Source organism: Brassica napus, unplaced genomic scaffold (assembly GCF_020379485.1).
Source record: "Brassica napus cultivar Da-Ae unplaced genomic scaffold, Da-Ae ScsIHWf_18;HRSCAF=40, whole genome shotgun sequence".
In the NCBI taxonomy this organism is placed as follows: domain Eukaryota; kingdom Viridiplantae; phylum Streptophyta; class Magnoliopsida; order Brassicales; family Brassicaceae; genus Brassica; species Brassica napus.
This window is the reverse complement of record NW_026015316.1, coordinates 18,301-87,907: the sequence shown is the minus strand read 5'-3', so window position 1 is coordinate 87,907 and position 69,607 is coordinate 18,301. Positions and strand designations below refer to the sequence as shown.

Genomic DNA, 69,607 nt, shown 5'->3' with positions numbered 1-69,607 from the left:
GGAAAAGAAGATGACCTTGTGTTTTTTTGCACATTTATAACCTTGAGTTTTTGAAGAAAACCATGCACGTGAGTGGGTGAGGTTTGATAAATCAAGGCGATGATAGAAGTAGAAAGCAAAGTGAGATCCAAAGATATTAAGCAAACACAAATAAAAAATATGATGAATAAGTGAATAACAATGTCTCTCGGGGAAGAAGTCTTGCATTGCAAAATCAGGTTTGTGATTAGAGAAAGAGAGAAGATGTGTTTATGTATCAAGATGCAATTACAAAGATAAATCTCGTACAAATATAAGTAACAGAATCCTTTTTTTATTATTTGAGGAACATTATTAACAATTAACCTTATCCCCATGTGTGATTAACCAAAATGCCATTACTTAGGTGTCATCATGAGAATCATTCTCACAACCTTTATTAAATAACCCTTCCTTGCTTAGACTAATTACATATAATGCCATTATTTATTATTTGGATCATTTCTTGCAATATACAATATGATTCTTTATTGCATTACTAAAAATTGATTGATAGTTGTAAATACTATATGAATCGTAATTACATTACTAAAATTATGGTGTACGCTGACGGTTATTAATAATACCCTTGATAACTATGAAAGGTTGTCTTTCCCAAATGTGGTGTGTATACTGCATTATTTTACAATTTTGTATTATAATATTAGTGGATTCTTTGATGTATATGTTGTATTATTTTATAAAAGTTATCATACATTAAGTGTATTTGTCTTAGCTATTATATCATGGCTATATAACAAATTTCGATGGCTAAGACAAAAATCCATATTTTTATAATATATTGTTAATAATCATGTTCTTTAGTGATTGTTAATATATTCAAAAACGAAATCCATATTAAATTGCTTGCAATCCCTTAAATTTTGCAGCAAGACTTTTTGATTACAAAATTAACTTAAATGCTGACAGACATTAATTTGGAAATTTATATAATTGTTTCCGGTTAAGTTTAAAGTTAAATATCATTTTCTTTACGATTCAGAAATGATACATGGACACGATTCATAATTATGTTCTTCTATAAAAATTGGTAGGTGACATTAATTTTGATTAATTTGTTTTGTATTTTATGGGATACGTGACATTTATTTTGGGATTGAGCAATAGAAACTCGATTATATTGTAAAATCAAAATATCGTATATAAAAAATTTAAACGCAATCTCGAGTGATTGTAAAATACATTCAAAAAAGAATGACATATTAAATTTCTTTCAATCCTTTAACTTTTGCAAAAAGATTTTTTTTATTACGAAATTAACATAAATGGTGATAGACATTAAATATGGAAATTTATATAATTCTTTCCGGTTAAGGTTAAAGTCAAATATCATTTTTAATATGGACTTCTTTTATTTTGGCTCCTTGCATATAATACTTTTTATAATTGTATGGAAATGTACGAACAATTAGGGATTTGCAACATTCCTTTGTTGCAATGGGATATTCATTTTTTTCAAATCTCATGGGTCAAAACTTTATTAGTTGTGTATAGATATCATACTATCCTAATATCTATGGTATTACAACCTAAACGTTTCAAAACTAGCAAAGAAAATGAGTGGCATGAATTTCATCTCTGACTTGAAGCCAAAGAAGTCTTTGTGGAAGATTAGGGTGAAAGTCACAAAACTTTGGAAGCAGTATTCGACTGCTGGTGGAGAGACCAGTGAAGTGGTTTTCTTATGTCGTATAATCTTTAAATCTTAAAAACAAATATCAAATGTTACTTCTGCTAATCTATATAGGGGTATTCAATTTGGATGTCGGTTTGGTTTCTTCGGTTTTTTGGTATTTCAGTTTATAAAAAATAGCTACCATATTAAGACCATATCTATACAGCCAGTTTCTGATTTATTTGGTTTTATACCAAAATACCATGTATATAATATTTTATAACATTTTGTTTTTAATAACATTTTGTTTCAAAAAAAAATATTTATCTTCTATAATTTTGTAATTTTTTTTATATAATTAGATATTGGCTTTAATAAAACACGAAGATACTTTCGTTTTTAAATAGACAATTTTTCTTTTACAATTTAAAATAATTAGTAAACATATTAAGTTGATAACAATAATATTTTCTATTGAATAGAAAATTTAGCAATCCATATTATTAACTAAATATTAATGTACATATATGTCAGCGTAAAAAATAAAATTATGTTTTCTTTTAATTTGATAAAGATGAAATATACCTTTTGACTTAAAACAAACTATTAAATTAGTAAAATAAATGAAGATCATATCAATAAATAAATTATGTATATGTTACTAATTATATTATATAATTTACATATAATTATACAACATATTTTCATTTTATTCGCTTTGCTCAGTATAATCATTTTATATGCCAAACCATATCCATATAGCACATTTTTTTAAAAATAACATCCATTCGGTATATTTGGTATTACCAAATTCAAAATATTTTTTTCTATTTCGGTTCGGTTTTACCGGATTGAACCCCTAAATCTAAACCATGTATAATATCTCACTATTGCTTTTACATATTTAATATCTATTTATTAAATTTAAAATTTTTTAGTCTATTCACTCCGTGCAGGGCGCGGGTCATCACCTAGTTGGGTAGTTATTTTTAGATTGTTGATAATTGGTGATCGTGGTATTGAAAGAAAACGGTCGGCAAAGTGGCAAGAAGAAATATTTTTGATCGGTAACATTGCTTAATCACATACGCATACCATACAAAAATCCCCTATATATTAAAGGAGAAACATTTTTAAAACTTACCTTAAAAGTTATTGGTAAGGATTGCGACGTGGTGACGTGGCTTTACGAGAAGCTTTTATTTAGTAAAACGCTTAGGTGTCACGCAGAGAACGTTTCTCACCAAAATAATGAATTTAATGCGTTCACACTAACATTCTTTTAAAAGAACTTCATACCATCTACACGTTTCTCGACGAACACTTTTATGTTATTTGTTAAATCCCTAAGTCCGCAACTACTACAACGTGATAGGCGAAATATAAAAAAAATTTATTTTTCAAAGCTTCTTCTCAAACTTGCAAACACCATATATCAAATTTTAATATTAGTACAACCATTATAAAAAGTCTCTCGCTTCATCCCTGATAACAATCATACCTTTAGTTCTATCGATTAAAATATACCTGATGTTATACATAATCATAATATATAATTTTAACATTAATATAGACATATTATCCCGCGCAAAGCGCGGGTTACTATCTAGTTCAATAGTATTAATTAATTTTCTAACTGATATGGAAATAGTGTAATTAAAAATCCAATAGTATCAAGGGGATACGATTGGTGTCAGATATGCGAAAATGAAACATATCCACATGTTGGGTTCATATAGAATGTTAGATCTACTTATGAACTATGGTCTGCGTCTTATTAAAAATGTCGAGAGTATTATTATACAATTCTCAGCGATGGTCTAACAACATTGCCAAATACAGAATAGTCTTTTAGATAACCCTTGGTTGATGCTATTTTTTTTTTTTTTTTTTTTTTGATAATCCAGGGGTTCCCCACTTACGTGGGTCATTCCCCTGGGTCCGGTTAGGCAGCGGTCCACTTCACGCGGGAGGGCTTTACCTGGGCTGGGGACAAGGCCCAACACCCAGTACCGCATTTGGTGACAGAATGGGCAGTTCGCCTCCGCCTGACGTCGAACCCGTGAGCATGAAATATATATATAAAAGATAAACATCAGCTTGATAGTGACATTGAGATACTATCAAGCTAAAAGAGGAGTACTGATGGCGTAACGGAATGACTGCATCAGAATTGGAATCACAGAGAAGTTGCAAAATGATCACAATGCAGAATTTTGTTTCGGAAGTTTTACACTTAGGAAATCACTTGAAGCAGAAAGCGGTTGAATACTAATCCCAATCGAAAACCTTAAAGACATGTTGAACAAAATCATTTTTGTTACTGAAATATAAGAAATTGTCGGAAATACAATCTTCATAATACATTCTTCATGTTTATACTAACCAATATTACCCAACTTCTAAAGAGAGAAAAATACATATATAACACTAGAGTTTTTTGCATGTGAAATTTAAGATTCTAATAAATATATAAATAAATACTTAAAATATAAAAAAAATAGTTTTAAAAATAATTTTCGTTTTTCAAAAAGAAATTATGAAAAAAATTCAAAAAAAATTATAAGAAAGTTAGAATTTGATAAAGTAGAATTCAAAAATATATTTATTTATTTTTTTAAAAAATTATTTATTTAAATAATAATTTATTTTATATATATATATTGAACGGAAGTATAAGAATCTTTTGTCTCTTAATGAAGAATGTATTTTTGAAAATGTCTCTTTATTGATAGTAAACATAAATAATGGTATTAAGAAAGCGGTAAACATGAAAATTCTCTCTGAAATATTTAAACCAGCTATAACCATTGGGAGACAAGTTAAAAGATGGATCACTCATTTTAGTTTTCAGTTTTTTCTTTAAAAAAAACTAAACTAAATTTAAACACAATTTAACAGATAATTTAATTTTGATTTTCATATAATCATTCTTATATTAACTTGTGTTATTAAATATATAAATAAAAAGTACATATTAATTATAATTATCATTTTAATAAAACTAAAATATTATAATATATATTTCAAATCATGATTTCGTGTTGTGGGTTATATCAACATATAATTTTGAATACATCTTTTAAAGGTTGTATTGATTTTTGTTTTGTGAATCCTAAAAGATATGAATATATATACATTCCAAAATAAGCTTGAGTTTATAGTCAAGTATTTATTATTGAAAAACAGAACACCTGTAGCTTAACAAAATTGTATAATAACACTTCTAATAAATTATTTAATGACCTAAGTTTTAATATTTAAATTTTAAAAATCTATGTACAATGCAGATAGAACTTTTTCAAAGCTCAAAAAGTTAGTTCACATAAAAACTCTATTGAAATAAATTGTATGCATAAATTTAAAGGGAAATTGCCAAATATGACCCATAAATTGATTTAAACACAAAGATATACCCCAATTTGAATCAAATGGAAAACTAACCCAAAAAGCTAGTAAAATTACAACTAGTTCCTTATGACAAAAAAAAACAGAATGTACTTATACATTTTAAACGGAACATTAGATTAAAAATGAAAAAGTGAAAGATGGATACTTAAAACTGGTGTCGAAAGACTTTCACTTTCACGAATGAGCACTGACACATTTTTATGTCAACTGGCTTCCACTATCACGAACAGACACATATATTTTGGCGTACAAAAAAGTGAAACATGGACACTAAAACCGGTGTACAAACAAAGATGAACAATATTTGGTTGTTGCAATGAATAATAATATTTTTATTAACATTTATGTATACATGATGTACACGATGAATAACTAGTTGGATATGTGGGAGAATTTCAGAATATTTCCATATTTGAGTTTTGTAGATGGCACCGAAGTACGTATCTTTCCATGTTTGAATTTTGTAGCAATATCCAACTAGTTGGACATGTGGGAAAATAACAGAATCAGCCACAAGCTATGCATGACCACAAGGTTCCCCGTAGGTTCCCCGTCGGTATCATCTAGGTTGAGATCTGGTACATCATCTGCCTCATAAGAGAGGTAACCAAAGAGCGGGGGTATATCAAATTCTTATCACTAATCTTAGATAGTGGCCTAGTCTCCCGTGTGTGTGGGATAGCAAGAGAAAGTTGGTGAGTAAAACCGTGCATTGGTGTCGGGGTTTACGGGGGTGGTGCGGTTCTTAGTGTACGCGTGGACGCTGATCTTGGGTGTACATGTGAATAGGGTATGGAGGGATCTTCTCTTGATGTACGTGTGTACGCCGATCCGGTTTGTACATGTGGACTTTCCTTTGGGTGTACACCAAGGAAATATAGGTCTTTCTTCCAATATGTATCATCTTCGCCGGATAAGCGAACAGTATGGTCAAAGGCATTGCCAGTGGTGCACTGGTAGGTTTCGGGGGCTGTTTTAGGTACATGAATCCACACCATAACCTCAGCTCCATCAAACCCACCGAATGTTTCCTCGTCTTCTTATCTATTACAAAATTCCAGATAGAATCGACGGATGTCCACTCTCCGGGAATAACAAGGCAGTGATCTGCCATGGGGGATCTGCATAAAAAAACAGGTAGCAAATTATATTATAGGATAAGCATGTCTCGTTATTGGATAAATAGGTTTGTTAGGAGGGGGTTAGACAACAAACTTTTTTTAGCAGCTTAATTTGGACGTGAGCAGAACCGTGAAAAAAAAGCAGTGAAACCGTGAAAAAAGAAAGAAAAAAAAGATGAAGACTGTAACTTTATGCAAACCAGTTAATCTGGTCGTCCGTGTAAAAGGACAAAAGAAGATCCAATGGTTGAGATATGAGACATATATAAGTCTTGTCACAGATCTTAGAATTAATTTGGACCGTTGAGATGGTATATAGATGAGTGGTGGAGGTTAGTTCCCGCTAAAACAATAGTTTAGTTAGTCAGCAAGTTAGTTGCAAGATAACTAGTTTGTTAAAAAAAAAAAGATAACTAGTTTGTTTAGGTGAAAATGAAGCTGTTAGGATCAATGGCGGACCCAAGATTATTTTAAACATGGGTTATAAAATAAATGGGCTTGAAATCCATATTGAAAGAGAAGCAAAAATGAGTATCAAGCAGGAATTGAACCTATGTTTTAGGGGTGTCAGACGATGGAAATTCACCACCAGAACTAAAGAATTTCAATTGTACTAGCTTAACAAATTACATTTATATATTTTAAGGTGTGGCAGCTGCACCCCTTTCTCTCCACATGGGTCCGCCTCTGGTTAGGATAAATTAACTTGATAGAAAAAAACTGTTTTATTCGGTTATAAAAAAACTTAAAACTGAATAAAACTGTCTTTCAGTGTAATTCTTTATTAAATCATTATAAAGAGTATGACTGGTGACCATTCTGGAATCAAGAGGAACGAATAGGAAATGAACGTAAAGGAATAGAATTGCAGGAATGAAAAGGAATGATGGTTCCATCTCATATTTAACAAGGATTTAATTTGTTCTTTATTTCTCTACAAAAAAGGGAATGGTAGGAAATGAGAAGGAAAAATTATTCCTTATAAATGGTGATTTTTTAAGGAATGTTAGGGAATGCATTTGTTCCTCGTCGTTCATTGGTCACCATTCATAAAAGAGTATTGGACATACAAGCATAATTTTGTGACTGAATACAACATAAATGCATTTAATTTTGATGTTAATATATAATAATGATAAAGGGATTTTGTATATTTAAATATTTTAGATGCATGCATATATTATATATATGGCATATATCTTAGTTTTTTGACTTTTTCATAAGGTATGTACATAACGAGAAACATATATCAACTTAACCAATATGCATCTGAAGTTTATGCACGCATATATTATATCATCATATATGCTATATATATTTCCTAAAAATATCAGCTTGATAATATATATAACTATGTGATACACATCCTAAACACACACACACACACAAAGATATATATATATTGAAAACTCCAATCATCATATAAAATGACTAAGTCCGTTTTTTGTGCTGTCCTTATCATATTTATTCTAGGTTTGTTTGATGTTTAACCATCTTTAAAATAATCTATTGTTTCTGCTGCAAAAAAAAAGAAAATCGATACTTATATGTTTTTAAATGACGTTTTTTTTACAGGATTTATGGCGAATGAGACTCAAGGACAGCTAGGAAAGCTGTGTAAAGAGCCTTTACCACAAACAGATTGTGGTGCCGGCTCATGTGGTGCTCTGTGCCGTCAATTAAAGCATGGAACTGGCCACTGCCTTCGGGGATCCGAAGGAAAATATGTGTGCTTCTGTTATTTTAAATGTTCTTCTTGAATTTTTGTTTCACTCTATAAAATGGTATATCACTTTAATGATAAAATGAAAAAGAATGCATGCTTCTGTTTTTTAAATCCTCTTCTTGAATTTTTGTTTAACTCTCTAAAATGGCATCTCACTTTCTTCTTTTTTTTTGTCATCATGGTATCTCATTTTAAAGATAAAAAAAATATGAGAAAGAGAAAAAAGTATAATAAAAAGTATCTCATTCGAGAAATTACGAATGTTTTTGTTAAATTTTTTAATGCTGTAGGTTTTATTATAAATTAATTAAATTTAGTTTATATTATAAAATATTAATATTTTAGGGATAAAAATTATAATTGAAAAAACAAGAGATGTGCTCTAAAATGTATTTTACCATGATTTAATATTTAATCAGTTACAAGGTGTTCCGCCCGCGCATGCAAACATAAAATTTTTATAATTATATATTAATGCATTCATTCTCCTATATATTAATTGAGAAGTCACTTAAGTGGATTTTGTTTATGTGTCATTCATAGGTGAACTTTTAAATTAATTCTCTTAATTTGATTGGTTGTTGGTATTTAATTTAAATTTTTAAAAGAAAACTAGTCATAGAACTACCTATTCTAATCTATATTACCAAAAAAAATAATTAAACATTTTAAATATAGATGAATTAACATAATTTGTTTATAATAACAATTAAATGTCATATATTACATTATAGAAATACGGAATATACATATAAATATATATGATATTATATTAACAATTTTAAGCATATTTCTATTAATAGTGGTTACAATAAATCATAGATTACAAAGAAATAATTAACCTAAAACTGTGCGGGACAGAACCAATCTCTTGGAGTAGAACTGTGGGCAAACCGATTTCTACAAAGTGTGGTCTCATGTATCATCAAAGGTTCTTTCTCATGTGGCAATGCTTCTTTAGTCGAGGTTTTGCTTCCATATTCTAGTCAGACATGTTCTATTAGCATTTGAAGTTATTGGTTTCTTTCTTCTCGTTGTTGTTTTAGATTTCATTTCATTCTGCGACTAGTTATCTCTGTATTTCTGTCAAAAATTTAAAACTTTAACATCTACACCGAAAAAAAAAATCTTTTACTTCTCAGCTAAGAATCAGAGACTTGTATACAGAGAGAGAACAGAGTTCTTAGAGTTTCACTTAACAAATAACTCAGTGAAGCCACTTGTGAGTTTACCGGAAAGGTTAAGATCCGTGAAGGTAGATTCAGTATTTTCTTATAAAGGAAAGATTCTCACCACTGGTTATTCTAATTCTCCACTTCTCATCACCATTAAGAAACTCAATCGAAAGGATGAAGGATTACAGGTAATTATCTCTCTCTGTTTTTGCTAGACACTCAAGCTGAGAGATTGGTTGTTGTGTTTAAATGAAAGTCTGAAGATTTTCTACAATTTTTGATATTTTCTCTTCTGTGTATTCTAATAGTGTGTCAAAATCTGATACAATTCATCATAGAAGATTGTCACTAAGGTTAACTAACCACTTTTATTTTCACTTTACGTAATTGTCATTTACACTAATCATTTTTACCTCACTTTAATAAAGACTAGGTTAAGACCGCGCCTTGCGCGGGATGAACATTATATATATAAATTATTTTATATATTATATGTTTATAACATATTATGAAATAATAAATATATATTGAATAATTAAAAAGTCATTATCTACTACTTATATAATTAAATTGGTGCGAACATATAAATAAATTTAATAAATCAAAAAATATTTTTTCTATTTGATATGATATATAGTTAAATTTAAATGATAGTAACATATATATGGTATATGTTAATATTAATATTTATTAGATGATGCTTTTTGCTCATATTTTTTTATCATTTGTATCCGTTATTGCAAAAAGTTTAAATTAGTGATAACAAAATTTTCACTGTGAGAATAATGGTTTAAGTAATTTATAATATTTTAAAAATTAAGTTGTGAATATTTTTTTAAATTTTTTATCAAAAAAGTGTTCAAAGTAAATTTCAAAATTACGATATTTATGTATTTTTATATAACATATAGTTTAATTTAAAATGATACATATATTTATATATTTTTTTATTTTTGATACTTGTTAAATGAGACTTTCAACTTATATTATTTTTCAATTATTTGTATCATGTCATAACAAAAGTTTTAAATCATAGATCACAAAATTTGAATGTGAAACTTTTAACAGTTTTAGTAATTTATACTCGTTTTTAAAAATTCAAAATATAATATATAAATAATTTTTTAATTTTTATTATCTGGTTACTATGATTGTTTAATTTATTTTAATAGCTTAAAATTAAACAAGTATAATTATAATACACACATATTTTTATCAAATCTTTATTATTCAAAATCATTAATTATCATATATACTTTAGCCACATTAGGCAATTCCGTAATCTTATTTAAGGAAATAATGAATCATATTAATAATGTATTTATTGTGGTTTAATAAAAAGCTTATTATATATTTAAATGCACCAACCTATTTCTCTAAGGATTCTAAAAATCATTCTAGTGATAACACGTGGCTACAAAAAAAATGTTGCAATGCTTCTCAAATAATATATAGGGGATTTTCTAAAGATATACTTTATTGGGATATCATACCATCATATATGGTATGTATTGATTTCATAATACATATCGTACTATACATAATTGTTATTTACATTAACAATTTTTACCCTCACTTTTAATGAGAAGTAAAAGACATTTATAACCATAAAGTTAACTAATCTATACTTTGAGTTTAGAGTTTAGAGAGTGAGATAGAGTTTTTGGAATGTGAAATTTAGGATTCTTATAAATATATAAATAAATATTTAAAACAATAAAAAAATAGTTTAAAACATAATTTTTGATTTTCAAAAAGAAATAAAATAAAAATAAAAAATAATAATAAAAAAGTTTGAATTTGAAAAAATATAATTTGAAAGCATAAATAAAACTAAAATATTATAATATATATTTCAAATCATGATTTTGTGATGTGGGTTATATCAACATATAATTTTGAATACATCTTTTCAGGGTTGTATTGATTTTTTTTTTTGTGAATCCCAAACGATATGAATATATATACATTCCAAAATAAGATTGAGTTTCTAGTCAATTATTTATTATTGAAAAACTGAACACCTGTAATTTAACAAAACTCTATAATAACACTTCTAATATATTATTTATGACCTAAGTTTTAATATTTAAATTTTAAAAATCTATGTATAATGCAGATATAACTTTTTTTCAAAGCTCAAAAAGTTAGTTCACATAAAAACTCTATTGAAATAAATAGTATAAATAAATTTAAAGGGAATTTGCCAAATATGATCCATAAATTGATTTTAAACACAAATATATACCCCAAGTTGAATCAAATGCAAAACTAACCCAAAAATCTAGTGAAATTACAAGTAGCCTTTTATGACAAAAAAAAGAATATACTTCTACGAATATACCTCCCTGAAAGTCTTAGGGAAAATTACATGTTTACCACTTTCATGCTACCACTTTTCATTTTTACCATCACTACAAAGACATTTTCAAAAATATATTATTCATTAAGTGGCAAAAGACTATTATATCCATTTTATTTATATATATAGTAAATCATTATTTAATTAAAAAAATAAAAAATAAAAAATAAAAAATAAAATAAAAAATAAAATAAAAAAATATAAAAAAATATAAAATAAAATAAAAATAATTTTTTTTATGTTTTCGAATTATACTTTTTCAAATTCAAACTTTTTTATAAATTCTTTTTTTTGAATTTTTTTTTTTTATTTTTTTTTCAAATTTCTTTTTGAAAATCGAAAATTATGTTTGAAACTATTTTAAAAAAAAATTATATATTTTTTAAGTATTTATTTATATATTTATTATAATCCTAAATTCCAAAAACCCAACCCTACCCCACCCCTCAACTCTAAACCCTAAGTCTAGATTAGTTAACCCTAAGGGTATAAGTGTCTTTTATCCTTCATTAAAAGTGAGGGTAAAAGTGATTAGTGTAAACATGAAAAGTAGTACTATGAATGTGTTATTTTTGGCAATTTTCCTATCAATTATGTGAAAGAAATAGAAGCTTAATATGTAAAATACAAAAAACTCTAAAAATTTACAAAAAAAAACTAATAAAAATTAAACTATGATATCACTTGAAAGCTTCTTAGACAATATTAATAAAATATTTAAGCGATAATTAGACAAATTTGATTTTTTTTTTGCCAACCAAAAGTTTATTATTAATTAACATCAGTTATTTCAAGATGTTTAAGAAAGGATGGACAAAAAAAATAGGATGAACATAAATGATATATGAACTATGAATAATACTTTGTAATGCTGACTTAGTTAACACATCTGCACATCCATTTCTAGTTCTTTTAGATGCTTAAATTCAATTTCTTCAGAGGTTTTATTCCACAAAGAGATCGTATGAGATATTATTGTTTTGATATTCAGATTTGTTTCTTGACTGTTAAGAAAATTGATAACTGTAAAAACATCTCATTCGAATACGATATGTCTATAACCGAGTCCCCAACATGAAACAAGTTTGTTTAAAAAGTAAATAATTTCATTTTTCTTATATTATATAATAAATATATATTATTTACTGATAATAAAAATATAATTATTCATCTATCACAAATATCTATGCAAATATATGAATCAAATACAACAATCAAACAATATAATGATTCCACAAAGAAAATTTAAAAAATATATTTATGTTATATAGTCTTATTTTATGTTCTTCAAATAATGTAATACAATATTATATATATTTTTTTTAAAATTGATAAATACATATAATATCTTATCCGCGCATAGCGCGATAAAAAATCTAGTCTATATTATAATAGGATAGTTTAGTCTCTCTTAAAGGTGTCCACGTGGCAGTTACTAAAATTTGTGTCAGTCCCACGTTGATACCAGAGCTTCGTTTGGTCATTAGGGTATGCGCAGCGGGGGTTCACAGGGGAGAGTCGCACGTTTTACGAAAAAGAAAAAATATTAAAATAAGCATAACCAAAGACCTCGGCTCGTCCCGCCTCTCCCGCGTGAACCCGGATCGTGACTGTTCAGTGGGCTCCACGCCACGTGGCGGCCCGCTATTAGTCACTTTATTTATTTATCTTTTTTTTATAAATCAAAAGAAAAGAAAATAATAAAAAATTAATTTTTTAACCCCAATGAGCGGTTCGCCGCTGCGCATGGTCTTAAGTCGTCGTGTTTGGTTTGATAATTTAGTATTGGTTTGATATTTTAGTCTATGATTTTGGTTCTTCGTGTTTTGTATGTAAATCACATATATAATGAACTGCTGTGTTTGGTGTTCGACTAAATTCTGCAAACACAAAGATTTATTTTCTGACGGTTCCTCTCTCAACCGTTGCAATGATTGTCCACTTCATATTAAAAATTTAAAACCTTAAGCACTCCCAGTCTCTTTGTCTCCCTCACTTTGCAATCAAAGCCTTTGATAACAGATAAATACACAAAAATCTCTATAAATAGTTGACGGTTACGGCTGGTATCTAGCATCTGACAGACACTATCTAAGTTTTTCTTCGGTCGAACCCTTGATCCCTCCTTTGAAAACGTAACGTCTGCCTCCGAGTCAATTTCCTCTCAACCTTTTGGTCACCACGCCACCTTTCACATCTCCACCTTGGCTGGTCCTCTCAGGTGATTGTTGGCCGTCTCTTCTGTTTCTGGGATTCAGGAATCATCAAGAAGAATGGAGATTTCATGGTATTGTTGTGGTATTTTATGGGGAAAATTTTGTTGGTGGAGCATGTGTTATTTGAGTTATTGATGAACTTTATTAACGATGATCTACAAGAAGCTAAGGTATTCAATTTGTCTGCTAATTTTGAGAAATTAATTTATTTTCCTAATCTATAGATTCAACTTTTGTTAATTAACTGATGTCTGGACTTATTCAATAGTAAACATATATGATCGAAAAATCAGGCTGTAATTTTCCTATCATTCACTATGTTGTTTCTCCTTTTGCAGGAGTCTCACCAATTATTTGATAAAGCTTTACAAATCTCAAACTTTTCTCTGTGCCAGCACCCACCGCTTTAGCTTACTTACTTCCAACAAAAGAAAAACAGTGCAACAAGCTCTCTCTCACCAAAAGAATAAAAAGCTCTCGTATGAAGTATTGAAAATTCACTTTTCTATCGTCGAAAATAATGTCTGTGTAACACCCGTCTCCTCCTCTCTCGAGAACGGTGTGCTACTAAACGTAAAATACCAAATTAAACCGATTTATAAAACCGAATAAAATACGATGATCCCAAGACACCAAACCGTCCAGATATCCAACAACTCGGCAAACTCACCTGCAAGGGGGAAGAAGAGGGGTGAGCAACAGGGGAGTCACTCCGTGAGGTATGGGATACTAAACACGCAAACCACTGACTTGAGTAAATAGAACTCCCACTATGGAAGTTTAGCTCTAACATGAACACACACGACGCCTAGCGCGTCACACAAACCAAACAATGCGATGATAGCATAAAGCTAGTCCATACACCCCGCATCTCCTCATATGGATATATAATACGTAGCGTCGCTAGTACAGTATGTCTCTGTACCCCCGCCCTCTCAAGTAGCATCCATGGTACAAACGTCTATGCACCACACGCCCGCACAAGTAGCATCGCAAGTCCAGACGTCTCTGAACCCCTGCCCGCACAATCAAAGTAGCGTCGCTAGCCCAGACATCTCTGAGCCCCGCCCGCGCACATAGTCCCTACTCATAACTATGTGTACATACATATATATATCGCATTTCTTAACATCACACAATCCAATCAAAGGTTGAATCCTCTAGACCCCTAGTTCCAATTTACAATGAATGAAATAACTAACAATCAAGACTCAATTCAAACAGACGGATCATGATTTGAAATCTAAACTACGATAGAGAGAATTCTACACTGGTACGGGATTTACGGAATAGACCCTCACCTTAGCCAATAAGGCAGAATCAGAAGCGAGTCCGACTATAAACAAAATGACTTTATCAGCAAGAAAGCTACGGTTTCGCCATGGATCTCCACTCCTCACCAAGACACATCAAATCGAATATAAATAATACAAGACAGAGGCATAATTAATATATATATATAATTATAGGGTTTATGATGAGAACGGTTACTTGTAATACAAGAAAAATAGGAATAAGGAACTTATCATAATTTATCACGTGCTCCACATCACCAACCGATACGAGAAGTTAACGACGTAGCATTGCTGGCTCTCCGACAATATGGATCAACTACGGTGGCCAAGGGATCACGGCGGTACAGATCTAAGACCGGTGGTGGTGGGGAACGTGCGGCTCCGCCTCGAACGCCTTTCTCTCCCTCTGCTCATGCTCTCCATTTCGCAGATCCGGTACGTAACGGATGTGACGGCAGGTAACGGGTCTGTGATGACATGGGCTGCTCCTTCGGTGATGAAGCATGGCTCCGGTGGAATAAGGTGAGATGGTTCACGGTGGTGGTGGTGCTTGCGTCTCGCATCTCCAAACAACAACGCACAGCTTCATAAAGAGGGAGAAGAAGAACACGGGAATAAAGGAGGAAAGAGATGGAGACGAGAGTGATGATTAGAGGTGGACAAACACAATGGCATCAGCTCTGGCTCGATCTAAAATAATGGTGGCTGCACTACAAGAAAACGTAAGTTTAACGAGGATAATTAACGAGGAAAAATAATCCTCGTAAAAGTACGTTGATTTTGCGAGGAAAGTACGTGAAAAAAGAGAAGCATCGTTATTTCGTCGTAAGGTAACGACAAAACAATTTCGTCGTAAAGACGATGTAAATTGACGTGGCTTTTACGAGGAAACACTATTTCCTCGTAAATACCACGTAAACTTCGCGAGTTCTTTACGACGAAATACTTTACGTGTACTTAACGAGGAAATTTTGAATCCACCAACTTGGTAGGTAGCTCACGTTTTTTTTTGCCATCCAATTAATTTTCGTCGTAATTTCACACGAGGCTATACTTTTCACACATATGAGTATGGTAGACAGCGGGCGACCAGTAACTATGGAATATGTGTGAAAGGGGAAATAGATTTCTACGGGATCTTGACGGAGATTATTGAAGTCGAATTTCCAGGGATATTGAAGCTGAAATGCATCCTCTTCAAATGTGAATGGTTCGATCCCGTCGTCAACAGAGGTGTTCGGTCTAACAAATTCAGTGTAGTTGATGTCAACGGTGGACGAAGGTACAACAAATTCGAGCCTTTCATCTTAGCTTCACAAGCAGACCAAGTTAGCTTCCTTCCATACCCTCGAATGAGAGATTCGGGTATAAATTGGTTAGCTGTGATCAAAGTTACACCTCGAGGACGAATTATCAGTGGAGAAGAACCACCATTGCAAGAAGAACAGATAAATGAAGTCGAGGAACCTGAACAAGAAATTGATGACATCCTTCTCATTGATCCGCATAATCACGAGTACGAAGATCTTACCAACGATGCCACAGACGAAGCTGTTGAAGACGAGTTTAATGAAAATGATGATGTTTCTAGTGATGACGAGAATGTTGATGTATCCGATTGATGTATTTGATTTTATGTAGTTTGTTTTATGAATAAGATAATGTGGGAGTTTGATTTATGAATAAGGTAATGTGAAAGTTTATTTTAATTATGAATAAGGACTTGTGGTTTGGGGTTTGGAATATATTATAAATAAGGTTTGAGGTGAAAGAATAGATTGAGGTTCAAGGGTAGATGGGTTTGGGGTTTGGAATATATGAAGTAGAAGATAAGAAAGATGGAGTTTGGGGTTTCGGATTTTAGGGATTTAAACGTAATACTCGTTAATTCCTCGTAAGCCAAAATCGTCGTAAGGTTGTCGTAAGGCCACGAGGAGTTTACGACGAAATTAAAAAAATAAAGAAAGCGGGCCACGCTAATTCCACGCAAGCCAAAATCGTCGTAAGGTTGTCGTAAGGCCACGAGGAGTTTACGACGAAATTAAAAAAATAAAGAAAGCGGGGCACGCTAATTCCACGTAAGACTCTCTGAGTGAATGAAAATAAGGAATTGTGGTTTGGAATGAAAATAAAGATAGGGTTTGGAATATATGAAGTAGAAGATAAGGAATATGGGGTTTGGGGTTTGGGGTTTCGGATTTTAGGGATTTAAACGGAATACTCGTTAATTCCTCGTATGTTAACGTCGAACTTACGACGAATTCCTCGTAAATACCACGTAGGACAGATTCGTCGTAAATACCACGTAGGAGAGATTCGTCGTAAATACCACGTAAAGTAAATGATGAACGCGGCCCACTTTAATTCCACGTAGGACGGAATCGTCGTAAACACCTCGTAACCAAAATCGTCGTAAACACCTCGTACCGTAAAAACTAGAAAAAAAAAGAAAAAGAAGAAATATACTGGATTTACATGTGGCAAGACTTCCAGCAATTATATTACTTAAGTCTCACCAACATAAATTCCAATATCTTCTTCTCTTCCTTTTTTCTCTAATTTTTATAATTTGAATAGGATTGGATTTGAGAGTATGAAGTGAGATAGGGTGTGATTTGGGAGTTTGGGTGTGGGTTGAGAAGGAGAGTTACGGGTATATTTATAGGGAAGCTTTCCTCGGTAATTCCACGTAAGCAAAATCGTCGTAACGTCGTCGTACCTAAAAAATACGGGCCTTTGTAATTCCTCGTAACTTCCTCGTATAATAAAACGCGGGCTTTTGTAATCTCTCGCTGTTTCGTCGTAAAAAAAAACACGGGCCTCTGTAATTCGTCGTAAAATTACGAGGAATTTGCGACGGAATGTAATCTTATATATACACCCCGAATGCTCACTCTTTCTTTCCTCTCTACTTCCTCTCCACTTCCTCCCTGTTTCGTTGCAATGGTAAGCCTCTCTAATTCCTCTCTAATTTGGTTAGTTTAGGTAGATTAGGTGGTTAGTATAGGGAATTTAGATAAGTTTACGGATCTTATGTTATTTAGTGTTGATTAGGTGGATAATGTTGGAAAATATACTGTTGACGGAAATTTAAAAAATTAAATTTTTTTCTCAGGTTCGAAAAGGTAGACTTACTGCCCATTACAGAGAGATGTTCGGTGAGCCGGGTAGTCACCAACCAACGACTCACATGCCGAGGCGGATGTAACGGCGAGGAGTGATGAATTCTACCGGGCGATTAACGACCCTTAGTTCTTTTTAATTTCAGTTCTTGTATTATGAATTCAAAACTTATTTACATATAAAATATTTTGGTTTTGATTTTTTTAAAATTTTAATTTTATTAATAATTTAAATTATTTAAATTATTTTTTTAATTATAATTTTTTTATTTCTGTAAAATAACGAAACGAAGTAAATTCGTAGTTATTTTGCGACTTCTTTAAGTGGAAGCTTAACGAGGTTTTTACGAGGAAATATTTACAAGGAAATAACGTGGAAAATTCACGTGGTCTTTACGAGGAAAGCTATCAAGGTATTTACGTTTACTTTACGAGTATTTACTTTCGAGTTATTTACGTGGCTTTAACGAAGAATGGCTTTCGAGGTATTTACGAGGAAATTTAGCGACGTCCTTACGTGGAAGCTTTACGTGGTCTTTACGACGAAATATTCTTCTTCGCTTTTACGACGAAATTATTTCCTCGCTACGTTACGACGAATTAGCGAGGATATATGCGTTACGACAAACGTATAACGACGAAACAGGTTTCCTCGCTAATTCCTCGTAACACTGCTTTTACGACGAAGTCACGAGGAAAACTGCCCTCGTAAAACTTGTGTTTTCTTGTAGTGCTGGCTTTTTAACGAAGAGTACAACATATATAAATACGTGTACAAGAATATACGGTTAGGGTTAGGAATTAAAATGGTTAGCTTTTGGTTTTATAGATAATTAATTATTATTTGAATTAAACCACTATCGGTTTAAAGAGAAACCGGGTTACGGTCGTTACAGTTTGGTTGTGTAGTTATGGATGTGTATTTGGATTTGTGTACTATGGATGTATTATTGATGTATCAACAGCTCTTGTATATGATTTGAAATCAATGAATGAATTACATGGAAAAAAAGCTCTCGAATGAAAGTTAAGTTTATGACAAGAACTACACAGCCCATCTAATATCCAACCCCACGCCTCTCTTAACCACCCACTTTGCTTAAGAACTAACACTACTTTGACTTATGCAGTTAATGATAAACAAGGCGTCAAAACTGGCTCCACCACCCCCATTACGAACCCAAAAAAAGGTAATCTATTATGTAGTATAATACTGAACTCTTACCCAATATATGATTATCCCCTTCACATAAATTTCTAGCAAGCACTGTTTGATTCAGAGGGCTGAACAGAACAACTCAAGTCAGCAACTTATGTCAAACCAACCATTTCAAATTTTTGGAATGAATTACCAGTTTGAAGTGAAACACTCAATAACAGTGGACCCTAAGAAACATGATTATATATTTTATTATTTACTAGAGCTTTTTTCCGCGCTACGCGCGGATAATGTCTGCAAATATATATTATTTTGATGTTTAATTACAATGGGAACTATTTTTTTCATTTTTGTTTAAAAAAAACTCTATTTGTTATATCATTACCATTTTGATATTAAGTTTGATATATTTTTTTTGTTTGGTGTTTTGCAGTATATTAGTAATTAGTTTAACTTTCGATACTGTAAATTTTGTGTGCAGTTTATGTAACCAAAAAATTTGATTTGCATGCATAACTTTAGAAAGTTGAATGTGTTTATTGTCATTGTATATGAGAATTGAAAAGGTTTAATTATCAAACAAAATTTAACTAATGTATGAGATTAATTGTCTCTGATAATACGGTAGAGAATATTTTAAAGAGAGGACCAAGAGGCAAGCTCTGAAGATGTTGTAATCATTAATTAATTATAATATATAAATACATATTTTCTCATATGAGGTTATAGTTGACATACGTAGTTGACAATAACTAAACTGTGATCAGGCCGGCCAGTACTGTTATGGGCTTTAAGGCAAATAATTTTCCTTTTTTTGCCTTTTAAATTTTATATTTATTTAACTTAATAAGTAATATTTTTAAATATTTTTATGGAAGTAAAACTATATACGTATAAATTATTTTGGGTCTTTTTTAGTTTAAATTTTTTGTAGACTATGTTCTTCAATTTGAGAAGATGTAAACTTTTTTTTGAATGATTTTTATTCCGGATTTGGTTGTAATATGTAAGAGAGTAATATACAATTGACCATGATTGAAGACCAGTTTTGACAGATATATGAGAATCTCTTTTAAAAACTGCATTGAATATTATATGTGTTAAAAAATCCAACATTTTTTTTAATTATTTTTGCATTTGAGACTATTTGATAATATTTTATTACTCGTTTCATTTTTGACTCCAATCTCTCACCATTTAATTTATATTATATGTTTCCCTACATCATCAAATGGGTTTTATGACCACCATGTACAAATTTCAGTTAATTATGTCTCCAATTCACTATAAAGACATGATGGTTTCAAAATTCTTGTTGAATCTCTCTTATATTCTTTATAATGTTTTTTGCCATTTTTTAATTTGTGATGTTGGCATGTATGTTATGCCGCTTTGAATTTTGTTTAAAAATAAAACTTTTGTATATGTTTTCATGTAAGATGATTTTTGAAAAACCTTTAACATGATTTGTAATTTTCACATCATTTTCACTGTGTGTTTGACTCAAATAGCATGTATAGGTTTAACAATTTGAGTATGATTCATAAATCCTCTATAATTTGAGTATGTTTATATCTATTATGCCTTTTTCAATATATATTTTTTTTTTGGTTAAACCCCTGTTCGGTAAAATATTCATCATCTTCTTTCTTCCTACTTTGACCACTCATCATTTCCTTTTAATTTTCATGCTAGTTCCCCCTGACAGCAAATGAGTTTCTGGTCACCGATGTACAAACTCCAATTAGATCATTTTATTATGTTGTTGCAAAGAATACATTTTTGATTAACAGAAGAGTTTTATTGCTAAAATCCTCATGATTGTTTTTTCTTTGTGATTTTGTAGTTGTTTACATATAATATTATATTGATTTAGTCTTGAAGGTATTTGTAATAAAAAAAATTCAAGCACAAAAAATGATAACAATTTTGAAGACAGAATTATAAAACAGTAGGTCTTCTCTACCTCCAAGATGTATTAGCACATACATTTCATTCTTCGCTACTCCTCACAGGGAAATAGTGTGGAAAATTAATAATACAATCCATACTAAATTGAAAATTTCTGGCATCCAATATTTTTCAAAGTTAAAAAAACATAATTCAAGTTTACCTACAACTGAACGAACAGTAAGAGATATAAGAAAAAGTATATATTTTATATTTGTATTACTGTAAAAAGAATTGGACGTAGTAACCAATTTGGGATAATAGCTAAGATTTTATTAGATCAGAGTGTATACAATATTTTTACTAACTTCCAAATTTTATTTTGGTACTTGAAAAAGTTAGTCATTCTATGGAGATGTCCAACAAAGAAAAAGAAGACTGCGTACATGCTCTGAAATGGCAGAAACTTAAGGTGAGCGAAACTCTGGACTGGACATGCTCCAGTGTTGTCTTTACATCTCCCTGCATGCTTCTGAAAACCTCCTTGAGCACTGCTTTGTACTTTTCGGCAGGCCATAACTGGACGGATGGGTTAACAAACTTGAAGGAGTTTCCCAGCCATGTTTCGTCTACGGTAGAGGGAGGGAGTGATCATAATCAATCTGCGGTGGCCTGGAATGGGACTGTGAGGGTTTCGCAGCAACTTGTGGTGTATGTGGTACTGAGGTGGTTGCAACATCTGATGCCTTATCATATCCTGGATGTCGGTTATTCAGATGCCTTCCAAGATTACCTTTAAAAGAGGGAATACATAAAAGGTTACATCAGGACCTTGGAGGAAGATTTAAACACTGATGCAATTACCTGTGGCGGTTGCAATGGAGTAGCTTTGACCACAGAGTTTGCATTTGCGAGTCTTGCTGTCAGGTGCGGTCTCGAAGTATTTAAGGAAGACTGAAGTCATAGTCTTCTTGCGTTTAGGGGGGAGCGGTCGTTGTTGTCAAAAGAGGAGCCTAAGGCAATGTCAGTGGGATCAGAGTGTGGAAGGAGTGACATATCCATCATTGCTTTGCGTTCCATTTCTACAATCATCAAAACAAAAAGAATTGATCAATAAGTAGTCTCTCTCTCCACAAAACATCATCAAGTTCAATACTTTTTCTTACAAAGGCGTTAACCTTTGTAGGTTTTGAAAGCCTTGTTAACATTCCAATCCATCTGATTCCAAGCTTCTTTGCCCCTTTCAAGCTCCAGTTTGAGATTCTAGGCACTGGAAAAGGTAAACAATCGAATAAAAAGCAGAGATCTTGAACAACATGTGAGCAGCGGTTGCTGAGAACAGAAAGAGAGAGAGAGACGTACCGAAGAAAGAGCAGTCTGCTTATAAAGTCATTGTTAAGTGTTGGCCATGAAAACTTGCTTAATGGCAACAATGGAGACTTTGCATCATCTCTTCTTCTTCTTGCTTCTTTTGCATTAAATGAGTCATGAGGCTATTTTTTGTTATAATGAACTAATACAATCATTTTAAGCCGAACTGGACTTTCAATATAACACACAGAGATTGTTATATACTCAAATTAAAGAAAAATAAGGGATAAGTAGGCATACATGTTCGTCGAAAAGGAGCATCTCTAGTCCATAAAGGTTCCACCTTTTGCAATGTTTCTGACTTCCTAGAAGTGGATCAAGAGCTCTGATTTCGCTTGATCCGGCTGGACCTGGTGAGGCGACGCTGAAGTAAAAAGCTGAGATTTTCCAATCGATTTCATAGCCATGGCTGTAGCTATTTCAGAGTAGGTTCTGATTTTCTGCGGAGTTAAGGGGTAGACACAACGATTTATATAGGAAGAGGATGAATGGAAAGTGGAACGAAACAATTAATAGGAGCTTAAAGATCTTCACTGATTGATCAGTAATGTCTGAAGGTTTACGTTTAGTTCAGAGAGGAACGGATGAGAGAGAAGAAGTGGAGCAGTTGCGGGGAGGGAGAGATCGATTCATAGACTCCGACGGAAATAGGGCTTGGCAAGGTGGGCTTGTTATAGGCCAAATTAAAATGTTAAGACAGCCTACGACAAAGAAACGAAACCCAGTTTTGATCAGTCAAAACAGTACTGACGTGGCATAATAAAAGCTCTTGATTAGTTGATTTTTCTAGCTGAGGTGGACACCCTCTCTATTAAAGATATGCAACTTTTAGTATAGTATAGATACTGCTCTGTGGGCAGACAGCTTAAGGTTTAGCAACTAAGGGGGCGACTGGTTTTTCCGCTACAACCCACAAACGCAGCTTTTGCGGTTGGTAACGGTTGTCGGCGGTTTGCAACAATCACTCGAATCGTCTAAACCGTTTCAAACCGCTCCGAATCTCATAAACTCAAAAGCTGGCTACAGCTAGCGTTTGCGGTTGCAGGCAGTTGCAGGAGGGTAAATTTTTTTTCTTTTTTTTTAAAACAATATATATACAAAAGTAAAAATATTTAAAATTAAAATTATGAAAATATTATATCTATTATATTTTAATTAATATTATAAAATTTTATAATAAAAAAAATTTCAATAAATTTTCAAAAATTAAAATTATAATTTTCTAAATATAAATTTTTTATTTATTATAATTTTATGATTTTTGATATTTTTATAATTATATTAAATGTAAATATTGTTAATTTATTATTTGACTGTTACCGCATTTGGTAGTTAACCCGTCATAAGTCACCCGCAAACGTACCAATTTTTAACCGCAGTACCAATCGTACAAATCTCTTAAAACCGCTAGAAACCGCAACCGCCCTCATCCACAAACTCCCGCAACCGTTGTGTTTGAACCAGTCAGGCCCTAAATCAAACCTCACAAAACAAACACACGTACAGTGGATGTCTTTTACATTTCCTCGCGGTATTCAACGACACAACTTACACCTCCCTGCTAACGCCCCCACCTCCAACCCACTGCACCAAGTCAAGTTTATGCACAACATTACTAACATAGTTATGGTTTTCACCTTCACAGATTGTGCAACAACTACATGGACCTCTTCCCCTGCGCTTGCGCGGGGTCCAGCCAGCCCCTAGTAAAAAAAGAAAAGAGAAAGTCAAAGAAACAAAATCATGGAGGGAGGGATTGACCTTGCCCAATCGAAATTTGGGCCGAGTATATGGGCCGATACATTTCTTTTTCTGACCACAGAAGTCCTCCTTCTCTCTGACCACAAAGCAAAGGAAGCGTCTTGGTGGTGGACTGGAAAGGAAGCGTCTTCGTGTTGGTTATCTGCAAAAAAAAAAAAAAAAAAAGAAGATATGCCTGGGATTCGCGGACCTTCAGATTACTCGCAAGAACCATCTCGTGACCCTTGTCTCAAAATCAACGCAAAGGCAAGCCCCTCCTTTCTTCTTTTCTTTGCTTCGTTTCTGATCCATCGATCTGCTATTGATTCCATTTTTGGGGTTCTGTGGTGATGACAGGAGCCCTTCAATGCCGAACCTCCTCGCTCCGCCTTAGTTCAATCTTACGTCACTCCCGTCCCTCTTTTCTACAAGCGAAATCACGGCCCCATTCCCATTATCGATCACATCGACAAGTAACACATCTCTTTCTCTCCATCTTTCAGTTTGGTTTGCAATTTGCCTTTTGTCTGAATATGGATCTTTGTTTCCACTTACCAGCTACTCCGTGTCTGTCACCGGACTGATCGATAACCCAACAAAGCTATTCATCAAAGACATCAAGTCCCTGCCCAAGTACAATGTCACTGCCACTCTACAGTGTGCGGGTAACAGAAGAACTGCTATGAGCAAAGTCAGGAATGTTAGAGGGGTTGGTTGGGATGTTTCTGCCATTGGCAACGGTTCTTTCTTCCTTTCTCCAAAGATTTATCTTTTTTTTTTATAATACAAAGACTGTTTAATAATAGTGTTTCCTTTCAGCTGTGTGGGGCGGGGCCAAATTGGCCGATGTTCTTGAGCTTTTGGGCGTTCCAAAGCTCACTAGCTCCACCAGTTTAGGTGGCAGACATGTTGAGTTTGTCAGTGTTGATCGCTGCAAGGTATTTATATATATATACACCTTTCCCTTTCATCTTTAGTTTATGCGTTTGGTTTTGATTTGATTTGATTCGTCTCTATGTAGGAGGAGAATGGTGGGCCTTACAAGGCGTCAATCCCTCTTAACCAAGCCACAAATCCTGAAGCCGATGTTTTACTCGCTTATGAGATGAATGGAGAGGTTTTTATATCTCTCCTTCTCTTTTTCATTGCTCAGTTGTATGTTGATTAAATGTTTTTTTTCTCCTTGTTTGAAGATCCTGAACAGGGATCACGGGTATCCGTTAAGGCTGGTTGTCCCGGGTGTGATTGGTGCTCGTTCGGTTAAATGGCTTGATTCCATCAATGTAATCGCTGAAGAATGCCAGGTCTGTGCTCTCAGCATGCATGCTTTACTGTTTTTTAGCAAATCAGAAACTGCTCTAAAGGATCACAGTGTTGTTGTGTTTGTAGGGATTTTTCATGCAAAAAGATTACAAAATGTTCCCACCTTCTGTCAATTGGGACAATATTGACTGGTCCACAAGGAGGCCCCAAATGGATTTCCCTGTTCAGGTATACTATATTGTTGAATTTGGTCTGATTATAGAATTTTAAACCGAGCATTATTTCTTTGGACCACCACCAAATATGTTTCCTGTTTATGGTGTGAACAGAGTGCAATCTGCTCTTTGGAGGACGTGCAAATGGTGAAGCCTGGAAAGGTGAGAACTCTGATGTCATTTCCCAACCAATGCAGTAGCAAATTGAGTTGTAATATTTGGGTTTTTTGCAGGTAAGCATCAAAGGATATGCGGTTTCTGGAGGTGGGCGAGGGATCGAGCGAGTGGATATATCAATGGATGGAGGCAAAAGCTGGGTGGAAGCTTCTAGAACACAGGAACCAGAAAAGGATTACATCTCTGAGCACAGCTCTAGTGACAAATGGGCGTGGGTGTTGTTTGAAGCCACTATTGATGTCTCCCAGAGTACCACCGAGGTCATCGCCAAAGCGGTAAAAAAACTTCTCTCTCTCTCAGATAATAATAAAGTGAATTATTCTCTCGTATAATAATTATGGGAATTGTGGGGTAGGTGGATTCGGCGGCCAATGTTCAGCCGGAAAATGTGGAGTCAGTGTGGAACTTAAGAGGGGTGCTCAATACATCGTGGCACCGTGTACTGCTCCGTCTTGGCCACTCTAACTTGTAGATCATCAAGTTACCCACCGCTTTGTCTGTCCTCTCCTTTTATCTCTTTTTCGGTTTCAAAAACTATGTGTGTGCCTGTGGATATGTGAGCAAAAGTTTGGGTTTTAGTTTAATAAGTGAGAAAACTCACCTGTGAATGTGATTACTCTGAGCTTTTGGTTGGTAAATTATAAATTGTACCTTTTACATCCAACCACGGTTTACAAATGGTGATGCGTTATCCTTTATATATTAAAGCGCAAGTCGCCTAGCGAATAAGATAATGACATGTGGAAACGTTTTTAAAATTTAAATAATAAAAAACGTAAATGCAGAAAAAAAATCAAAACAGTTCGGTTGAATTTTATTTATTTACCTTATATTTTTTAAAAAATCCCTAAAAATTCTCACATTATATCCATGATCTCTCTATCTTTAAAACAGTTAACTTTTTTTTTGAAATGAGATTTAACGTAAATTCCTAAATTGTTTGCTATAACTCCATTTATTCTTTCTGAAATTTCTTCTTCTAATAACCAGACATATCAAAACTTAAAAAAAAACAGGTTCATCAAATACTTTTTATGATCGTAACTACACTTACACTGCAAAATCTACAGTTCTACATGAACACCAAAATAGTTTATTGCCAAGTGGTGTGCCACACCAATATTCTTCGTAAGGCATCTCTTTCAATGAACAGAGAAAAAGAACACAAACATGGATACATCAAAGTTTGATAGGCGGAGCATACATCAAAAGTTGGCGGATGAAGATTAAACTCCAGGTTAGTAAAACTATAAATGCCCAACTCAAGTAAATTTTTAACCTTTTTTCTTATAACTTAACTATGACCTTTTTTCCTTTTCTGGTTTTCTACATTTTGGCAAAAACTAAATACTACATTGTGACAAAAGTAAACGTAAACAAAATATATCAAAATTGACAAAATCTAAAATTACTAACTAAACACCTAAAACATTTTTTTAGCCAAAAAAAACACCTTAAAATTTTGAGAGTCACCACAAGAAGAAGAAAAAAAAGTTGTGGGAATAACTAAAAGGAAGAGAAAAGAGAAAGATTCATGTCTAGATCAATCCTGATCACGTAGGATTCAAATATATACACTGTGTTTCTATATTTTATTTGTAGATATTTTAAGAATACACTGTATGGTATTAAAATGAAGAAACGTAAAAGAAAATTATAAAAAAGAATCGTAAGAGAAGAAGGTCCAAATTAAGGTTGGTATTATGTATATATATACTTAAAAATAATGAACATGATAACAATTAAAAAGGTTGTTCGTCACAACCTTATTTTGTGTCCCTGAATTTGATTTTTCATATGTAATGGTTTATTGTTTGATAAACAGATTAATATATGATGTTTATCTTGTGTCCACATTGGAGTATTGTAAGATATATAAACAACAACAATAAATATAATCCTCAAAATACATATTTTTACTCCAAATTATATAACCTTCAAAATAATATTTACTTCCACTCTAAATTGTATATAACTCAAAAACATTTTTCATTGTTTATTACTACCTCCGTTTCCGAAAGTAAGATTTTCTAGATTTTATTTTTGTTCCACAAATATAGATTTTCTATATTTTAAGGTACTTTTGTATATTTTTGAGAAACATTAATTATGAATAATTGAATTGATTAAATTTTATTGGTCAATAGTTATTGGAAAGTGTATAGAAAAATAAATAGTAAATTAAACTTTAAATATTTATTACATTCTTAATAAACCTGAAAACTCTAGAAAATCTTATTTTCGGGAATAGAGGAAGTATAAGACGGTGCCCGTGCATAGCACGGGAGAAAACACTAGTTGTTATAATAAATGTGCATGGAATCATATGGTTGAGCATATAATGTATTCTCCTTGATTCACTGTCCACTCTCCTCCTAGTATAAAATATGTTGAGATTCTCATCATTCATGTAAACCATAGTCATTCATGTAAACCATATGGTTGAGCACATAATGTATGCTCCTTGATTCACTGTCCACTCTCCTCCTAGTATAATATATGTTGAGATTCATGTGGATCATATACCTTTTGGGATAAGTGAAGAATTATACAGCTAAATAATTGGTAAATTTTTTGTAGAACTGTATTCTTTTCTGTTACTCAAGAGTCACAGGAAGAGATCTGGTTTACAAAGTCAAGGATCTTCCTTAGTTTCTCTACTCTTTCTTTGTGACTTTTTCATAGAGATTTTATAAAGCCACAAAGATTACAATCTCAAGATCAGTAATACAATAAATAAATGATCTTGAGACTTACACTGATCACAAACATCACATAACAAGAAGAAACAAAAGCAAGAAACTTTGTTCACTTCTTTGAAGAAACCGTTGATGAAGATGATTCCGGCTCTTTCCACGCCGCTTGCCATTGCTTGTCATACAAGGTTGTCTCTTCAAACAAACCCTGGAGTTTGTCTAAATCTTCATTCTTGCGGATGAAAAGAACTCCAGCTACAGCCACAAACAAGAGTGTCTTGCAGAAGAAGCTTCCCATTTGATCAACAAGTCCCACTCCGGTAAGGCTATCAACAAAGTAAGACATGAAGAACCCTATCATCGCAGCACGACCTATAAGACAATACCCACCAATCAAGAAAAAAAACAAACTTGAGATCATGTTTAGTTGCAAAGTTACACAAGATCATTATTGAGTTATTATACCATTGAGGAGTTCAGCTTCTGGTAGGTGATACCGCTTCATCCAAGCCCACCATGGAATAATGGAGGTATCGAACAGAACAGGCTCGTCGTTAGTAGTTGTTTCCGGGTTGTCTTCAAGCCACTTTCTCCTCTTTGCCTCTACACATTATACAACAACCCTATAACGTATTACAAAACCAAAGCAAGGAGCTTTTGTAGTAAGTAACAGAGCACACTTAACCAGAAACGATTACAGAATCCCAATCGGTTTTGCCTTCTTTCTCGAACTGTTTCAGATCCCATGTTCCATTAACCCACTTCGCATCCTGAAACTTGATCTCCGTCGTGGTGGTTGTCAAATTAGTCTCGTCGGAGGAGCTTTCCGTCGGAGATTTAACCGGAACTTCCTCTTTAGCGGGCGACGCAGGCTTTGGAATCTCAACGGTGGTTGCAGAGACTGTAGCAGACGTGCCGTTTTCGGAGGAGGAGGCTCGAGTGAGGGAGAAGAGAGAGAGGCGCTTGGTGGAGAGGAGAGAGAGTGAGATCTTGGGGGTGTGATTAGGGTTTTGAAGCGGAGAAGAGATCGGCGGGGAGAATAACGCCATTGATAGGGACATTTGCTGCTTGCTCACACACTCTGTATCTCTCTCTCTCTCTCTCTCTCCTCTGTTTTCAGTTAGTTTTTTCAGTTAGTTTGAATGTGTGGTTTGGAATGAGCTTCGAAGGAAGTGAAAGAGATGTTATCGTTAATCGCTTCGAATGTATGTCGTTTTCGTTTTTTTTTGTTTGCTTACTGAAACTACGTGACGTTTTGTGTTCTGATGAAACGAGATTATCAAAGGACTTCATTCATTTATATATAAACTAGAAGCCCATTTCAATTTTTCTTTCAATTTAGCCTTCCGCCCAAAGAAACCAGATACCATACTTTAATTACTTACCAAAACTCAAATTTATATGGATCTTTTTTTGTTAATAACTTAAAGGTTTTAAAAATTTTAAAGAATGACGTCAAAAATTCATTACATTTTTTACACTGTTATTTTAAATATTAATTTGATATTATATCATAAAATATTAAAAATATTATATTTATAATTTGTATAACAGACAATTCCATCATTTTTGCATCTAATTTCACATGCATTATTATACTGAATCTTTTTTATGAAAAATTATATCTGGATATCTTTTCTGCACCACTAAGCTGTATAAATAATATTTTTCTGAAGCTTTGTTTATATGCCTATTTAGCTGAATATATAAATTTCTCGTGGTAATTGCAGATCTATGTATTATTTTTAAATATTTGCATAACCATGTAACAATTGTGCTGTGCTGTCAATATTCTTCTCGAGCTGAGACGAAAACGTTTACCTGTTACCGGGGTTGAAGAATAAAATGTATTTTGATTGCAAGTGGAGAGGAATAGCAATATATGTAGAAAACCGGTTATAATTTGACATAGTTGATGTACATACATATCGAAGGAGCAATAATTTACGAGAGATGAGATGTATAAATTTTTAAAATGGTTGGCGCCATCTATACTATACTAAAAGGGGGATATAAGCCATGGAGAGGGTGTCCACATAGGATAGAAAAATCAACCAATCAGAGAATCCAAAATTGCCATGTCATCTCATTTATTTTTCGTAAAAAATAAAAAAACAATGCAAAGGTGAGAATCGAACCCGGGTTAGTATGATATATATATAGGACATTTACCACTAAGCCATTGAAACTTTCTTGGACACATATACAAGAACCACTAAGTATATAATCACAAACTCTTATGTACATTTACAATAATATGAATTCAACTTTCAAAACTCCGATACTTTGTTTTGTAAAAAAAAAAAAATAAGTGACTAAGCTAATATATTCTTAGAAAGTGTGAGAACGTTGACAAATATGAAAAAACATAGATTTTTGTTTTCGTGACAAAGTTAAGAATTTTGTAAAAGTAAGTTTAACATATAAATTTTCGTGACAAATATGAAAAAACATAGATTTTTGTAAAATTTTGACAAAACAACTCATAACATACTTCTTTAATGTCTTAATAAAATATTATTTAAGGGTGCAATAATTAAATATATTAATTCAATAAATTTTGTAATTTATAGACAAAACAATAACACAACAAATTTTGAAACATTTGTTTAACCTATCGATTTTTTTTCATGAGAATCCAACTAAACAAGATAAAAAATAATTAGATTTACAAATATTTAATTACCATTTTATTCAATTTTGATTAATTTCAAATTGTCATAATGTATCTTTTTGAAGTTACAAATATGAAAAAGCATAGATTTTTGTACAATTTGACAAAACAACTCAAAACATATTTTCCTAATGTCTTAATAAAATATTATTTAAGGATGCAATAATTAAATATATTAATTCAATAAATTTTATAATTTATAGACAAAACATTACCACAACAAATTTTCAAACATTTGTTTAATCAATCGATTTTTTTTCATGAGAATCCAACTAAACAATTAGATTTACAAATATTTAATTACCATTTTATTCAATTTTGATTCATTTTAAATTGTAATAATGTATCTTTTTGAAGTTACAAAAAAATAATGTTCTTTCTTTATTACACTAGCATTATATATAGATTCTATATACACAAAATAAATATAATATAACAACATAAGCTTGCTTTCCCCGATTCATATGAAAACTTTTTAAGTTATCCACCAAAGCAAATTAATTAAATCAATGAAATTGTTAAAATACAGCAAATTAATATATAATTTTATTTTAAATTAAATTATTTAAAAAATGTATTTTCGTTAAAACAAAATAATAAATAAGTAAAACTGATTTGATGGTAATTTTTATGATATATATATATATATATATATATCAATTCTGTGAAAGAAATAGAAGCTTAATATGAAAAAAAATCTTAAATACAAAAATCTCTAAAAATTAACAAAAAAACTAATAAATTAAACTATGATATCACTTAAAAGCTTCTTAGACCATATTAATAAAATATTTAAGCGATAATTAGACAAATTTGATTTTTTTTCCAGCAAAAAGTTTATTATTAATTAGCATCAGTTATTTCAAGATGTTTAAGAAATGGTGGACAAAAAAATAGGATAGACATTAATGATAACTATGAATAGTACTTTGTGATGCAGACTTAGATAACATATCTGCACATCCATTTTCAGTCATTTTTGATGCCTAAATTCAATTTCTTCAGAGTAGTTATTCCACAAGTAGATCGTATGAGATATTGTTTTGATATGTAGATTTGTTTTTTCAATGTTAAGAAGATTGATAACTGTAAAAATGTCTCCTTCGTTTATGATATGTCTATAACCGAGTCTCCAATATGAGACAAGTTTGTTTAAAAAGTAAATAATTTTATTTTTCTTATATTATATAATCAATATATATTATTTACTGATAATAAAAATATAGTTATTCATCTATCACAAATATCTATGCAAATATGTGAACCAAGTACAACAATCAAACAACATAATGATTTTCACAAAGAAAATTTAAAAAATATATTTATGTTATGTAGTCATATTTTATATTTTTTAAATAATGTAATACAATATTATACATTATTTTTTTAGAATTGAGAAATACATATATCAGTTAGACAAATTAAGCGATAATTAGACAAATTTGATTTTTATTTTGTGAGCAAAAAGTTTATTATTAATTAGCATTACTTATTTCAAGATGTTTAAGAAATGATGGACAAAAAAATAGGATGGACATAAATGATATATGAACTATAAATAGTTTTTTGTAAAGCTGACTTAGATAACACATATGCACATCCATTTCCAGTCCTTTTTGATACATAAATTCAATTTCTTCAGAGCAGTTATTCCACAAAGAGATCGTATGAATTTTGATATTCAGATTTGTTTCTTGATTGTTAAGAAGATTGATAAGTGTAAAAATGTTTCATTCGAATATGATATGTCTATAACCGAGTCCCCAACATGAGACAAGTTTGTTAAAAAGTAAATAATTCTATTTTTCTTATATTATATAATAAATATATATTATTTACTGATAATAAAAATATAGTTATTCATCTATCACAAATATCTATGCAAATATGTGAATTAAGTACAACAATCAAACAACATAATGATTTCCACAAAGAAAATATAAAAAATATATTTATGTTATGTAGTCTTATTTTTTATTCTTTAAATAATATAATACAATATTATACATTATTTTTTAGAATTAAGAAATACATATAATATCTTATCCGCGCGTAGCGCGGTTAAAAAATCTAGTTGTGATAAAAGGGAGATATTTTGAGACCTAGCGAAGATTTTTTCTACTCGGTGTGATAAAAGGAGTTATGATTATATCTAAGAAAGTGCTTTCAAGAAAGGGGAGTTTTTGTGATGTTAGTAATCGTATGTTGTAAGATAAACTTTATCTACTATCCAACCTAAGATATAACGTTTAATATTTTCGGCGTATGGGTTGATGTAAAAAACTTAATATTGTGAAATATTAATTAAGAAGAAGAAAGTGTGATATTATTATTGGGATCCTATATTAGACATATATGTTGCATGAAGTTCATATTGGAATCAGTAACCGGTTATAAATTCTATAAAACCGAAACATCAGACCTATAACCGGTTATAAATTCTATAAATTTTAGACACAACTAGAGAATGAGTTTAACTTTTTAGAACGAGACGATCTTTTAACATATAAAATGTATCTAAGCGCTTTGGATTTTTGCAGGAAAGAAAAATAGTAGTTGAATATTCTTGATTCTTTGCATTATTATCACACACTCTCTCTCTCTCTTTCTCTCCTCAGTTCTTTGCATTTGTGGTAATAAACAATGTGTTCAGCTCACGTGTAACGTGTAACAGGTCGTATATTAGGGGCACGCTCGGTATTACCACAATTTATACAGTACTGTTACCTGTTAGCTAATTTATATCCTTTTTTTTGTTATCTAGTGCAAAAACCCTTGTTTATAGGCTACGAATGGTAACCCACTTCCCGTCCCGCACCGCAGTTAACAGTAACAAAATTTTTTACATATACCATATATCTATACGTTTTTATAACTGTTAAAACTGCACTGCAGTTAAACTGTTTGTCCCGTACCGCTCAAACCGCAGTTACCATTCGGAGCCATAATTATTCTAAATAAAGAAATTTTCTTCTCGAGAAAATATCAGCCAACACAAACAGAAAATGATTCGTAAGCTTGAAAACTCTTGACCTGGCGAAAACTGATTGCCGAAATTCCACGTGGCTAGTTTTTATTGGCTTATTGGCTCTCATTTGTTTCGCGGCAAAGATTCAGTACAATACGACGACCTCCTCCATGATGTTTCAAGAAGTTTCCGGAACTATGCGTGTTTGAATCCCCCCGAAAGGTAATTAACACGTAAGAAGCGAGGGCATTATCGTCAAATATTCTCCAATCTTAAATTCCTCCTATAAATACCGAAGGCTTCTTCTTCAGCGACAGTTTCATTATCTCGTGAATTTTTCCCCTCTCAAAGCAAAAGAAAACAAAAGGCATGGATTCATTCTCGTCCTTCTTCGATTCTCAACCAGGAAGCAGAAGCTGGAGCTATGATTCTCTCAAAAACCTCCGTCAGATCTCTCCCGCCGTCCAGAATCATCTCAAGAGGGTAACTTCCTTCTTCCTCGAACAAACCGCCGGTTCTTGATTAGAGACGCTAGTTATTCGATTCACAGAGATTCATTCCGTTTTCACGGTGTTGATCGTTGTAGTAGACTCGATCGCATCTCAGTTTTGTTTTAATCGTTGCGATTGTACTTCCTACAAATTTCTAGGGTTTCTAATTTCGTCGTGTTAGTCTCTGTGGAGAACACGATTTGTGATATTGAACTAGTTCTTTGTAATTATACTGATATGCGTTGAGGAGTGTTCTTATTAATTGGGGATGTTATGCTTCTTGTGGAGTTTGTAGGTTTATCTCACTCTGTGTTGTGCTCTCGTTGCGTCTGCGTTTGGAGCTTACCTCCACGTGCTCTGGAACATCGGTGGTATTCTCACTACCATTGGATGCTTTGGAAGCATGATTTGGCTGCTCTCCTCTCCTCCTTATGAGCAAGTACGTGAGCTTTCTTTCGTAAGGTCGCGTGCTTTCTTGTTGTATCCTGACGTTGTTGTTTCTTTTGGTGCAGCAAAAGAGGCTTTCACTTCTGTTCCTGTCTGCTGTTCTCGAAGGTGCTTCAGTTGGTCCCTTGATCAAACTGGCAGTTGATTTTGACCCAAGGTGATTTGCCATTGTCTGTTCATGCTGGATTCTTTGTTAGATTTCTCTTAGAGCTGACACTTATTATCGCATTCCAGCATCCTCGTCACTGCGTTTGTCGGAACTGCGATAGCCTTTATCTGTTTCTCAGGGGCAGCGATGTTGGCAAGACGCAGAGAGTACCTCTACCTCGGAGGACTGCTTTCGTCTGGCTTGTCAATGCTAATGTGGCTTCAGTTTGCCTCTTCCATCTTTGGTGGCTCTGCATCCATCTTTAAGTTTGAGGTACCAATAAGCGTCTCCTTCTACTCTTTTTGTAGTTATTTCTCTTCCAGATTCCTCATATTGATATGGATATGGTGGTGCAGCTCTACTTTGGACTCTTGATCTTTGTGGGATACATGGTGGTGGACACTCAAGATATTATAGAGAAGGCCCACCTCGGTGACATGGATTACGTGAAACATTCGTTGACTCTTTTCACCGATTTTGTAGCTGTGTTTGTTCGTGTTCTCATCATTATGGTAAGTTTATTTCCTACGTGATATTGATTTATCTGTTAAAAGATATCCTTGTTGATGAGGCTTTCTGTTATACAGCTGAAGAACTCGGCAGATAAAGAAGATAAAAAGAAGAGGAGGAGGAACTGAGACTAAAAAGTGAGAAAGAAAGCTAATAGAGTGGGTGTTATGTGTGTTTCAAAAAATAAAAAAGAGTGGGTGTTATAAGTACATACATGAAAGCGTTGGTGTTTTTTACTTGTTTGGAACAGTTTTGGTAACAACACATGTTACTTATTTGTGTATTCCTCTTAGTGACTCCAGATTGTGAATGGATCAGTATCTTGAAACTCTGTTGAAAATTATCAGTTGGGAGCTATGTTTTTGCTAGTTTGATAACGCTTCTGGTAGGCCAGAGAAAAGCAAATATTGGACCTCTTTATCTTGTGGTTCCGCATGTGGCTCGACTCAAAGAATGTTGCTATGTAGGAACGTGTGGTCTCGCAAGGAAAGTGAAGCTATCAACGTCAAGCGGAAAATAATGAGTGTCGTTTTCGTTAGGGTCGTTCTTTCGGCTCAAGTATAATCCAAGATCAACCGAAATTGCAATTCAACCTAAAATAAAATAAGATCAAATTTGTTATATTCTTGCTCTTTTTAAAAAATATTTCTAAGTTAGACGTGACAATCATATTTATAATTTTTAGGGGTTGATTGGAATGAGAGATAAATATTGTAGATTTACTCAATATATCTGAATAAAAAATTTCTGTAGAATTTTGGTGTAGGTTTGATGATATTTTGTTGTTTACTTTCAAATTTTCTAAAAATCGAAGTGTAAGTGTTTTAGGTATTTTGCTTTTTTAAGTAAAAATGTAATTTTTGAAGATCTTTTTAAAACATGATTGAAAGAGATTTGTGGTTTATATAAAATTTTGGCTGAGCACTTTCCAAGAGTTTGTTTTTGGATTCTTAATTTTATGTTTGATTATCAAATCACTATAATAAATTGTTTAAATGGATAGACTATTCAACTAATTTGTTAATTTAGTCATAAATCCTTCGATTTATGTTTCGAGACTCAGATTGGGCTTCATCTTGATCTGCTTGTCACCTAGTTCCATCTCCTTGGCATAAGAATCGGAGGCGTTAGAGTTCGGATACTATGACCCCGCGATGGCAGAGGAACTAATCGAGGAAGCATTCAGTCCATGGGCTGGGCTTCCTTCAGATTACGTGTAGATCATTTTTATGGTTTAATTGATTATCTTAGTGATGTCTTATTTTACTACCGGTTTAGGTCTAGTCTTTTGTAACTATGTGGTCCAATTGATGTGGTTAAAAAATATAATGATGTCTCGATTGGGTAGTGTAGGATCTATCTATATATTCGTAGGTGATCTAGATCTCGCTATTTGTATACATGGTTTAAATTTATGTAAAATTAAAATGTTGTATTTACATTTGGTTAATAAAAATTGTTGTTGAGCCAAAAAATAAAAAGAAACGAGACAACTCACGATTGATAATAAGTGATAGTGTGATACGGAAAGCGCTCTGGTGGAGAGTTGGAAGTAAGTGAAATGCTAAAACATATATGTAATTTTTTTTCATTCTTGGAAAACCTTCGTTTCAATAAAAAAGAACAAAAGAGATAGGACATAACATTCCAGTTAAAACTTTTTGTTTAATTGTTGTTATTTTGTGCTGTAGTGGTTGTGTTTTAGCATGAATGTGAATTGTTAGCAGACCATCATTTGACATACTTTGTTTTTATTTAAGCACCACTCGTGCTGTCGTGCATAACCTTCGTGTATTTTAATTAACCTGATTTCATGCATTAGTTTCATCGCCTGATCTCCACAGTCCGACTGAATGATCATTATTACATTATTCCATCAGAATTTTCGTAAATTAATTAGTACGTAGTTTTTTTTTTTGAAAACTGGCCTATAATTAGGACGTAGTTGGTCACGATTTTCTCTACCGTCTCGTTCCTTTTTACTCTATATAACATCAATTCGATTAACATTTTATATATTGCCATTACAAAATTATTTGACGTTTTATACTTGCAAAATAATTCTATTGTTTCATTATATTTATATCTCTCTTGGGAATATAAAGTACTATTATTTGATTGAGACTCAACATTATTTTTGGAGTTACGTAACAATAATCACTGTTTTCTACAATTTGCTTTTTCCTTGAAATGAAAAACGAAACTTTTGTTACCTAATATTTTTTCTCTTGAGAAATTTGTGATGGCGCGTGAAGGTGTCATCAATTAACCTAATAAACTGATACTTCATACTCATACATCTCATCGTAACATGTTATAAGTTCACCAAACCTCAACATTATGTGGATCTCGATCATGGATGACTGCATGTTCAATTTTTAAAAGTTTATATGTATGTAGCTAACTTAGTGGGAATAGTATAACACGCGTAGACACGCAGTAATGTACCCAAATTAGTTCACTAATCACATTCACGAAACTAAAGAAGTGGGACCCATCACTTAAAAATACTTTAACCTAATCAAACGGTGAAGAAAAGAGTTTTGTCCATGATCGTCGTCCTCATTACGGCCGGTGACTCCAATAAACCATTTTTGTTTGATATTCAAAAATCTATTAATAAAACTGTAGATATAATTCACCAAACGTCATGCCATCACATACTTTCAAATAAGTTAAAACCTAATCTTATAGCCAAGTCTTATCTTTATATTAAAAAGACAATTATTTACATCAATATCTACACTTTTATTTTTACTAAAAAAATATCTACACTTTTTAATTTAAAAGTGAAAAGAACAAACCTTGTTGATTTCATCTTTCCTTTCCAACTCTTTCTTTATTGGTTTAACACTTGGAGATGACATTTTATTAAGAAAAAAGGTTGGTTTGTGACAAAAGATCAACTAAAATATATTACATAATGTAAATCAGAGAAATGAGACTAAGTTGTAGTTTAATTGACAATTAACAGAATTATCTTTCAATATAATAATGTTGTAGACATTGTACTATATTTTTTTACATCAATTGTACTACAAACATTCATAGAATAGGGTATTTTAATAATAGGAAACTGTAATCTCAGTAATTGGTATTTTTATTCAGTGTAATATTACACGGTTCCATAATCTTATCAATATTTTATTATATTTTTCTGATGACTAATATAACTGTCATCATTAATAAATATTAATTATCTTCGTTGGAATCAAAGGAAAAAACAAATAAGAAGAAAAGTCTATAGTCAGCAAGCAGGAACCATGAGGCATAACAAGCAATGATATTCCTCCAGCCCCATCGTCACTTTCTTACCATTGGAGGTTTCTCTATGAATAATTGAGTTAAGATCAATTATTTTAATTTGTTTACAAAAGAAATGCCTCAATATATAATCCGTTCACAGTGTTTGGTGCGTTTCAAACGCAAAAACACGTTCGAAAATTTGTATGTAATTCATAAATTTTATTGTTTAATACGTTATCAGTTAAAATATTCTCTAGAAAGTATTGAGATGTGCTCACTTATTTTTAATTATTATAAAAAGTCACATGTAAATAGCCTTGGTTAGTATTTACCACAACTACAAAATAGATAAAAGTACTTATTTGTATTTCAATTTAACATGTAAACATGTATAGTATATTTGAACAAAATCTTCCTACTTAACCATTTACACACTGTTAATCAAATGGAAATGTCCTTTTGAATATTTTTAACAAAAAGAGCTAAGCGATTTAAAATCTCTAAGTTAAGTATACATTAAAGTTCCACAAAAATACTTGTTAAAAGTTCTCTTTCTTCCCTAATTTTTTTTTCAAATGCGATCTTTAACATATCTAAATTTAGCTCTGGGGCAGTTTCTGCTTCGTCACTTTGTATATCCGCACTAATTTTTTCCGGCGCTTAAGGGATAGAGACAGGCTATCCAATTTGTTTTCCACTGATTTAGCGAAGGTTATATCTATTGAGTGGTGGAGCATCAAACCTCTTTGAACCGAGGTTCGGCGTGTTGACCCATTGTAAGGTTGTGTCTTTGCGCTTAATGGAGGCAACAAATTAGCTTTGTTGGTTCGTTACCATCTCATCTGGTGGCTGTATGTCTACGAATTTGGTTGATTTTTTTTTGCGTTTGTGGCTTGGAATTGCGGGTGTCTATATCGTCTCTGGCAGACAAATCCATCTCTTTGGCGGTTAATCTCCATTTGCATGTCCTCCTTGCATTCTAGTTCAAGTTTTGTTTGTGTCATTCACGTTTGGCTTCTGAGTTGTGTCGATTCTTTTCATCTCTTAACCTTCGTTCCTGTGTGATTGTGAGGCGCTAAAAAGACCAGACATGGTTCTCCTGTTCTGGACTAGGGCGTCGTTTTGCAACCAGATCGAATATGTTCGACGAGGAGACCTGGGTGTGGATTAGTCCTTCCAGGACCACGATGTCTGTTTGGATGTTTTGGCAAACTGATTTTTCTTTTCAGGATTTAATAAAGTTAGATCTAGAGGTTGTCGTCTTCGTAATCCACCATTGTTCCAGAGTGACAATCGTCTTTGCTCTCGACGGATGGAGACGGTTGGCATTCTTTGCCGATCATTGTTCCATGCATTGTGGATTCTCCTTCAAGTTTGTTTCACTCTCCATTCTTGACCTCCAATGCTTAAAGCGTTAATGTCAATTTTGGTTGCAAGTTTGAAGAGATCTTTATGATCTAGCTATACCGGTTATGTCATGTGAGTTACCAACAACCGAGGTGAACACCACGTTTCAATGATTAACATCAACGGTAGAGAACGAAAAGTGATACTTTAAGAATTATGATGGAGCAGTTTAGTGGTTAAACGAAACTAGACTTACGAAATTTGAATTAATTTTGTTTGTTCGATTTAAGTTTATGGTCAACATTTGAATTCCCGATCAGAAGTAAATGTTAAAAAAGTATACATTAATATTTTTTTTAATAGATATGAAAATGTAAGTAAATAGAAGAGGACGCTGAAACATTAACTTTCATTATACAAAAAAAAATAGCCATAGCCTCACCACTTTCTCTCTCTCTCTTTCCCATTTTCACAGCCATTTGTTAGATTCCTCTCTCCCTCTCTCTCTCTTCTTTTTCTATTGGGTTGTTTATTAGAGACTGATTAGCTCAAAGGAACCCAAAAGAGAATTCTTCCCTTCTCTTCCATTTTTTTCTAAATTTTCTGGGCTCTTATTTGTTTTCCTCTCCGGCCAATTTTCTAAGAAGAAGACTTTTGAGTTTCTGGGTTTTTCCTTCGCAGTGAAGCTTCTCAATACCCACCCATAGAACCTATATACTGAAGCAAATTACAGATTAATAAGAATTTGTTCAGAGTCTCTATACTTGGTGTTACTATAAGCTATCTATTATCTCTATATTAATAACTTTTTGTAAAAAAAAAAAAAGATAAAAGAAGAGATGGGGAAGCAAGGGCCTTGCTATCACTGTGGAGTTACAAGTGAGTTCTTGTTGTTTCTCCAAATCAAGATTTGTTTTCTTGTGGGATAAAAGTCCATAACTTGAGAGCTGTTTACAGATTGTTTCATAATAGGAAAGAAAGAAGAACTGCTTTCAATTTGATTATGTGTAACATTTGTTGTGAACAGGCACACCTCTCTGGCGAAACGGGCCACCGGAGAAGCCGGTACTGTGCAATGCGTGTGGCTCCAGATGGAGAACGAAGGGATCACTAGTTAACTACACGCCACTTCATGCTCGTGCTGAAGGTGATGAGGTTGAGATTGAAGATCGAAGAGGTGGTCAAAAGATGATGATGATTAATGGAATGTCTATGAACAGAAAGAGGAAACCATACCAAGAAAGCTTCACATTTAAGAGAACCAGCTTGGAGTTCAGTAACGGTTTCAAGAAGAGGGTTTTAGAGGAAGAAGCTAGCAACAATAGGTCGAGTTCAGGGTCTGTTGTATCGAACTCGGAGAGCTGTGATCAGTCCAACGCGTGGGAAACGAGTTTTGCTGCTTGTAGGAAGAGGACGTGTGTGGGGCGTCCGAAGGCTGCTTCTTCTTCTGTTGAGAAGCTCACAAAGGATCTCTTTAGTATTCTACAGGAACAGCAGTCTTCTTGTTGTGTCTCTGGTACTTCGGAGGAAGAGTTGCTGTTTGAGAATGAGTCACCGATGGTGATAGGACATGGGAGTGTTCTTTTGAGAGATCCTCGTGAGGACTCTGAGGCTAGCTCGCTCTTGGTTGAGAGCAGCAAGTCCTCATCAATACATTCTCATAACTTTGGTGCAAAAGCTATAAAGCAGGAGCAACTCAAGAGGTAAAAATAACATGTGAAAGCCTTCTAGACAAGTAAAGACTCTGATTTTAGCAAGTGTTAATGATGTATTTGGTTGCAGGACCAAATCTCAAGTCTTGGGGAGACATAGTTTACCACTCTGTAACATAGATTTGAAGGTAAAATTCATTTGCAGCTCCCAAAAGTTTTTGTTTTCTTTGAATATTGATTTGAATGCTTTCTGCAGTATGTTTTCAACTTTGATGAGTTCAAAGAAAAATTCACAAAGGAAGAGCAACAAACACTGATGAAACTACTTCCTCAAGTTGATCTTCCTGATAGGTTAAATGCAACTTCAGTCTTTACAGATTTTTTTCATCAGCTACTTCTGAGTTCTTAATTTTTTTTGTTTTCTCTATTTCGCCAGCCTCTTGAGCATGTTTGAGAGTTCTCAGTTCAAAGAAAACTTCTCCTTGTTTCAGCAACTAGTCGCAGATGGTGTCTTTGGAACATCAACTTCTTCCTCTGGATCAAAACTTGAAGAGTTTAAGACACTTGCAAAGCTTGCTTTATCCGATCCTGACAAATCCCATTTGTTGGAAAGCTATCAGATGCTCAAGGTTTAACGTCATATACTCTTCTTGAAACAAAATAGTTTCTTGTCTTGCGGCTTCTTATCGTAGACCTTCGCCTCAGGAACAGAGAAAAGGGATTGAAGACTCATCAAGGGTCTCAAACCAGACTCCATCAGATAATCATAGTCTAGTAACCATTGAAAGACCTTGTGAAAGCTTAAACCAAAACTTCTCAGGTCAATTCAAAGACTCTTCAATAAAGGCAATCCATAGCTTTATGCAATAAAAATCTGTTTGTTTCTGATTAGTTTGAGTTTTGCATTCTCCAGAGACAAGGGTTGTGATGAAGAGCCCCAAAGAAGTAATGAAGATTAGATCAAAACACATTGAAACCAAAGAGATTATAGAGAACAGTGTCTCTTCTCTTAACCATATGAGCTACGGTGGGTCTATGGTGTGTGGTGGCTATGAAGATAATGATAACTCTTATCAGGATCTTCTTCTTGATGTGCCGTCAAATGGATCATTCCCTCAGGCAGAGCTTCTTCACATGATATGATATGAAAGAAGAAAGTTTCTCAAACTCAATTGTTATTTCTCAGAACAAAGACTTAAAAGACTCTTTACAGATCTCTCTCTGATCTGAGGAGAAAACTCTTTCACCCTTTTTGACTTGTTCTGAGAAAAAATGTGGCCAAATGAGTTTTTTTCTGCAATAGAAATTGCTATCATCTGCAGATATACATAATATAAAAAAAGGAAGGGTTTTTTTTATGTAAGGGCACTTTTGGGCGGTCATATACTGTCTTCTCGTTCTCACTACTAAACTTGGAGAACAAGGAAGTTTCGTTTCCTTATTGAAATATTTTTCTTGTGCTCAAAAGATGAGATTTATAAGAACATATCCTCCTATAGTATTAAGATACTAGAAAAATATTTTAGTAAGTAATTATTTTAATTATACTAAGAACTATATGCATAAATATTAGTAAGTAATTATACTAAGAACTATATGCATAAATATTTTAGTAAGTAATTATTTTGTACTAAGAACTATATGCATAAATATTTTAGTAAGTAATTATTTTAATTATAAAAAAAAATTAATAGATGTTTATTATTTTATTACAAATTATTAAAATCGTAACATATACTGTTTTACAATTGACAATTTTGCTATATTCGATACCACACTGAACTTTATTTTCTATTTACACACCAGAGATCTTTGTTAAGTTTTTTTAATCAATGAATTAGTTTCCTTGAAATTTAAATATTTTCTTTTTGGTGTAAACGTATCAATAAACCTTGGTAAAATCACTAAAATGAATAGAACTTCCACATGTAATCTGCATTTTTACAAACTTGAAGAATACGGTTATTGATTTAACTGCAGTTAATTTTTACACAAAAGCAATCATGCGAACCTTATGGTTAGAATTGTGGGATCCACAAAAACTAACGGCGTTAAAAGTATATTTTGAGAAATAAAAAGTTAAAAGGAGTCAAAAGTCTCTCTCCACTAATTCTCTTCAACACTCTCTCTACCAGAAATTTTCTTTCTTTCCCGGCGACGATTAGTTTCGCCGGAGCCGGAGAGAAAACGCAGACGAGCTCGAAGAAGAAGAAGAAGATCTATCAGTCGTTTACTGTTCTTGACCCTCGGGTAATGCATTTCTTCTTACCTCTGGGCTCGGCTCATTCTTGTGAAGTTTGATAGAGAAAGAAGATCTCTCAAAAGTAGATATCTGTGGTTGATTTGTGTAGAAATTGAATTGTTGAATCTATAATGTTAGTAAAGGAATCGACTTTGTAATGTTTTTGACAGGAAGGATGAATGGTTCACGTAAGCGATCAATCGTCTACGCCATTCGAGATTACCCACTTGGCTGTGGAACTCACCCTCAGAGATCCATCAAGATTCCAAGAACTAGTGATGTCAAGCAACAAGACCCTGCAGGGTTTAAAATCCCTGTTCGTGATTGCGATGTTGCAGCTCCTACATATAAGAGAACCTGTTTGAAACAAGAGCCAGCCTTTAGAAACCCTCTCCATGATCGTGTTCTTGCGGCTCCAAGGTTTAAAGGAGCTTGCTCCAAACAAGAAGCAGCTTTTAGAAGCTCTGATCAACATGTTCTTGCTGCAGCTCCAAAACCGCAAGGAGCTTGTCTCAAACAAGACCCAGAGCTTAAAAACTCTGTTCGTGATTACACTGTTGCAGCTCCTTCGCCTAAGGGAACATGTCTCAAACAAGAGCCAGCCTTTAGAAACTCTCACCATGCTCCTGTTGTTGCAGCTCCAAGGTTTAAAGAAGCTTCTTCTAAACAAGAACCAGCGTTTAGAAGCTCTGATCAACACGGTCTCACTCCTCGTGAGCAAGTGCTTGAGGTCCTGCGTCTTTTCAAAGATGTGTTCAGACAGTTGGACCGAGATAAACAAGCGAGGCTCCTCGGCGGAGACTTATTCGACGCTACAGCTAGAATAGACATCCGAACGCTAGATGTGTTAGAGAAAATGGGGAAACAAGTCAACACAGAGAAGAGAATCGGAGTGGTTCCTGGAGTCAACGTTGGAGACGAGTTTCAGTACAAAACCGAACTCCGTCTTGTCGGGCTTCATTTCAAGACCATGTGCGGGATCGATTACATGAATGTCGGAGATGTTAAGCTTGCAACAAGCATCGTTTCCTCGGAAGGGTATGGTTACAGCGATAAGTTTGGTGCAGGTGTTGTGGTTTATACAGGTGAAGGAGGTAACGTGGTGAGCAAGGAAAAGAAAACTGAAGATCAGAGATTGGTTAAAGGGAACTTGGCTTTGGCTAATAGTATGAGGAAGAGGAGTTTAGTGAGAGTGATACGTGGTGAAGAGAGGCTGGATAAGAAAGGGAAGCGGTATGTGTATGATGGATTGTATTTGGTTGATAAGTACTGGTTAGAGAAGGAGGTTAGAGGTACTACTGTTTACAAGTTTAAGCTTTGTAAAGTCCCTGGTCAACCTCCTCTCTGTTGACTTGAGAAGAATTACTTTTAGATGTATGAAATAAATTTGATATTGTGCAATAAGATTTTGAGGGGACAAGGTCGATTTTACTAACTTAAAATGGAGTTATTTTATTTTATAAATAAATAAATAAATCAATTGACTATAAGACAGAAAGTACAGAAAATAAAGACTTACGCAAATGACAAAAGCTAAATTACTATTAGAAAATAATAAAAGGTACAAATAAAAAATTGGATGAAAATTTTAACCATTATTTATATCAAAGGATTTTGAATTAAATATACTTATATTCAGTTTATATGGATAATGCAGGGCAATCCTATAACCCACCCTAAATTTATGGATCAACAAAATTTGGTATATATTATAAGAAAACCAGAAACACAAACTCTTAGGGGACTACATTTTTGGATCAAGATTTGAGTAAATCCAAGAAAAATTGAGATTTGAGTAAATCTTAAAATGATTTGAGTAAAGTTTCATGGGGTTTTGAAGAAATTTTGAGAGTTTTTGAAGAATTTGTTTTTAATTTTAAATATTTCTAAATAATATTTTTTTTTTAAATTACTATAGTTTGATATTTATCGTTTTATGAAAAATATAAGAATTTTTAAAAATCAACTTTCAAAGAAGTTTTATTTTTTTCTATTTAAAATTGTTTTTTTTAAATGTGAAGTAAATTTTTTATTTTTTTTTAAGAAGTTTCAAATACCATCATAAGAAGTGGTATTTAATCATTGTTTTCACTATAAAATATCATCCAAACTGAGCTAGAGAATTATCTTCTCATGGTTGGTTTATGTAACTATGTAGCAAACACATCTCTCTTCATTCTTTGGCCGGGCTCGGTCTCTTTTATCTTCTTGTCTATGTAGACGATATTTTAATCACTAGAAACGATGAGCCAACGATGCAGTGAATTCTTCATCAACTAGCAAATCATTTTTCCATCATCAACTAGCAAATCATTTTTCCATTAACGGTCCGAAAGAGTTGAATTATTTTCTCGGCGTTAAAGATGTGTGTACCTTTGCTGGACTTCACTTGTCTCAAAGGAAATATATCATGGACCTGTTTCATAAACATGGGATGGCTGATGCAAAACCCATGGGAACACCAATGGCATCCTCGCCTAAGCTCACTCTCTGCTCAGGCACGTCACTCTCGGACCCAACGACATATCGTCAACTTGTGGGAAGTCTACAATACCTTGCCTTCACCAGATTAGACGTATCATGTAGTGGATCGCCTCTCTCAGTTTATGCATCGGCCCACAGGCCTTCATCTTCAAGCTGGTAAAAGATTTCTTCGCTATCTCGCAGGCACTGTTACGCATGGAATCTTCTTCTCTGTGACAAACTCACTATCATTACATGGCTTCTCAGATGCAGATTGGGCTGGTGATTCGGATGATTACATGTCGACTAATGCCTTCATCATCTATCTCGGCAGTCATCCTATATCCTGGTCAGCCAAGAAGCAGAAGAGTGTTGCCAAGTCTTCAACTGAACCTGAATACAGGTCAGTTGCAAACACAGCTTCGGAGTTACGTTGGATATGCAATCTCTTGAATGAGTTGGGCATTACTCTTCATGCGATTCCTGTTATCTACTGCAATAATGTTGGTGCCACCTTTCTTTGTGCCAATCATGTGTTCCATTCAAGAATGATGCATGTCGCATTAGATTACCACTTCATATGAGGACATATTCAAAATGGTTTGCTCAGAGTCGCACATGTGAGCCACGAGACCAGCTTGCAGATGCTTTGACACAACCATTACCACGCACCAAGTTCATCAAGCTCAGAGACAAGACAAGAGTGTCCACTGCCCCCTCCGTCTTGCGGGGGCGTGGAAAGGATACATTAGTATCCCGAAGAAATCTCTCTAATATATTCTGTATCATACACTTATGGAATGTACTCTTAATACCTAGACCTTGCTGGGAAGACTTTCGATACAATTTTCCATTCAGTTCTTCATATTTAACCAAATATTTTCTAACAGTCTTGTATATTACTGTCAGTTCCCCGTTAACTTGTCTCAGACCAACTGACCCAATGATGTTCTTGACACTGCACAGCTCTCCTTGATATCACTACGTCATAATATCATCACTCTGAGCTGAAACCCCTTCCTCTATTTACTTGTATGAGGAATATACCAACACGTTGATTTCCTGTGCACTGATATTCTTCTTCTTGTTCTCACTTTATTTCTTCTCCTCCCGCAAACATAACATGTGCCCATCTTGCACCGCTATTTAAACTCAAATAAGACACACCGTCTTACTTACGTGTTAGAAAGACTATTGACACAAGACCCATAACATATTGCGAGTTAACTTTGAGAACCAATGCACTCTCCTACGCCTGAACTTCCTTTAGCCCATCACTACAGCTTCTTCGAATGTTCACGAAACACCACCATCTTTCTTCAAACCATAACCTGAAGCTGTAACATCATCTACACCTTGATCTAGACTCCTTCCCATTTAGATAGATCAGTTTTGAATACACTTTGTACCACCATGAGTAATGTAACCTGCTACCTAACTTCAACCTTGTTAGGAAGACTTTATATACTGACCTTGTTCAAATCCCTTAAGATGAGTGTTGTTGCTTAAACACCTTGTACTTCCCTAAGCCAAAGACACGTTACTCTTTGATCTGCGATTCCGTTGAAACTCTGTGATCTTTTCTACACCCGCAATCAAAACCTATATGGTTCTGATACCACTTGTTAGGAGTTATTTATCGCTAAATTTCTTAATTCTTTAACACAGATAATTTGATCACCGAATTCCCGGTCTCAAACCGGTAATATCTCGGATGGGAACCGTCTCCACTACAAGAAAACAGCGGTATTCTGACGGACGTTCCGACGGAAAATGAATTCCTCGGAATATACCGAGGCATTTCCGAGGCAATTCCGAGGAAACACAAAATTTTGCTTCCTCGGTATTCCGTCGGAATATTCCGACGGAATTCCGAGGAAAATTCATCTCGTCGGAATATTCCGACGGAATACCGAGGAAACTAGTATTCCTCGGAAAAAACCGATGAATTCTGAGGAAATATTATAGACGTTAGAGAGCCGTTGGGGGATTTTAAAAATTCCGAGGAAATTCCGACGAACTAGCCGTTTGCATCGGAATTCCGTCGGAATTTCCTCGGACCGTCGGCAGGATTTCAACTATAAATACAAGCACCCCTCTTCCTCTTTATTCACTCCATATCTTCATCCTCCCTCTCACTTTCTTTACACACGAATTTGATTCATAAAAAACATGTCTTCTTCAAATTATTTTCGTTCTTGGATCGATCGACCTCATTTGGATCCGAACACGAGATTGCTTACGGAAGAATACCAACAAGGTATAACCGAATTCATGGGGTTAGTTCACCGACAACCGGAAGCAAAAACAGGTATGTTAAGATGTCCTTGCTCTAATTGTAAAAATAAAAAAGTTATTAAAGAATGGGATGTTTGGACTCATCTATATTTGAGTGGGTTTACACGAAGTTACAAAATTTGGTATCATCATGGAGAAACTGATTATGAACTTGGTAGTACTAGCGAACCTCAGCCAGCGGTTAGATTAGAAGATCCAATTAGAACGGATGTAGATTACGGTGTAGGTACTGAGCAGATGGTAAATGATCATTTTAGAGGGGAAGATTTACCCAATGCCGAAGCTAGGAGATTTTATGATATGTTGGATGCTGGAAAGCAACCATTGTACGAAGGTTGCAGAGATGGTCATTCAGCTTTATCATCTGCTACAAGATTGATGGGCATTAAGACGGATTATAATTTGGCTGAAGACTGTGTGGATGCGATTGCTGATTATGTAAAAGGTATTCTACCCGAAGATAATGTAGCTCCTGGCTCATACTACGAGGTTCAGAAACTCGTAGCTGGTCTTGGTTTATCGTATCAGGTAATAGATGTATGCAGAGACAACTGCATGATTTATTGGAGGGCGGATGAACAGCGGGTTTCATGCAAATTTTGTGGGAAGCCTCGTTATAAAGATACGAGTGGAAGAGTTCCAGTACCATATAAAAGGATGTGGTATTTGCCTTTGACGGAAAGGTTGCAGAGGCTGTATCTGTCTGAACGCACAGCGAAACCAATGAGATGGCATGCGGAGCACTCAACAGATGGTGAGATCATACATCCTTCAGATGCAAAAGCGTGGAAGCATTTCCAATCAAAGTATCCCGACTTTGCGTATGAGAGAAGAAATGTCTACCTTGGATTATGTACTGATGGTTTCAGCCCGTTTGGCAAGAGTGGAAGACAGTATTCTCTATGGCCAGTCATTCTTACACCATACAACCTACCCCCAAACTTGTGCTTGCGACGAGAGTTTTTGTTTCTCTCGATTCTCGTTCCCGGACCAGAGCATCCTAAGAGATCACTTGATGTGTTTCTTCAGCCACTAATATATGAGTTGCAACAACTATGGACTCAAGGTGCTGAAACATACGATGTTTCGTATAAAGAAAACTTTCAAATGCGGGCAGTACTAATGTGGACAATAAGTGATTTTCCAGCATATGGTATGTTATCTGGATGGACAACGCATGGAAGGCTATCATGTCCATATTGTCAAGATAACACTGATGCTTTCCAACTAAAACACGGAAGGAAAACGTGTTGGTTTGACTGTCACAGGAGATTTCTACCACCAGATCATCCATATCGTAGAAGTAGGAATTTGTTTACGAAGAACAAGAGGGTGTTTGACAGTCCACCTCCGGAAATTCGTGGGAAAGATTTGAAGACACAACTTAGAGACTTCGGAGAAGAAGCCGCTGTTCACGTAGAGGATGAACCAGTGATTGGAGAGTTTCACCAAGATCCAGATTCAGATTCATCTGGTGATGACGACTCGGAAACAGACTAGCGTCGACCTTTTTTTTTTTTTTTTTTAAAGGAAAATTCCGAGGAAATTCCGAGGACAGATAGGTTTTCCTCGGAATTTCCTCGGAATAGATCTTCTCGATTGAAAACCCAAAGTTCCTCGGAATTTCCTCGGAATTTTCCGAGGGAATTCCGAGGAACTCTTTATGTTCGTCGGCATTTCCTCGGAAAATTCCGAGGAAATTCCGAGGAATTGGGGATTTGATTATAGATTCTTTTTCCTCGGAATCTCCTCGGTATATTCCGAGGAAATGCCGACGAACATAAGGATCTCCTCGGAATCTCCTCGGTATATTCCGAGGAAATTCCGAGGAACTTGGGGTTTTAAATCGAAAACAACGTTTTACGGATTGAATAACACGTATATAACCTTCATTAAGTGTCATAACCAGATTATGATGTTTGGAACTATGAACTTTGGTGTTTTATCCAATAACAAACACTTTTACGATTGCATGAACGAAAACCACACAACATAAGAGAAACACTTATACACTTTAATAAACGGTAAAGGGAATACTTACAATTATTTTTGAAATTGTGTTATTTCATGGTTTATGATCATCTATACAAAGAATCCTCAATGGTATGCATTATAATTGTATAAGAAATGAAATACGGCGAAAATAATCGATGTTTTAAAACCCCAAACCCTGGTTCCTCAGAAATTCCTCGGAGATTACCGAGGGTATTCCGAGGAATCCTGGTTCGTCGGAATATTTTCATTTAACCGGGTAAACCAAGCCGCCAAATATTTCAGGAAAATTGAATCAAAGAATTCCGAGGAAATTCCGACGGAAATATAAAATATTTCCGAAGAAATTCCGACGGATAGTTTCCGTCGGACGCCTCATAATATTAGGGCGAGCCCGATCTTCTTCCCCATTTCTCTCTTTCTCTCCGCGCCGCACAGCCTCTCCTCTCGCGATTTCCGGCGACTCCACCGTTCTCTCTCGCGTTTTTCCGGCGAATCTCCCCTAATCCTCCCCCATAATCATGTAAGAACCCTATCCCACTCTTTTAGGTTAGATTTGTATGGTTTTTAAGTAGATTTGATGATTTTGGAATGAGATTTATAGATTTTGTTAGGGTGAATGGTAGATTTGTGTAAAATCAAGTTTTATTATGTATTTCACTTGATTTGAATTTTTTTTTTAGTTTTTATTAATTTTGTGGTTATAAAAATCGAATTTGAAATTATATATATATATTGAAAACGTTTTTTGTATATAAAATCTATTTTTTGCATTTTAAATTCATTTATATATTTATTAAACATTTTTAAAATCTATAAAACTTTTTTTAAGATTAAAAATCATTTATATAATATTTAAAAACATTTGTTTTGTGGTTATAAAATGTTTTATGTATTTTATATGTAAAATATAAATTTCTATATTTATTAAACATTTTTAATATTATGAAAACTATTTTTGTAATTATTTAACATTTTAAACATTTTTAAAACTATTTTTCGTAATTATTATGTTTTTGGGATTTATTTAAACTATTTTTAAAATTTTTAAACTATTTTTTATTTATTAAAACTTTTTTATTAATTATTAAACTATTTATATTTTTGTGATTAAAAACTATGTTTTTTAACTATTTTTTATTTAAACTGTTTTTTTAATTAAAATTATTAGAACTAATTTTTAAATATGTTTTTTTTTTAATTTACAGGTCTAATGATGATCAGATCCGGCCTCGCCAGCGTCGTAGCCGGGGTGGTATGGGGAGCCAGTCTCGGGGTTCTTCCAGCCATGTTCAGGATTCCGTTTCGCCCCACAGCTCATACCATACATCTCCCTCTCCATTACTCGCTCCTGCTGCTCCCGCTCCCGCTGCTGCACCCGCTCCTGGTCCCGCTGCTGCACCCGGTCCTCCGGGAGTGATGAGGGTTGCGGAGTTGGTTCGACAGCCCGGTCGTGACCATCTTCCCTATCTCACTGAGTATCCACATGGACATGGTCAAACATGGTAATTTAAACTTTTATTTTTTAAACTATTTTTTATTTAAACTATTTTTTTATTAATAATTTATTTTTTTATTAGGTTCAACCGATCCGGGAACGGGATCAGCGCATGGATCAACCGTATGATGTACTCGGCCCTCGACAGCGGACATCCGACTTTCACTCACTTCCCTGTCGAGAAGCAGCATCTGTGGTTTCGTCAGTTTGCGGTAAGTATTCTAATTTTTAAATTATATTTTTTATATTATTAAAACTATTTTTTGTAATTATTAAACTATTTTCTATATTTATTAGACATTTTAAATATTATTAAAACTTATTTTTGTAATTATTAAACTAATTAATATATTTATTAGACATTTTAAATATTATTAAAACTTATTTTTGTAATTATTAAACTATTTTTTTAATTATTAAACTATTTTTTATTTATTAAAACGACGATTTTTGTAATTATTAAACTATTATATTTTTGTGCTTAAAAACTATTTTTAAACTATTTCAGCAAGAATTCAACTGGAATTCCGATGATACGCTCTCTATCTATCACCATTTTGTCCATAAAATTATGGACAACTATGGGAAGCAGATGTACGAGTGGAAGAAGAAGTGGGAAGTAAACAAAGTAGTTTTTAATTTATTAACAATTTTTAATTTATTAAACTATTTTTAAAATTATTAAACTTTTTTTTTTTAAATTAAAAGGTCCCAAAGTCGATGAACGACACGGTCTGGAAGGAGTTGTGTGCGCATTGGGATAAAGAAGAGACGAAAAAAACTTCTTCCACCAACTCCAACAACCGCAGGAGCGACCGTAAAGGAAAGGGCATCTACAAGCATAACTTGGGTGCTCAATCTATTGCCACTCTGGCGGATCGCATGGTAAGCTCAACCGCTTTTTCTTCAATTATTTAAGTTTCAGAATTTTATTTTTTTTGCATTTTCAAATTTCTAATGTTTGTCTAATTTATTTTTTTTCAAGGCGGAAGAAAATGAAGGCCACCCAGTTGATGATCTCGCCCTTATGAAAAGGGCGTATACCAACAAGAAGACCGGCCAGATTGATGATGGTCTTGTGAGGGACGTGGTCGACCTGGTCCAAACTCAGGTGTATGACGAAGTGTCTCAGCTTCAAACCGATGATGACGATTCGACGGCCTCGACCAACTTGTCTCGGGTTCGAATCAACGAAGAATCGGTAAGTTTTTTTTTTTTAAAGTTCAATTTAATTATTTCTTGATTTTTATTTTATCATCAATTTAAATTATCTAAACTTGGTTATTTATATTTCAGTCGGTTCCAAAGAAAAAGGGACGTTTGGTCGGTTTGGGTCGTCGCTCCCGGTCGGCTGCTCCTTCTTCTGCACCACATGCGTATGTTGATCCAGAAGTTCTTACGGCTCAGCTGAAGGACAAGGATGATCGGATATCTGCGTTGGAGACCCAGATGGCAGCTCAACAGGCGGGCTATGAGACCCAGAAGAGGCTGAACGAGCAGATGATGGAGATGATGAAGAGGATGTACCCGAACGAGACGTTCCCGAACATTCAAGACCCGTAGTTTTTTTTTTTTTCCAAAAACTCTGAATGTTTTATTTAAATTTGAATATTATCTACTATGTTTTATTTTATGTTTTATTCAATTTTAATTTTAAATTTTAAAAATTTTAATTTTTAAAAATAAAATTAATTTTTTAAAAAAATAAATTTTAAAAAAAAATAATTTTTTCAAAATTCCGAGGGAATGGAGTTCCTCGGAAAATTCCGAGGAACTTTCTCCCCTCGGCAAATTCCGACGAACTTTAAGTTCCTCGGAATTTTCCGAGGGAAAAAGTTCCTCGGAATTTTCCGAGAAACTCCACTCCCTCGGAATTTTCCGAGGGAAGAAAGTTCCTCGGAAAAGTCCGAGGAACATTTGTTCCTCGGTATTTTCCGATAAACATTCCGAGGAATATTTCGTCGAAACTTCCGAGGATTGGACCATCGGAATTCCCTCGGTATTTTCCGAGGAACCTTCCGACGAACTTCGTGTCCTCGGAGTTTCCTCGGAATTTTGTTTCCTCGGAATTCCGTCGGAATTTTCCGACGGAATTCCGAGGAAGTATGAAATTCCGAGGAGATGTTTCCGAGGACTTGTTTCGTCGGTATGTCCTCGGAATAGCGTTATTCCGACGACATACCGACGATTTTTTCCCTCAGTATCCCGATGTTTTCTTGTAGTGCTCCCACAATTTTTTCTATCAATCAAAGAGTTTAAACAAATGTTTTAAGCGCTTAATAGGAAGAAACAACGAAGAATAAGGAAGATCGAAGAAACTATATCCCGAAGCAACATGACTCGAACAGTGTCTTTTGTCCTCTCTCTACTTAGCTCAAACATTTATGTATCCTAATAGGATTACGACATAATTTTCTTATCGCAACTTCCTTTAATGCTTTACTTTCTTTTATGCATTTGTTAATCAATAAACATAGCCGATGTTGCTTCTTGTGCGGTCTAAAACAAGGATGGGCCATGTGCAAGGAATTGGGCTAAGAAATTGAGCCTAATACCCACAAAAAAACTCTAAAATAAAATTTTAGTTATGATTTTATAAACTTAAAATCAATAATAGAAATATGGTTTTTCATAAATGAAAAAAAATCTGCACAATCGCGCAAATCTATATCTAATAATTTTTTTTTGTCAGCTTATCTAGTAATAACTTAAAACTATATCTCTGAAGTTAGAACATAAAATATATATTATTAGATTTAGAAATTATTTTAAAGCTTTATACTTAGTGTTTTAAAAGTTATTGATATAAATCTACAACAATAAAATCTAGCGCTGCAACATAAAAACTTACATCCTATATTTAAATTAAAGTGACAGCCTATACCAATCAATCCTTTTATCTTCCTAAATGATGCAGTGTGAAAACCAATTTATTAATGCATATCTTTTATTTTAAAAAATCATTTTTTTTGTGATCTTCTTGAACTTTTAACAGCAAAACATTCTTCTATAGACTGAAAGTTTATATAACTAATTATGATTAATTGATTCCACGCAATACTTTTTCATTTCCTGTGAACAACAAGGCAGCATTGCATGATTGATTTACTAATCTAACAGTCATAACTACTTTTTAATTTCATTTACCACATGGTCAACACAATTACATACAATATCTTATGAACATTAAAATCCGAATCCATGCCTATCCATAAGACAGACCTTTAATTAATGTACATATGATTACATTTTTATATAAATAGAGACTATTAACTAATTAAAAAAAAACTACTCAAACTCTTCACTAATTCTTTACAGAAATATGAATCCTTCTCAGAAGCGACCAGTTGTCTATGCAGGTGATGTTGTTGTTGATCATGCTGCTGCAAATTCAGAACCTGTTGGAGTTTCTCTCGGAGAAGATCATGTTCCTACACCTCGTGAGAAAGTGCATGAGGTCTTGCGTGTTTTCAAAGAAGTGTTCACACAGTTGGATCGAGAGAAACAAGCTAGGCGCGGTGGAGATTTATACGAGGCGACATCTCGAATAGACCTCAAAACACAAGTTTTCTTAGAGAAAGAAGGCAAACATGTGAACACACCAAACAGAATTGGACAAGTTCCTGGAATCGAAGTTGGGGATGAGTTCCAGTACAAGGCTGAGCTTCGTGTCATCGGGCTTCATTTCAGGACCATGTCCGGGATCGACTATGTGGAAGTTGAAGGTGTGAAGTTGGCGACAAGCATCGTTTCGTCGGAAAGATATGATTTTGATGATAAGTTTGATGCTGATGTTGTGATATATACTGGTGAAGGAGGAAACGTGATTAACAAGGAAAAGAATGCTGAAGATCAGAAGATGATAAAGGGCAATTTAGCATTAGCTAACAGCATGAGGCATAAGAGGGAAGTGAGAGTGATACGTGGAGACGAGAGATGGGATGGTAAAGGGAAGCGTTATGTGTATGTTGGATTGTATTTAGTTGATAAGTACTGGTTGGAGAAAGGAGCTAGTGGTAAGAGTGTGTACAAGTTTAAGCTTTGTAGAATTCCTGGTCAACCTCCGCTAACTTGAGAACCATATTTGAAGGAACTATCAAATAAATGAAAAACTATAATGTATAACTAATAAATGAAAGTATTATTTAATAAACGGTTGATAATGAAGTATGTTCTTTTTTTTTTTCAAAGAGAGGAAAGCTGTATGTGCATCAGTGTGATGAGTTGGATTTGGTTCATTGGCAAGAGAGGTCATGGAGGTAAAGTTATAATTAAGAATAAGCATTCTAGGGTTCCTGGCCAGCCTTCCAGTAACTTGAGACATTATTGTGAGATGAAATTTTACGTACATAAATATTGGACCATATTTTTAAGAATACCAATAAAAATAGTTAGACGTCATGTTACTATTGTTAGGCATATTGCAAAATTGACGTAGTTTATAACTAATAACGTGTATTTTCTTATAGAAAAATCTTGGTAAATATAATAAAAACACGATGTTTATATACTAATTTTTTTAACTCTAACGCAATCAATTTAATGAGTTTACACTTTAACCTACTCACCTTTAATTCTTGCATTTTTCACATTTGTATTAGTGAAATTAAATTATTTTCATGCAACTACTGAATAATACAATCAAGTGAAAGGGGTTAGGGTTGCATCAAAAATAATGTGATCACTTCACTCGGCACCTTAATTTTATTTTTCAGTCCATATATACAATCTACTTAGAAAAATAGCTCACGGTGAACCACTCTCATTTAATACCTCCAACTACCATAGAGAAAGTAGAAGAAATAGCTTATGTCAATTATATTTGGCAGTGTCTTAAAACAGAACTAGATAATAATCCGCACATCCGTGCAGATATATTTATATTTTTAAATTAACTTTTAAAATATAAAATATGTTATAAAGAAATAGGATTGTAGGACTTCATGATGTAAATGGAAATTGGATTACGGATGATAATGGGGTGGAGAAAGTAGCAGTTGATTATTTTGAAGAGTTATTTAGTACTACTTCTCCATCAGAGTTCGATGATTTTTTATCAGAGATAGCACCAGGAATTACGCCTGCAATGAATCAGTGGCTATTGAGGTTGGCAACTGAGGAGGAGGTAAGAGTGGCGTTATTTATGATGCATCCCGAGAAGGCACCAGGACCGGATGGTATGACAGCTTTGTTCTTTCAACATTCATGGCATATTATTAAGGGTGATCTGGTGGATATGGTGAATAATTTCTTGATTTCGGGGGAAATGGATTCAAGGTTAAATATTACGCATATTTGTATGATTCCAAAAACGGAACGACCTACGAGGATGGCAAATTTAAGGCCAATTAGCCTATGTAATGTTGGATATAAAATTATCTCAAAGGTCTTATGTCAGAGGTTGAAAATCTATCTACCTTCTTTAGTCTCGGAGACTCAATCGGCATTTGTGGCTGGACGATTGATTTCTGACAATATTCTTATTGCTCAGGAAATGTTTCATGGATTACGGACTAATAAGGCATGTCAAGGAAAGTATATGGCGGTTAAAACGGATATGAGTAAAGCTTATGATAGGATTGAGTGGGAGTTCATTCGGGCATTATTGCAGAAGATGGGCTTTCACCAACATTGGATCAAATTAATGATGGAGTGTATTTCGTCGGTCCAATATAGAGTTCTTCTTAATGGCCATCCCAAAGGGCTCATTGTGCCACACAGAGGACTACGGCAGGGAGATCCGTTATCTCCTTATCTATTTATTTTATGTACTGAGGCACTGATTGCAAATATTCGGAAGGCGGAGAGGGAGAAGAAGTTAACAGGAATAAAGGTTGCCAGGGCATGTCCATCGATTTCACATCTACTTTTTGCGGATGATAGTTTGTTTTTCTGTAAAGCTCAAAGAGAAGAATGTCTTACTATTCTCCGGATTTTAAAGGAATATGAAGTGGCCTCTGGTCAGTTGATCAATTTTGAAAAGTCTTCAATTCAATTTGGACACAAGATTGAAGAGTCTATGAGACAAGAGTTAAGAGATATTTTGGGTATACATAATTTGGGAGGCATGGGATCCTACTTAGGATTGCCAGAAAATCTTGGAGGTTCCAAGATTCAAGTTTTTGGTTTTGTTCAGGATCGCTTAAATAATAGGGTCAATGGATGGACTTTTAAATTTTTTACAAAAGGCGGAAAGGAGGTGATCATTAAATCTGTGATTACGGCTTTGCCGAATCATACGATGTCTTGTTACCGGTTACCTAAGGCCACTGCAAAAAAACTAACGAGTGCAGTAGCTCAATTTTGGTGGAGTCCTGGAGGTAGTACAAGAGGACTACATTGGAAATCCTGGGATAAGGTATGTGTCAGCAAGGAAGAAGGCGGCTTGGGTTTTAAGGATATAACTGATTTCAATACAGCAATGCTTGGAAAGCAGTTATGGAGGCTAATAGAAAAGCCAAATACGTTATTTTCACGGGTTTTTAAGGGTAGGTATTTTAGGAATGCCTCACCCCTTGACCCGATTCGATCATACTCTCCATCATATGGCTGGAGGAGTATTGTCTCTGCTAGATCTCTGGTAAGCAAAGGACTAATCAAAAGGGTGGGAACAGGAACGTCTATATCAGTATGGAACGACCCCTGGCTCCCAACCACTCGCCCGAGACCAGCCAATAAAAATCAACATAATTTGTTTCCTGACCTTACAGTGGATGCCCTTATTGACTCCACATCGCGAAGATGGAATTCGCAGGTTCTTCGGACTTTGGTAGATCCACAGGATGTGAAAATTATAGAAAGTATACCCTTGAGTAGATATCAGATGGTGGATAGGAATGGATGGCACTTCACGAATAATGGTAAATTCACAGTTAAATCAGGATATCAAGTGGAGAGGATCTATCCGGATAGGGATCGATTACCGCTATTAATTGGTCCTTCTGTTGATGCTCTAAAGGCTTTTTGCTGGAAAATACGGTGTCCACCAAAAATCAAACATTTTCTGTGGCAATTGATTTCAGGATGTGTAGCAGTAAAGAAGAATTTGCAGGCCCGAGGGATGCATGGGGATATATGCTGTGCAAGATGTGGAGCGGAAGAGGAATCGATTAATCATGTTTTCTTTGAGTGTCCTCCGGCTATTCAGGTGTGGGCCCTGTCAAAGATTCCAACAAATCAAGCTACTTTCCCGACAGGTTCTATATTTACAAATATGGATCACCTATTCTGGAGAGTCGTTCCACTGATGGAGAATCATCAATTTGCTTGGATACTTTGGTACATTTGGAAAGGAAGGAATAATAAGGTTTTTAGTAACTTGGATATAGATCCGAGGGAAACTCTTAAATTGGCTGAGACGGAATCGACACTCTGGGCTGATGCACAGTTACTAAAAGATCAGAAGAGGGGGACAGAGACTCAGGTTACACCTCTCCCGTCAATTCCCGGTAGGTGGTGCTTTATAGATGGATCGTGGAAAGAGGGAGATAGGTACTCTGGCCAGGGCTGGTTCAGTACTCTAGCTGGTTTTGAAGGTCTGATGGGAGCAAGGAATGTAAGAGCTTCCCTCTCGCCTCTACATGCAGAGGTCGAAGCCTTACTATGGACAATGGAATGTATGAGGAATTTAAGACAAGTTCAGGTTACGTTTGCAACGGATTGTTCTCAATTGGTGAAGATGGTTTCGGAACCAGAAGAATGGCCAGCTTTTGCAAGTTATTTGGAAGATATTAAGAACTTGAAGGAGAGTTTTACACGATCAGAGATTGTACATGTACCAAGGATGCAAAATACAAATGCGGATAGTCTAGCACGCAGTGTGAGAAAACAGCCGTCTTTCGTCATCCACATGGATCAATGTCTCCCAGGGTGGTTTACAGAGTCTATATGAGTCTGTAATGTTGTCGACAAAAAAAAAAAAAAAAAAAAAAGTATATAATTTTTATTTTAAAAATTTTTATTTGTTGAAATTTGTTTGATGATATTGTACAAATCATATATTAATGAAGTATTTTTGTTTATTTATTTAAAATGCAACATCAATATTAATAGTTTAATTTTAAATATTAATTTTATATGAATTAATAAAAAAAGATTATTAGCTTCTTTGTTTAGAAATTTTTATTCTCGAAATGTTTTTATGTGAATAAATTTTTTTTTTTATATTTTAAAATATTTTTTTATTTAATATATTATATTTCAGTTTAATGTTTTTATTTTTACTAAAATATCAAACATAAAATGTTACAACCAATAAAATATTATTTATTTTGTTTTATATAAAAAATAATTTGATAATTTAAAAAGAATTAGGCTATACTATTTAATTTCAAAATTAGTTACTGAAATATATTAAATATGATCTATATTAAATATGATAAACAGTCAAACGATAATTACCTAATGACAATATATTTCTTTTTTCTTAGAAATGTTAATGTTTAGATGTATTTTTTTTTTGTTAGGAAAATATTATATATGAGTAGTTTTAGCATGTTTATTTAAATTTCTAATGAATGGTCTAACATAGACTTGTGTATGGCAAATAAAAAATAGGACTCTATTTTAATAGAGTAGATAAAGAAAAGAAAACCAACAACATCCCTTCTACAGAAAGACAAAACTGAAGTTGCTATGTTTTCAAACTAATTGTGATTAACTCCAGCTGTTACAAATGTGAAATGGGGAACTCATTATGATTGATTCGGAACTGGTAAAGGATACAATTAATTTCGGTAAATGACATACATAAACAAGTTATACTATACATATCAGTGTTGTTCTATTAAATCCACAACGTTTAAGAATAACTCGAGTTTATCAGCAGCTTCATAAACACTTCAGGAGAAGTCACCAATTCAGATTTTATGATACAATTTTTGGGCCTAAAAGTTAAGTTGAAATTTGGATATTCAACTAATTCAAAGAGGGATTATATTAAAGCTAAGAAGTGACTTAAAAGTCTTTTCAGAAACAGATTCCCTTCACAATGTGTACAAAGGACTAGGCATGTCCACTAAATGGAGTAGTAGAGAAGTAAATTCGTATCAGGAAGGGTCTGTTGAGTCAAAAATGTACATCCAATATAACTGACAAAGAAGCAAATTTGATGGACAAAACAAAGAAGAGATGATCATAGAGAAAGATATAGAGAGTTAACAGAGTAGAATACCCACAAAATGTGTAACGCCGTTTTGATTCCTGTGGTTACATATGTTGAGATGGTAGATGATACGGAGAAGCTGCTGATAGTGGTTATGTGGGAGAAGCTAAGGTGAGTTTTAGGATGAAACCGATGATGAGTCCGATGAGTCCAACCAAAGCTGCCAACTTCAAGGATAACCCGCTGTTACTCTGGTTTCTTCGTCTCTTGGCCATCTCCTGCAATGTCAATTTAAGAACGTGATGGGAGACTGTTAACGAAAACAGTTAGTTCACATAATTATTATTTTTAAATGACAGTGATTAATCAGCGATAGAATATCAAGGAAAAGTCTATGGAGGGATACCAATTCATGCTGCAGCTGTTGTGTTTGCTTAACAGCTGCATCTCGCTCTTCCTTCAGCCGCTGTATAGTCTGATCATACATATTGATGGTAAAGAAGTTAGAATGGGAATTAAAACAAGGGAAGAACTTAGTCTCTTTTAGACTATGATGTGGTGAGATTCTGTGAGTTACAGCTGTGGTACCTTTGCTCACACTATGAAGAAAGGTATATAACAGAGAGAAAAGAAAAAACAATATTTAAAGTATAAAAAATTTTCTGTATCTAAGTATCCCAAACAAGCCTCAAAACAACAAGTTTGAATACTAGACAGTCATGGATTGAAATGAAAGTGTATTATTAATACAGCTAAAAGGGGACTATTGATAAAGTGTCTGTTTGAGCAAGAGGTCCATTGGTATATTAGTATCACATAAAAGTCATCCTCTACTACAATGGCTTTGTGATGATCATAATTGGTTAGCACGCAAGCTAATAATGGGTGGGTGTGGTTGTTACTCACAGAGATGGTTTCAGAGCCGTTTCCATCACCATTGGTTGCTCCAGATTCAGAGGATCTTTGGGTTGTAGACGGGGAGATATACGAAACCTTGAGCTTACACTCTGTTAATGTTTTCCCACTGTCCTTGGTGAACTAAACACAAGCATGCAGTTTTGTTGTCAATTTCATTTTCCCATTAAAAAAGAGGAGAAATCATGATTCTGAATGAAGACTGGAACTTACAGTGTCTTGTGGAAGGTCATCAACATCAGTGTGTGGAGGTACAATGGTACTTTGAAGGAGAAACTTGTCTTTGCACTGCATATCTGGAGGATACTCCCTTTGCGCTTGTAGAGTAACTACCAATTTTAGAAGATGTTAATCAGTCCCATGTTTAAAATGGCAATGAGGGAAGGAGTTGTGAAGAATGAATGAGTGTAAAACCTCTAATGATGCAGGAGTCCCAAGGCTGAATGACACCAGTGTTGGGTCTTACAAAATACTTTTTAGGAGATGTTGTTTTCACCTGTATTTAGTCAAAAAAAGAAAGAAGTTAGGGAGGGAAGAATCATGATAAAGAAAGAAAGCAAATGAAGTTGACCTTGAAAGCAACATAGTCCTCAGTTTTGTTGGCAACTTTGAGATCACAGTAGCTCTGTTTCTCAAGTTCAACTGATACAATATCAAAACATATATATATATATATATATATATTCTCATTCAATTTCATAGAATCACTTAAGAAAAAGTCACCAGATGCTTACAAAGGAATTTGAGTTCATCAGGTACAATGGAGATGAGCTGGTTCTCGCCAACGCCAGACATTACACAGAATATCAACAAATCACTCGAAACCTATACACATCCAAATCCAATGGAGATGATTCCAGATTCTATTTTTTTTTTTTTGAGAAAGTAAGAGCAACAAAGACGGGATCAAACCTGCAGAAAAGGAAAGGAAGGAAGAAAGGTGGTTATTTCTTTTCTCTTTCCCGCCGTAAATCGCTCTCCACCACTTACCAAATTTCACCTTCGATAATTGGGAAGAGAGAGCCAAAGCGCTTCGTGGAGCAGAGTTCCTCCGGCGTCGTCTCCGGGAGAGAGAGGAGGGGAGGAAAATGTGACACGTGTTAAACAGTTGAAGAGGAGAGAAAAAGGTACAGCGACAGGCTGGAAGTAAAAGGCCAATGACGTTGCAGTTAATTATTGGCAGTTATTTATTATAGAGCCTAACTGTTATAATAGGTGGTAGGCCCCATTTCTCTTTCTCTTTTCATTAATTTATTTATTTCCGTGTCCGTTAATGATTAATGTTTGTAGTGATTTTGCATCGGACGTTAAAGATTTATTAAATCGAGATAGTCGAATCATGAGTAAGATAATAGAAACAGCAGTTGGAGTTAGGAATTAGAGACAAGAAAATACATTTGTTTCTCAGTCATTGTTCAATAAGAACTATTCTAACTAAGACAGTTTGAATTGTAACGTTTGAAAATTGAATTAGCAGTAACGTAGTAATTTTTCTAATATAGTAATCTTTGATAGTTGCACAATCCAGACAAAACGTTTAATGAGAATTACACATTACTTCATTGCATATTGATTTACTTTTCTCAAAGTCTGTAATACATGAAGAGAAATGAAATCCAAAAGACAAAAAAAAACAATTATTACAAGAGGAGGGAAGAGAGACATAGTATGTAAGAGGAAGAGATTTAGCTACCTTTGAAGGTTGAAGAGAGAACAAGACAGGTTGGGTTTTTGGTGTTCATTTAAAAGTAGAGAGACCAGCAATTCTGTCTCTGAGATTGTAAAGTCTTGCTCTTCTCACTTACCTGTGACTCACCACTTTTATCTCCTTAATGTTGGGAGAGTATCTGTTTCAAATCAAAAACACATCATATACACATATTCTTAAGCCCCATTTCATTGTAGATTCAGACCAATGATACTACAACGTTCACGGAGACTAGTATGTTATGATGACGGCTAAACTCTAGAGTGATCAAGACTATGTTTGATGCTGATAGGTTTTAGCTATTTAGAACTTCTCAACAATGTAATACTTCCTTTATTATCAATGAGACACCGATAACAGCTTTGTGTATGGATACTAAGCTATGCTCTCATGGCGACAAGCTTGGATCATCAGTCTTAAAGAGACTGTGGTGTAAGGACTCATGGCATCTCTAAAAAACAACATCAAAGTATAATCCTCAACATCACTCGAGCTCCACTCTTAAACCGTCTTCTTTCTGTTTCAGAGATCCTAACTACATAGCCTCTGAATCATTCCAAGCCTCTTTTTGTTCACGTTAACAGTTCATTTGGCTTCTTCATTTTAAGTACCTATCAGATGCACTATTCTGTAACAGTCCTTCATTAGCACACTTGAAGTATCAAACGAAGATAGCTGATGATGGTATTTATGATACGATTCAAAATCAAAACTCTACTTTATTGTTCAAGTAAAGAAGAGCATGATGACCCTATAGAGTTTGCTTTATATTAGTCTCTACACCTTAATCACTCCCAAAGCCAAAAGGCTCAAAACAACCAAATGGTCAAAGACCCTTAACTCTGATCTCACCTACTCCTAACTTATATGATTAACAAAGAAAATGGAATGAATAATAAACTATAAAATAAAAAAAAAAAACTTATATGATTAACAGAGTTAGTAATTAGCTAGAAAGAAGGAACTTACATATGAAAGACAATTTCAACACCAATGCCTGCAGTGATTCTCCGGATACGAATTGTAGTGTGAATGCCAGTTTTGCCTAGACATCACTATACCTTTGTAGATGGATAGCCTACGTCTTTTCTTAGGAACTTCATGTAAATATCAAACCCACCACCAATTCAAACCAAATCTTGCAGCTTGGTGGCAATGTAAGAGTAGGGTCAATTGACCCCATTTTTTTTTTTTAAATACTTGTTTTTATTTAAAGAAAATTTTTATTTACCCCACTAGATATAAAAATATGACCCCACTAAATTTTTTTAATCCTAGTATAAAAAGTTTCAGGTTCCATCACCGAACCTTTATAAAATTATATATAACATGTGGTAAAATCTCCCAAATCTAACCTATACTAAAAGGGTTATATGCTCAATGGAGAGCAAGTCCACGTCACTTTAAAAATCCACCAATAATATTGTGCCAACTGCCAAGTTACTTTCGTCTAATTTCAATTAACGAATGGACTACAGATAGTGACCATTTATTCCAAATATGAACTTTAAATATTTTTGGCCCAACAAATTGTTGTCTTCAGAACCACCATTCGTTTCTTATCGTTTTCTATGGCCTCCCCATCCACTCGGCATTACTCTCCCCTTTCACCTCCTCCATAACATAGGTGTCCCATTTTCATGATTCATAAAAGCTCTATCATTCACTGCACAATTGGACAATTAATGTCCATTTAACTTTTCCGCTTCCCTTAAAATTACATCTACATAACATATAAACACTTTAAGAAGAGAGCATGGAATTGCAATTCATATGTAGATTACGAGCTGAATCGAAACCATCACCAAAGATAAACCATTCATGATGAGCTGTTCTCTGATGCTAACTACAAGGAGATTGAAGAGGAAGAAGGCTCCGACAAGGACGATGATTCCGATGGAAGACCACAGGGAACTCAATCCAGGTTTGCTACTGATGGATGCAACGCATTCCAAATCGCTTTCAAAGCTTCCATGAAGAGTAAATGAGAGGATGCAATGGTGAGCTCTCATTCTATTTACCATAGAAAAACCTTTGACCTTAATTCTGATAGGATGGTATAGAATGATAGTCTTGGTTTTGCGTGAAACAAGCAGAGGAGAGGCTAAAGAGGAAGCTGAAAACAAGCCCAAAGGGTCAAGCCAGAAAGGCAAAACATTTGGTATTACATTGGTCTCACTCACTCACCAACCTTTTATGCGCGCATTGTTCTTTTGATTATAATTCAGTGAAACAATGTGTTAAGGTTGCTGAGAAAGGACATGTTAAACCTGCAAACTATTTAGATTCACATCAGAAGATTCTTATAGGTATTGCCACTAAAGGAGGTATGCTTTCCTCAGTGCTGAATTCAGGTTAGCTATCTCTTTCGGATTGTTTGGTGTTTTTAATTTCAGATCTGACTCAGTTTCTTCCACGAAGTCCTGAAACAACTGTTGCCAAGCTTATTGATACTTTATATTTGTTTATCGTTATCATTCCAGTGGCTAACTGTCAGAGACAAGCAGAGGAGAGGCTAAAGAGATCTGTAGTGATGGTCCAAGCCACGTTCATGTCTAAGCAAGCCCAAGAAAATTACAGGAGGATGAAGCTCACTCATGAAGAAGCTCAGGTAAAATTATGTCTTGCTTTTTTTTTTCATGTTCAGAGCCTCTCAATTTAGAAAGACGGACTCTAAACGATACTATAATAAATGGAGAGTTTCTGTTGATGGTGTGATTCAACTGGAGTATGAGTGCTTGCAAGATATTTGATCAAAATGGTGGCTACGGATAAGTAAGAGATGTTGATCTAAAAATTATGTGAACGGAAAAGGATACTTTCCACCTTCAAAACTGTCTTTCTTGTGTGTTATGTGATATCTTATACTTCAAAATTTAGGACAAACAAGTCGTCATTTCTACGCTGGTGGAAAGGAGTCATCTCAGGTTTCATAGAGGAGAAAAAGCCTAACAGATGATGAAGTAATCATTCGGAACAAGTAAGATATCTTCTTTTGTAACCTTGGGATTATATTGATCTATAGAGTTCCTTAATCCGTACAAGTGCGAAACGTTTTTATACATTTGTTGTATTGTAGAGTTGTGAAGGAAATAATTGAAGACGCAAGTACATTACAAAACAGGGAAAGATTTCTCATACTATCATGAGAGAAGAATCAAACCTTTCGTCAATCCTTCAAGAAGTTCGTGGGACCCGTTGATTTCATGTAAGTGAAACTTTAGAACTGGCTGCACCTTTATTTTATATTATGTTTGCTGATTGTTATAATTCTATCACAGATGGTTCTTTTGACCTCCAGTTACTCCTTTGTCAAGTCATTAAGCTTAAGGAACAAAACACCACATAACCTCCTAAAGCTGCTTAGACCAGTGGAATAATGATAAGTTCTTCGCTTAGAACAATTGGAAGGCATGGGATGCTTTTCTTAAAGCAGTCTGAGAGCCGCCGGGTAATTATAGAGACTATTCATTCTGCTGCTTTTGCTGAGAAGAAAGTTAGTGCTGCCTATAATATCTCAGAGCTGAGCCATAATCTTATTTTGAAATACGAGTTGATATTGTTAAATAAGAGTTGATAAGGAGCTCACAATCATATTCTTTCCAGCCCAAAATCAGCTTCTCATTCGAGACAATTAGGTAGCCAGTCATTAGGTTCTATGCAAATTGTAAAAAAGCGAAGAATACTATAAAGATGCATTGTGAGTTCAGATAGACAAGATTTTTGGGTTCGAGTTCTTATTACGTCTGATGATGCTAATGTCTTTGATCGGTAAACAATAGACATCTGTGTCCTGAAAGCATTAGACGGAGAGACAGAGCTTTAAGTGTCATCGCACTATGGCAAGCACGGAACAGAGTTTCAATATAATTACAAAGCCTAACTAACCTTTATGGGGATAACTACCGGGTGATAAACGGGATATGAGCTTGAGCTTCCCACCTTAGATTGTCAGATTCATTGGGAAACTGGAAGATGTCTTTGTTATTTTCAAAAGTAACTGAATTTCATCAGACATATATTTTTGGCCATCTCCTATTCCATTTTTTTATTTTGACATATACATAAAAAATTTGTACGTTATAGAACTTGGTTGAGTTGCTCAGTTTGCAATTCATATATCTATTGATAATTTGAGATGTCTCAACAAACGTATGATTTTATGTTTAAAATTAACTTCTAAATTTTATTGTACATATTGATAAGTTTCTTGGGCTTCAACTTAGAATCAATTGGCGGTAAATGGAATAACCCAAGTCTTTTATATATTACTCGAGTCATCTCTCCAACACATAATTTAGATATCAAAAGATTAAATATGTAACACATTTATAATGCCAAAAATAAAACAAATGTATGAAATAGCTTCCTATTACTTCATCTGTATGCCAAAAGAAGAGACTAAATAAAAAAAATAAAGTATCATTTATTGGAACAACAAGATTCAAGATATTCTATCACTTATAAACAATCTGTTAAATAATTTTCATAACATACAATAACTCATAGATTCCCTTTGAATTCATAATTCATAGTCACAAAAACAAATTCAAGAAATAATGAAATAATGAAATATACCTTCTACAATACAATTAGATGAAATCTAAAAATATAGTAGAAAGGTAAAAATAAAACTAAACCAAAACTAATCAAACGTTAAAGTCAATAGATTAATAAGAAAGCAATATTAAATTTAAGGGAAATCAATCACATAAACTTATAAAAAATCTTATATCACTTTAATGTAATTAAAAATGAATATCAGTTAAATAATAAATAACTCAACTGTTACATTTTTAAAATCGATCACTATTCATATTACTGAAAATTTTCTTAATAATGTGAGCATAATAAACAATATAAAGCTGAAATAAAACACCCACTTTACGTATGAAAAAAAGTAAAATAAAAAAAAAAAATTTTCGTTCCTTAAAATTTAATTATTTTAATCTTAAGTGAATTACAATTTTTAAGGTTTAACAATAATTTCATTATTTAAACAAAAAAATAACAATTTCATGACTTATGAAATTATATGCCATATACTTTGTTAAACTTCTAAACAGGGCAATATATTTTTAAAATTCTCGAGTCTTCAATGAATTTTATTATATATACACTCAGGTGTGCTAGCTTCACAAAAAAAAAAAACGATTACTTTTACTAAGAGTTAATGTTGGTTTATATACTGATAATTTTTGTTTGCAAAATTTGGATTTCTTAAAAAAATTATTAGATTTAGTAAAATAATACGAAAAATGTATTAAAATATTTTTTTAGTATAATCAAAACTAAAAAAACTATGAGCAAGT

The 69,607-nt window shown here is 33.8% G+C and overlaps 9 protein-coding genes and 1 long non-coding RNA gene across 30 annotated transcripts; 7 read left to right on the top strand and 3 right to left on the bottom strand.

Annotated features, from left to right (window-relative positions):
* Window positions 1-14,034: 14,034 nt before the first annotated feature.
* Window positions 14,035-23,265, bottom strand: LOC106400584. 16 transcript variants are annotated; one of them, XR_007333299.1, is made up of 5 exons: window positions 22,310-23,214; window positions 21,996-22,213; window positions 21,578-21,924; window positions 14,967-15,670; window positions 14,035-14,335 (listed from the first exon to the last, which is right to left on the bottom strand). It is a non-coding gene; the product is annotated as an uncharacterized LOC106400584 (long non-coding RNA). The 16 variants fall into 16 exon arrangements; XR_007333300.1 differs by having other exon boundaries at window positions 14,967-15,665; XR_007333305.1 differs by lacking the exons at window positions 14,035-14,335; window positions 14,967-15,670 and having other exon boundaries at window positions 21,443-21,924; window positions 22,310-22,599; window positions 22,743-22,942; window positions 23,066-23,264.
* Window positions 23,266-24,315: 1,050 nt separating this feature from the next.
* On the top strand, window positions 24,316-26,561 carry LOC106400610 (sulfite oxidase). The gene is made up of 10 exons (XM_013840967.2): window positions 24,316-24,509; window positions 24,600-24,715; window positions 24,801-24,982; window positions 25,062-25,180; window positions 25,264-25,359; window positions 25,436-25,546; window positions 25,632-25,733; window positions 25,835-25,882; window positions 25,954-26,172; window positions 26,253-26,561. Exons 1-10 carry the CDS (start codon window positions 24,435-24,437, stop codon window positions 26,367-26,369), a joined length of 1,185 nt encoding a protein of 394 aa, XP_013696421.1. The 5' UTR covers window positions 24,316-24,434; the 3' UTR covers window positions 26,370-26,561.
* A 1,885-nt stretch (window positions 26,562-28,446) lies between these two features.
* LOC125599560 (light-harvesting complex-like protein 3 isotype 2, chloroplastic) lies at window positions 28,447-29,752 on the bottom strand. The gene is made up of 3 exons (XM_048772811.1): window positions 29,279-29,752; window positions 29,059-29,196; window positions 28,447-28,965 (listed from the first exon to the last, which is right to left on the bottom strand). Exons 1-3 carry the CDS (start codon window positions 29,652-29,654, stop codon window positions 28,706-28,708), a joined length of 774 nt encoding a protein of 257 aa, XP_048628768.1. The 5' UTR covers window positions 29,655-29,752; the 3' UTR covers window positions 28,447-28,705.
* Window positions 29,753-34,422: 4,670 nt separating this feature from the next.
* Window positions 34,423-36,188, top strand: LOC125599559 (bax inhibitor 1-like). Its single transcript, XM_048772810.1, has 6 exons — window positions 34,423-34,718; window positions 35,022-35,165; window positions 35,239-35,330; window positions 35,408-35,594; window positions 35,678-35,833; window positions 35,909-36,188. The coding sequence occupies exons 1-6, from the start codon at window positions 34,605-34,607 to the stop codon at window positions 35,957-35,959; spliced, it is 744 nt and encodes a 247-aa protein (XP_048628767.1). The 5' UTR covers window positions 34,423-34,604; the 3' UTR covers window positions 35,960-36,188.
* A 4,645-nt stretch (window positions 36,189-40,833) lies between these two features.
* Window positions 40,834-43,543, top strand: LOC106400640 (GATA transcription factor 27-like). 2 transcript variants are annotated; one of them, XM_013841001.3, is made up of 7 exons: window positions 40,834-41,303; window positions 41,452-42,127; window positions 42,207-42,264; window positions 42,333-42,427; window positions 42,513-42,705; window positions 42,782-42,896; window positions 42,990-43,543. In XM_013841001.3, the coding sequence occupies exons 1-7, from the start codon at window positions 41,264-41,266 to the stop codon at window positions 43,217-43,219; spliced, it is 1,407 nt and encodes a 468-aa protein (XP_013696455.1). In that variant the 5' UTR covers window positions 40,834-41,263; the 3' UTR covers window positions 43,220-43,543. The 2 variants fall into 2 exon arrangements, with proteins under 2 accessions (XP_013696455.1, XP_013696463.1); XM_013841009.3 differs by having other exon boundaries at window positions 40,835-41,303; window positions 42,788-42,896.
* Window positions 43,544-44,150: 607 nt separating this feature from the next.
* LOC125599569 (YDG domain-containing protein At5g47150-like) lies at window positions 44,151-45,760 on the top strand. The gene is made up of 2 exons (XM_048772820.1): window positions 44,151-44,326; window positions 44,489-45,760. The coding sequence occupies exon 2, from the start codon at window positions 44,494-44,496 to the stop codon at window positions 45,667-45,669; it is 1,176 nt and encodes a 391-aa protein (XP_048628777.1). The 5' UTR covers window positions 44,151-44,326; window positions 44,489-44,493; the 3' UTR covers window positions 45,670-45,760.
* A 9,077-nt stretch (window positions 45,761-54,837) lies between these two features.
* Window positions 54,838-56,722, top strand: LOC125599568 (YDG domain-containing protein At5g47150-like). Its single transcript, XM_048772819.1, has one exon. The coding sequence runs from the start codon at window positions 55,892-55,894 to the stop codon at window positions 56,642-56,644; it is 753 nt and encodes a 250-aa protein (XP_048628776.1). The 5' UTR covers window positions 54,838-55,891; the 3' UTR covers window positions 56,645-56,722.
* Window positions 56,723-59,392: 2,670 nt separating this feature from the next.
* On the top strand, window positions 59,393-60,460 carry LOC125599561. The gene is made up of 2 exons (XM_048772812.1): window positions 59,393-60,185; window positions 60,297-60,460. Exons 1-2 carry the CDS (start codon window positions 59,393-59,395, stop codon window positions 60,458-60,460), a joined length of 957 nt encoding a protein of 318 aa, XP_048628769.1.
* A 1,046-nt stretch (window positions 60,461-61,506) lies between these two features.
* LOC125599567 (vesicle-associated protein 2-1-like) lies at window positions 61,507-63,754 on the bottom strand. Its single transcript, XM_048772818.1, has 8 exons — window positions 63,500-63,754; window positions 63,322-63,412; window positions 63,159-63,229; window positions 63,002-63,083; window positions 62,801-62,916; window positions 62,579-62,710; window positions 62,079-62,147; window positions 61,507-61,950 (listed from the first exon to the last, which is right to left on the bottom strand). The coding sequence occupies exons 2-8, from the start codon at window positions 63,380-63,382 to the stop codon at window positions 61,825-61,827; spliced, it is 657 nt and encodes a 218-aa protein (XP_048628775.1). The 5' UTR covers window positions 63,383-63,412; window positions 63,500-63,754; the 3' UTR covers window positions 61,507-61,824.
* Window positions 63,755-65,841: 2,087 nt separating this feature from the next.
* On the top strand, window positions 65,842-68,031 carry LOC106400672. 5 transcript variants are annotated; one of them, XM_013841040.3, is made up of 7 exons: window positions 65,849-66,295; window positions 66,389-66,456; window positions 66,541-66,649; window positions 66,779-66,906; window positions 67,176-67,275; window positions 67,375-67,503; window positions 67,577-68,031. In XM_013841040.3, exons 1-5 carry the CDS (start codon window positions 66,280-66,282, stop codon window positions 67,245-67,247), a joined length of 393 nt encoding a protein of 130 aa, XP_013696494.1. In that variant the 5' UTR covers window positions 65,849-66,279; the 3' UTR covers window positions 67,248-67,275; window positions 67,375-67,503; window positions 67,577-68,031. The 5 variants fall into 5 exon arrangements, 4 of the variants coding, with proteins under 4 accessions (XP_022559909.1, XP_022559910.1, XP_013696494.1 ...); XR_007333306.1 differs by having other exon boundaries at window positions 65,851-66,295; window positions 66,392-66,456; window positions 66,779-67,070; XM_013841046.3 differs by having other exon boundaries at window positions 65,853-66,295; window positions 66,392-66,456.
* Window positions 68,032-69,607: the final 1,576 nt, after the last annotated feature.

Excerpts from the sequence above, each read along its gene's own strand:
- LOC106400610 (XM_013840967.2), top strand. The coding sequence starts at position 24,435 with ATGCCTGGGATTCGCGGACCTTCAGATTACTCGCAAGAACCATCTCGT. Across the intron at positions 24,716-24,800 it reads ATTATCGATCACATCGACAA|CTACTCCGTGTCTGTCACCG; the intron begins GTAACACATCTC and ends TCCACTTACCAG. Across the intron at positions 24,983-25,061 it reads TGTTTCTGCCATTGGCAACG|CTGTGTGGGGCGGGGCCAAA; the intron begins GTTCTTTCTTCC and ends GTTTCCTTTCAG.
- LOC125599560 (XM_048772811.1), bottom strand. The coding sequence starts at position 29,654 with ATGTCCCTATCAATGGCGTTATTCTCCCCGCCGATCTCTTCTCCGCTT. Across the intron at positions 29,197-29,278 it reads GGATTCTGTAATCGTTTCTG|AGGCAAAGAGGAGAAAGTGG; the intron begins GTTAAGTGTGCT and ends TATAATGTGTAG. Across the intron at positions 28,966-29,058 it reads AGAAGCTGAACTCCTCAATG|GTCGTGCTGCGATGATAGGG; the intron begins GTATAATAACTC and ends ATTGTCTTATAG.
- LOC125599559 (XM_048772810.1), top strand. The coding sequence starts at position 34,605 with ATGGATTCATTCTCGTCCTTCTTCGATTCTCAACCAGGAAGCAGAAGC. Across the intron at positions 34,719-35,021 it reads TCCAGAATCATCTCAAGAGG|GTTTATCTCACTCTGTGTTG; the intron begins GTAACTTCCTTC and ends TGGAGTTTGTAG. Across the intron at positions 35,331-35,407 it reads GCAGTTGATTTTGACCCAAG|CATCCTCGTCACTGCGTTTG; the intron begins GTGATTTGCCAT and ends ATCGCATTCCAG.
- LOC106400640 (XM_013841001.3), top strand. The coding sequence starts at position 41,264 with ATGGGGAAGCAAGGGCCTTGCTATCACTGTGGAGTTACAA. Across the intron at positions 42,128-42,206 it reads AAGCAGGAGCAACTCAAGAG|GACCAAATCTCAAGTCTTGG; the intron begins GTAAAAATAACA and ends ATTTGGTTGCAG. Across the intron at positions 42,706-42,781 it reads AAAGCTATCAGATGCTCAAG|GAACAGAGAAAAGGGATTGA; the intron begins GTTTAACGTCAT and ends CCTTCGCCTCAG.
- LOC125599569 (XM_048772820.1), top strand. The coding sequence starts at position 44,494 with ATGAATGGTTCACGTAAGCGATCAATCGTCTACGCCATTCGAGATTAC.
- LOC125599568 (XM_048772819.1), top strand. The coding sequence starts at position 55,892 with ATGAATCCTTCTCAGAAGCGACCAGTTGTCTATGCAGGTGATGTTGTT.
- LOC125599561 (XM_048772812.1), top strand. The coding sequence starts at position 59,393 with ATGGTGGATAGGAATGGATGGCACTTCACGAATAATGGTAAATTCACA. Across the intron at positions 60,186-60,296 it reads CTTACTATGGACAATGGAAT|ATATTAAGAACTTGAAGGAG; the intron begins GTATGAGGAATT and ends GTTATTTGGAAG.
- LOC125599567 (XM_048772818.1), bottom strand. The coding sequence starts at position 63,382 with ATGTCTGGCGTTGGCGAGAACCAGCTCATCTCCATTGTACCTGATGAA. Across the intron at positions 63,084-63,158 it reads AGGACTATGTTGCTTTCAAG|GTGAAAACAACATCTCCTAA; the intron begins GTCAACTTCATT and ends GACTAAATACAG. Across the intron at positions 62,711-62,800 it reads ATGACCTTCCACAAGACACT|TTCACCAAGGACAGTGGGAA; the intron begins GTAAGTTCCAGT and ends GCTTGTGTTTAG.
- LOC106400672 (XM_022704188.2), top strand. Across the intron at positions 66,650-66,778 it reads TTCCTCAGTGCTGAATTCAG|TGGCTAACTGTCAGAGACAA; the intron begins GTTAGCTATCTC and ends TTATCATTCCAG. Across the intron at positions 66,907-67,175 it reads TCACTCATGAAGAAGCTCAG|GACAAACAAGTCGTCATTTC; the intron begins GTAAAATTATGT and ends TTCAAAATTTAG.